At 48.8% G+C, this 53,504-nt stretch overlaps 2 protein-coding genes across 7 annotated transcripts; both read right to left on the bottom strand.

Annotated features, from left to right (window-relative positions):
- Positions 1 to 28,678: 28,678 nt before the first annotated feature.
- Positions 28,679 to 32,625, bottom strand: LOC121359574 (sushi, nidogen and EGF-like domain-containing protein 1). Of its 2 annotated transcripts, XM_041478602.1 has the most exons (6): positions 32,487 to 32,625; positions 31,031 to 31,134; positions 30,546 to 30,676; positions 29,800 to 30,087; positions 29,513 to 29,650; positions 28,679 to 29,088 (listed from the first exon to the last, which is right to left on the bottom strand). In XM_041478602.1, exons 2-6 carry the CDS (start codon positions 31,122 to 31,124, stop codon positions 28,807 to 28,809), a joined length of 933 nt encoding a protein of 310 aa, XP_041334536.1. In that variant the 5' UTR covers positions 31,125 to 31,134; positions 32,487 to 32,625; the 3' UTR covers positions 28,679 to 28,806. The 2 variants fall into 2 exon arrangements, with proteins under 2 accessions (XP_041334536.1, XP_041334535.1); XM_041478601.1 differs by lacking the exon at positions 32,487 to 32,625 and having other exon boundaries at positions 31,031 to 31,671.
- On the bottom strand, positions 32,522 to 40,438 carry LOC121359575 (protein PRRC1-like). Of its 5 annotated transcripts, none has more exons than XM_041478604.1 (8): positions 40,242 to 40,438; positions 39,043 to 39,639; positions 38,309 to 38,541; positions 37,064 to 37,597; positions 36,027 to 36,298; positions 34,235 to 34,609; positions 33,519 to 33,755; positions 32,522 to 32,640 (listed from the first exon to the last, which is right to left on the bottom strand). In XM_041478604.1, exons 5-7 carry the CDS (start codon positions 36,120 to 36,122, stop codon positions 33,558 to 33,560), a joined length of 669 nt encoding a protein of 222 aa, XP_041334538.1. In that variant the 5' UTR covers positions 36,123 to 36,298; positions 37,064 to 37,597; positions 38,309 to 38,541; positions 39,043 to 39,639; positions 40,242 to 40,438; the 3' UTR covers positions 32,522 to 32,640; positions 33,519 to 33,557. The 5 variants fall into 5 exon arrangements, with proteins under 5 accessions (XP_041334538.1, XP_041334539.1, XP_041334540.1 ...); XM_041478605.1 differs by having other exon boundaries at positions 37,070 to 37,597; XM_041478606.1 differs by having other exon boundaries at positions 39,394 to 39,639.
- Positions 40,439 to 53,504: the final 13,066 nt, after the last annotated feature.

The following is a 53,504-nucleotide window of genomic DNA, read 5'->3' as shown; positions in this document are numbered from 1 at the left end:
AACCCTAACCCTAACCCTAACCCCTAATCCTATGCAGGGACCTAGATTCTGACCACTTCTGTTTTGGAGAAATCCAGCAACATTTGCAAATTTCTAGTTTGGGTGGCCAGGGTGGGCCAGGGCGAGTGGCCACACACAGAGGCTATTTTCCAGGGGAAAAATAAGTCCTTTGCCCAGGCTCTGGGTATCAGAAGAAGTTTGGTGATTAGGTTTCTTAATATGTGCAGGGACTTGGATTATGACCACTTCAGTTTTGGTGAAATCCATCAAAATTTGGAAATTTCTAGCTTGTGTTGCCATGGAGAGCCAGGGCGAGTGGCCACAAACAGAGGCTATTTTCCAGGGGAAAAAGCAGTCATTTGGACAGGCCCTGGACATCAGATGAAAGCTGGGGATTAGTGCTCTGCGGACTTGCAGGGACCTAGACTGTGACCACTTTAGTTTTGTAGAAATCCAGCAAAATTTGCTAATTTCTAGCTTGTTTGGCCATAGAGGGTCAGGGCGAGTGGCCACAAACACAGGCCATTTTCCAGGGGAAAAAGAAGTCCTTTGTCCAGGCTCTGGCTATCAGATGAAAGCTGGCAATTCAGGCTCTCAGGATGTGCAGGGACCTAGATTCTGACCACTTCAGTTTTGGAGAAATCCAGCAAAATTTGCAAATTTCTAGCTTGGGTGGCCAGGGTGGGCCAGGGCGAGTGGCCACAGAGGCTATTTTCCAGGGGAAAAAGAAGTCCTTTGCCCAGGCTCTGGGTATCAGATGAAAGCTGGCGATTAGGGCTCTTAGGATGACCAGGGACCTAGATTCTGACCACTTCCGTTTTGTAGAAATCCATCAAAATTTGGAAATTTCTAGCTTGGGTGGCCAGGGTGGGCCAGAGCGAATGGAGGGAAACAGAGGCTCTTTGTAAGGGAAAATCAAGTCATTTTCCAAAGGTGTGGGTACGTGATGCATGGCGGTTATGGGGCTCTGAGGACTTGCAGGGTCCTAGATTGTGACCACTTTAGTTTTGGAGAAATCCAGCAAAATTTGAAAATTTCTAGCTTGGGTGGCCAAGGCGGGCCAGGGCGTATGGCCGGAAATAGAGGCTGTTTCTTGGGAAAATCAAGTCATTTTCCAAAGTTGTGGGTACCAGATGCAAGGAGTGTTTGGAGGTGTGAGGACTTGCAGGGACCAAGATTGTGACCATTTTACTGGTGGAGAAATTCAGCAAAATTTGCAAATTTCTAGCTTGGGTGTCCAGCTTCCCCCAGGGCAAGTGGCCTCAACAGAAGCCATGTTCTATGGGAAAAAGAAGTCCTTTGGCCAGGCTCTGGGCATCAGATGAAAGCTGGCGTTTGGGGCTCTGAGGACTTGCAGGGATCTACATTGTGACCACTTTACTTTTGTAGAAATCCAGCAAAATTTGGAAATTTCTAGCTAGGGTGGCCAGGGAGGCAAAGGGCTAGTGGCCTCAAATAGAGGTTATTTTCAAGGGGACAAAGAAGTCCTTTCCCCAGGCTCTTGACACCAGATAAGTGTCTGCATTTTGGGGTCTGAGGACTTGCAAAGGCCTTGTTTCTGGCAGCTGTAATTTTGGAGAAATCCAGCAAAATTTGCAGATTTCTAGCTTGGGTGGCCAGGGAGGCTCAGGGCGAGTGGCCAGAAACTGAGGCTGTTTTCTAGGGTGTAATCAAGGCATTATCCCATGGTGTGGGTACCAGATGAAAGCTGAAGACTGGGGCTGTGAGGACTTGCAGGGACCTAGATTCTGACCACTTTAGGTTTTGGAGAAATCCAGCAAAATTTGGAAATTTCTAGCTTGGGCAGCCACGGTGGGCCAGGGCGAGTGGCTGCAAACAGAGGCCATTTTCTAGGGGCAAATGAAGTCATTTGCCCAGGCTCTGGGCAACAGATGAAAGCTGGCATTTGGGGCTCTGAGGATTTGCATTGGGCTAGATTGTGACCACCTTAGTTTTGGAGAAATCCAGCAAAATTTGGAAATTTCTAGCTTGGGTGGCCAGCATGGGCCAGGGCGAATGAAGGGAAACAGAGGCTGTTTCTAAGGGAAAATCAAGTCATTTTCCAAAGGTGTGGGTACGCGATGCAAGGAGGGTTTGGGGCTCTGAGGACTTGCAGGGACCTAGATTCTGACCACTTTAGTTTTGAAGAAATCCAGCAAAATTTGGAAATTTCTAGCTTGGGTGGCCAGGGTGGGCCAGGGCAAGTGGCCAGAAACAGAGGCTATTTTCCAGGGGAAAAAGAAGTCCTTTGCCCAGGATCTGGGCACCACATGAGTGGTGGCATTTTGGAGACTGAGGACTTGCAAAGGCCTTCTTTCTGGCAGCTGGATTTTGGAGAAATCCAGCAAAAATATGGAAATTTCTAGCTTGGGTGGCTAGGCTTGCCCAGGGTGAGTAGCCAGAAACAAAGGACATTTTCCAGGGGAAAAAGAAGTCATTTGCCCAGGCACCAGGCATCAGATGAAAGCTGGCATTTGAGGCTCTGAACACATGCAGAGGCCTAGATTCTGGACACTTTAGTGTTGGAGAAATACAGGAAAATTTGCAAATTTCTCCTAGGGTAGCCAGGTTGGGCAAGGCGAGTGGCCACAAACAGAGGCTGTTTTCTAGCGAAAAACCATTTTCCCAAAGTCCAAGTACAACATGCAAGGAGGCGTTTGGGACTGGAATATAGCCTCTGTGGCCACTCGCCCCACTCACCCTGGCCACCCAAGCTAGATATTTGCAAATTTTGATGGATTTATACAAAACTAGAGTGATCAGAATCAAGGTCCCTGCACGTCCTCAGAACCCCAACCGCCAGCATTCATTAGATACATAGAGTCTGGGCAAAGTACTTCTTTTTCCCCTAGAAAATGGCCTCTGTTTGTGGCCACTCGCCCTGGCCATCCATCCTAGGGTAGCCAGGTTGGGCAAGGCGAGTGGCCACAAACAGAGGCTGTTTTCTAGCGAAAAACCATTTTCCCAAAGTCCAAGTACAACATGCAAGGAGGCGTTTGGGACTGGAATATAGCCTCTGTGGCCACTCGCCCCACTCACCCTGGCCACCCAAGCTAGATATTTGCAAATTTTGATCGATTTATACAAAACTAGAGTGATCAGAATCAAGGTCCCTGCACGTCCTCAGAACCCCAACCGCCAGCATTCATTAGATACATAGAGTCTGGGCAAAGTACTTCTTTTTCCCCTAGAAAATGACCTCTGTTTGTGGCCACTCGCCCTGGCCATCCATGGCCACACAAGGTAGAAATTTGCAAATTTTGCTGGATTTCTCCAAAACTAAAGTGGTCACAGTCTAGGTCCCTGCAAGACCTAAGAGCCCCAGTCGAGGGCGTTCATGTGATGCCCAAACCGTGGGCAAATGACTGATTTTTCCCCTGGAAAATAGCCTCTGTTTGCGGCCACTTGCCCTGGCCTTCCATGGCAACACAAGCTAGAAATTTGCAAATTTTGCTGGATTTCTCCAAAACTAGAGTGGTCAGAATCTTGCTCCCGGCAAGTCCTCAGAACCCCAATCGCCAGCTTTCATCTGATAGCCAGAGCCTGGCCAAAGGGCTTCTTTTTCCAATAGAAAATAGACTCTGTTTGTGGCCTCTCGCCCTGGCCCACCCTGGCCACCCAAGCTAGAAATTTCCAAATTCAGCTGGATTTCTCCAAAACTAAAGAGGTCACAGTCTAGGTCCCTGCAAGTCCTAAGAGCCCCAAATGCCAGCTTTCATCTGATGCCCAGAGCCTGGCCAAAGGACTTCTTTTTCCCCTGGAAAATGGCCTCTGTTTGCGGCCACTCGCCCTGGCCCACCCTGGCCACCCAAGCTAGAAATTTCCAAATTTTGTTAGATTTCTACAAAACTAAAGTGGTCACACTCTAGGTCCCTGCAAGTCCTCTGAGCCCCAAACGCCACCTTGCATCTGGTACCCACACCTTGGGAAAATGACTTGATTTTCCCCTAGAAAACAGCCTCTGTTTCCAGCCACTCGCCCTGGCCCTTCCTGGCAACCCAAGCAAGAAATTTCCAAATTTGGCTGGATTTCTCCAAAACCTAAAGTGGTCACAATCTAGGTCCCTGCATGTCCTCTGAGTCCCAAACTCTACCTTGCATCTGGTACCCATACCTGGAGGAAAAGACATCTTTTTGCACTGGAAAACGGCCTCTGTTTCCGGCCATTAGCCCCGGCCGACCCTGGCCACCCAAGCTCGAAAATTCCAAATTTTACTGGATTTCTCCAAAACTGAAGTGGTCAGAATCTAGGTCCCTGCATATCCTGAGTGCCCTAACCACCAGCTTTCGTCTGATGCCCAGAGCCTGGGCAAATGACTTCTTTGTCCCCTGGAAAATGGCCTCTGTTTGTGGCCACTCGCCCAGGCCGACCCTGGACAGCCAAGCTAGAAATTTCCAAATTTTACTGGATTTCTCCAAAACTAAAATGGTCAGAATCTAGGTCCCTGCACATCCTCTGAGCCCCAAACGTCAGATTTCATCTGATGCCCAGACCCTGGGCAAAGGACTTCTTTTTCCCCTGGAAAATAGCCTCTGTTTGTGGCCACTCGCCCTGGCCCACCATAGCCATTCAAACTAGAATTTTCCAAATTTTGTTAGATTCTTCAAAAATTAAAGCTAACAGAAACTAGGCCCCTGCAAGTTCTCAGAGCCCCAAATGTCACCTTTCATCTGGTACCCACACCTTGGGAAAATGACTGCTTTTTCCCCTAGAAAACAGCCTCTGTTTCTGGCCACTCGCCCTGGCCCTCCTGGCCACCCAAGCTAGAAATTTCTAAATTTTGCTGGATTTCTCCAAAACTGAAGTGGTCACAATCTAGGCCAATGCAAGTCCTCACAGCCCCAAATGCCAGCTTTCATCTGATGCCCAGATCCTGGGCAAATGACTTTTTTTCCCCTGATAAACGGCCTCTGTTTGCAGCCACTTGCCCTAGCCTATCCTGGCCACCCAAGCTAGAAATTTGCAAATATTGATGGATTTCTACAAAAATAATGTGGTCACAATCTAGGTGCCTGCAAGTCCTCTGAGCCCCAAACGCCACCTTGCATCTGGTACCCACACCTTGGGAAAACGACTTCATTTTCCCCTGGAAAATGGCCCCTGTTTCTGGCCATTCATCCTGGCTGACCCAGGTCACCCAAGCTAGAAAATTCCAAATTTTGCTGAATCTCTCCAAAACTAAAGTGGTCACAGTCTAGGTCCCTGCACCTCCTCAGAGCCCCAAATACCAGCTTTCATCTGATGCCCAGAGCCTGGGCAAATGACTTCTTTTTCCCCTGGAAAATGGCCTCTGTTTGCGGCCACTCACCCCAGCCAACCCTGGCCACCCCAGCTAGAAATTTCCAAATTTTGCTGCATTTCTACAAAACTAAAATGGTCACAATCCAGCTCCCTGCAAGCTCGCTGAGTCCCAAACGCTACCTTGCATCAGATACTCATACGTGGAGAAAATGACTTCTTTTTCCCCTGGAAAATGGCCTCTGTTTGCGGCCACTCGCCCTGGCCAACCCTGGCCACGCCAGCTAGAAATTTCCAAATTTTGCTGGATTTCTACAAAACTAAAATGGTCACAATCCAGCTCCCTGCAAGTTCTCTGAGCCCCAAACACTGCCTTGCATCTGGTACCCATACGTGGAGAAAATGACTTCTTTTTTGCCTGGAAAATGGCCTCTGTTTGTGGCCACTCGCCCGGGCCCACCCTGGCAATTCAAGCTAGAAATTTCCAAATTTTACCGGATTTCTCCAAAACTAAAGTGGTCGGAATTCAGGTCCCTGCAAGTCCTCAGAGCCTCAAATGCCAGATTTCATCTGATGCCCAGACCCTGGGCTAATGACTTCTTTTTCCCCTGGAGAATGGCCTCAGTTTGCGGCCACATGCCCTGGCCCACCCTGGCCATTCAAACTAGAAATTTCCAAATTTTGTTAGATTTCTCAAAAACTAAAGCTGCCAGAAACTAGGCCCCTGCAAGTGCTATGACCCCAAATGCCAGCTTTCATCTGAAGCTCATACCCTGGGCTAGGGACTTCTTTTTAGCCCCTGGAAAATGGCCTCTGTTTGTGGCCACTCGCCCTGGCCCACCCTGGCCACCCAAGCTAGAAATTTCCAAATTTTGCTGGATATCTCCAAAACTGAAGTGCTCACAATCTAGGTCCATGCAAGTCCTCTGAGCCGCAAATGCCAACTTTCATCTGATGCCCAGAGCCTGGGCAAATGACTTCTTTTTCCACTGGAAAATGGCCTCTGTTTCCAGCCACTTGCCCTGGCCCATGCTGGCCACCCAAGCTAGAAATTTCCAAATTTTGCTGGATCTCTCCAAAACTGAAGTGGTCACAGTCTAGGTCCCTGCAAGTCCTCAGGGCCCCAAATGCCAGCTTTCATCTGATGCCCAGAGCCTGGCCAAAGGACTTCTTTTTCCCCTGGAAAAATTGCCTCTGTTTGTGGCCACTCGCCCTGGCCCACCCTGGCCACCCAAGCTAGAAATTTTCAAATTTTGCTGGATTTCTCCAAAACTAAAGTGATCAGAATCTAGGCCAATGCAACTCCTCAGAGCCCCAAACGCCAGCTTTCATCTGATGCCCAGAGCCTGGCCAAAGGGCTTCTTTTTCCCCTGGAAAAATTGCCTCTGTTTGCGGCCACTCGCCCTGGCCCACCCTGGCAATCCAAGCTAGACATTTACAAATTTTTCTGGATATCTCCAAAACTATAGTGGTCAAAATCTAGATCCCCGCAAGTCCTCTGAGCCCCAAACGCTACCTTGCATCAGGTACCCATAACTGGAGAAAATGACTTGATTTTCCCCTAGAAAACAGCCTCTGTTTCCGGCCATTCGCCCTGTCCCACCCTGGCCACCCAAGCTAGAAATTTCCAAATTTTGCTGGATTTCTCAAAAACTAAAGCTGCCAGAAACTAGGCCCCTGCAAGTACTCAGAGCCCCAAACCCCACCATTCATTGGATACACAAGCCCTGGGGAAATGGCTTTTCTGTCCCATGGAAAATGGCCTCTGTTTGCGGCCTCTCGCCCTGGCCGACCCAGGCCACCCAAACTAGAAATTTGCAAATTTTGCTGCATTTCTCCAAAACTAAAGTGGTCACAATCCAGGTCTCTCCAAGTCCTCTGAGCCCCAAACACCACCTTGCATCTGGTACCCATTACTGGAGAAAATGACTTCATTTTCCCTTAGAAAATTGCCTCTGTTGCGGCCACTCGCCCTGGGCAATCCTGGTCACCCAAGCTAGAAATTTCCAAATTTTGCTGCATTTCTACAAAACTAAAATGGTCAGAATCTAGGTCCCTGCAAGTCCTCAGAGCCCCAAATGCCAGCTTTCATCTGATGCCCAGACCCTGGGCTAATGACTTCTTTTTCCCCCTGGAAAATGGCCTCTGTTTGCAGCCACTCGCCCTGGCCCATCCTGGCCATTCAAACTAGAATTTTCCAAATTTTGTTAGATTTCTCAAAAACTAAAGCTGCCAGAAACTAGGCCTCAGCAAATTCTCTGAGCCACAAACGCTAGCTTTCATCTGATGACCAGAGCCTGGGCAAATGACTTGATTTCCCCCTAGAAAACAGCCTCTGTTTCCGGCCATTCACCCTGGCCCACCCTGGCCACCCAAGCTAGAAGTTTCCAAATTTTGTTGGATTTCTCCAAAACTGAAGCTGCCAGAAACTAGGCCCCTGCAAGTACTCAGAGCGTTAAACCCCACCTTTCCTTGGATACACAAGCCCTGGGGAAATGGCTTTTCTGTCCCATGGAAGATGGCCTCTGTTTGCGGCTACTCAACCTGGCCAGTTGTACATTTCCGAATTTTGCTGGATTTCTTCAAAACTAAAATCGCCACCAACTGTGGCCACCCATGTCCTCAGATCCTCAAAGTCCACCTCTGTCCTGATACCCAGAGTCAGAGGAATTTACTTCTTTTTCCCATGGAAAAAGGCCTCTGTTTGTGACTACTACAACTTGCAGAGTGTTGCCTGCCAAGCTGGTGATTTGCAAACTTTGCTGGATTTTGCCAAAACTAAAGCTGCCAGCAGCCAATAAGTCAATTCCCAGGGGTATGGGTACCAGCTCAGAAGTGGTGTTTGGGTCTGAAATGGCATGCTTGGTCCTAGTTTCTTGTAGCTTTAGTTTAAAACAAATCAAACAAAGCTTGCAAATTTTTAGGTTGGCACCCCACCATCAGCTTGTGCGAGTGAGAGGAATGGCGGCCATTTTCTATGGGAAAAAGAAATCACTTCCTCAGGCTCTGGGTGTCAGCTCAGTCGTGGTGTTTGGGACACTAACAGTGTCCATGGTCCTCCTTCCTTTCAGTTTTAGTTTTGGAGAAATCCAGCAAAGTTTGCAAATTTTTTGTTTGGCCCCCCAGTGTGTGCCTGTTTTATTGGCAGCAAACGGAGGACATTTTCCATTGGAAAGAGAACCAGAGCCTGGGGAAATTATTATCTCCTCAGAGGTAGCATTTGGGGCTGAACGGGAATGCTTGGGCCTAGTTGCTGGCAGATTTATTTTTGGAGAAATCCTGCAAAGTTTGCAAATTTTTAGATTGGCACCCCACTGTCAGCCAGTGCGAGTGGCCATAAGCGGAGGCCATTTTCCACGGAACAAAAAGTCATTCCCCCAACCTCTGTGAATCAGCTCAGAAGTGGTGTTTGGGGCTCTAATAGTGTGCATGATCCTAGTTTCATTCCCCTTTATTCTGGGAGAAATCCAGCAAAGTTTACAAATATTTAGGTTGGCATCCCAATATCAGGCTGTGTGAGTGGCCACAAATGAAGGCCATTTTCCAAGGGAAAAAGAAGTCATTTCCCCAGGTTCTGAGTAAAGGCTTATATGTGGCATTTCGGGATGTAAGGGAGTGTAGGGTCTTACTTGCTGGCAGCTTTAGTTTTGGGGAAATCCAGTTGTCCTAGGGTGATGTTATGACGCTTGTATTCCCAGTAGTCTATTCTGTTTATGCTGGATATAATGTTCTGTACCTTCAAGACTGGCTATGAAGAGTGAAGCTTTGTTTTTCTTTGTTAGCAGTTATCAGTCTGCTCACTCCCCCAGTGGTCGGCAGGACACAGAGACAGGGGCAGTACATAAGGCAGCTTTTGCTTTTTGCTCTTGCTTTTTCTTTGCTCTTGCTTTTGCTTCTGCTTGTTAGTTAGTTTAACTAGGCAGTTCAAATTTTCCCTGGACTGTTTTTTTTTCCTTTTCTTGGAACCACTCAAGCTTGCTCTGGACTGGGACCTGGGAAACACCAAGAGTTTGTACCTTGTGGCCTGCAGCATCTATCCCCAGCACCAGAGGGACCGACAGCAGAGCAACCACTCCCAGGAGAGACTTTCTGAATTTTTCATCTATTTTCAGAGCAGTGAAAGAGTGTTGTCATCTGGTATTGTTCATTTTGTGTGCTGGGGTGGGGTTGTGCCTGTTAAATAAACAGGTTCTTTCCACTTCTCTCTGAGGAATCCTTCCCAAACTGGTTGGGGCATGGGCCGTGTGGGTTTGCTTTCTGGAGGGGCCCCCTTTGGAGGTTTTCTCCCAAATTTGCATAAACCAGGACACCAGTAAAGTTTACAAATTTTTAGCTTGACACCCCACTTTGGCCTGTGTGAGTGTATGCAAACCACAGTCATTTCCATGGGAAAAAGAAATCATTATCCCAGGCTCAGGGTGTCAGACGTGGCATTTGTAGTTCTAATAGTGTGAAAGGTCCTAGTTTCTGTTAGCTTCAGTTTCTGAGTAATTCAGCAAAGTTTGCAAAAGAGAAGAGAAATCATTTCACCAGGCACTGGGTATCAGCTCAGAGGTGGTGTTACGGAATGTAAGGGAATGGCAGATCGTAGTTGCTGTCACCTTTAGTTTTGGAGAAATCCAGCAAAATTTGCCATTTTGGTTGGCACCCCTGTGTCAGCCTGTGCAGGTGGCAGAAAAGTGAGGCTATTTTCTATAGCAAAAAGAAGTAATTTCCCCAGGGTCTGGTTATCAGTTAAGAGGTAGAATTTGGGCTGAATGAAATTCTTGGCCTTACTTGCTAGCAGCATTATATTCTGAAAAATCCAGCACAGTCTACAAATTTTTAGCTTGGGTCCCGATTGTCAGCCAGTGTGAGTGGCCATAAACAGAGGCCATTTTCTATGGGAAAATGAAGTCATTTCCCCTCGATCAGTGAATCAGCTGAGAGGTGGTGTTTCAGGCTCTAATACTGTGCACTGTCCTCGTTTCTGTCTGCTTTAGTTTGGGAGAAATCCAGCAACATTTACAAATTTTTAGATTGGCACCACAATATCAGCCTGTGCAAGCGACTGCAAACGAAGGCCATTTTCCATGGCAAAAAGAAGTCATTTCCCCAGTCTCTGAGTGTCAGCTCACTGGTGGCAATTGGGGATCTAATAGCAAGCACAGTCCTAATATCTATCACTTTATTTTTGGAGAAATCCAGCAAAATTTGGAAATTTCTAGCTTGGGTGGCCATCCACTGTCGGCCTCTGTGAGTGGTCATAAACAGAGGCCATTTTCCATGGCAAAAAGAAGTCATTTCCCCAAAGTCTCGGTATTAGCTCAGAGATACCATTTGGGGCTGAACAGGAATGCTTGGGCCTAATTTCTATCAGCTTTAGTTTTGGAGAAATCCAGTAAAATTTGGAAATTCCTAGCTTGGCACGCCACAGTCAGCCAAGGCAAGGGGCTGCAAACAGAGGCCATTTTCCAAGGGAAAAAGAAGTCATTTCCCCAGGGTCTGGGTATCAGACTAAATGTAAAATTTAGGGCTCTACTGACTTACAGGGTCCTAGTTTCTGGCAGCTTTAGTTTTGGAGAAATCCAGAAAAATTGAATTTTTTTTTATCTTGGTACCCCACCGTCTGCCATTGCAATGTTCTGCAGATTAAGGCCATTTTCCATGGGAAATAGAAATCATTTCACCAAGCTCTGGGTATCAGATGAGAGATAGCTAGCCTTTGCAGCTGAACAAAACTCTTTGGCGTAGTTGCTGACCGAATTATGTTTGGAGAAATCCATTAAAGTTTGCAAGTTTTTAGGTTTGCAACCCACTCTCAGCCTCTGCAACTGGCAGGAAACCGGGTCCATTTTCCACTGGAAAAAGAAGTCATTTCTCCAGGCTCTGGGTAACAGCTCAGAGGTAGCAGTTGGGGCTGAAAGGCAATGTGTGGGCCTAGTTGCTGGCAGCTTTAGATTTTGAAAAATCCAGGAAAATTTGCAAATATTTAGGTTGGCACTCCACTGTCGGCCATTCTCAGTTGTCTTAAATGAAGGCCATTTTCCATGGGAAAAATAAGTCATTTCCCCAGGGGCTGGGTGTCACCTCAGAGGTGGTGTTTGAGTCTCTAACACAGTGCAGAGTCCTAAGTGCTGGCAGCTTTAGTTTTGAAGAAATCCAGCAAAGTTTGCAAATTTCTACCTTCGTACTCCACTGTCATCCACTGCAAGCGGTCAGAAAAGGAGGCCATTTAATATGGGAAAAAAAATCATTTCCCCAGACTCTGGGTATAAGCCCTAAGGTGGCGTTTTGGCTGTAAGGGAGTGAAGAGTCCTACAATAAGGCAGCTTCAGTTTTGGAAAAATCAGCAATGATTGCAAATTTTTGGGTTGGCACCCCACTGTCGACAATTGCGAGTGGCCGCAAACGGAGGCCATCTTCCAGGGGAAAAAGGAGTCATTTCTCCAAAGTCTGGGTATCAGCTCAGAGGTGGCATTTAGGGCTCTAATAGTGCACAAGGTCCTCGTTTCTGGCAGCTTTAGTTTTGCAGAAGTCCAGCAAAGTTTGCAAAATTTTAGGTTGGCACCAAACTGTTGGCCTGTGCAAGAGGCCACAAACAGAGGCCACTTTCCATGGAAAGAGAAATTGCTTTCCCAGGCTCTCAGTATCAGCTCAGAGGTGGCATTTGGGGCTCTAAGGACTTGCAGGGTCCCAGTTGCAGGCAGTTTTAGCCTTGGAGAAATCCAGCAAAGTTTGCAAATTTTTATGTTGGCACCCAAGTGTTGGTCAGCCCAACTGGCTGTGAACAGAGATGATTTTCCATGGCAAAAAAAGTCATTTCCCCAGGGTCTGGGTATCAGCTCAGAGGTGGTGTTTGGGGCTCTAAGAGTGTACAAGGTCCTAGAGTCTGTCACCTTTAGTTTTGGAGAAATCCAGCAAAGTTTGCAAATTTTTCGGTTGACACCCCATTGTGTTGGTCAGTGCAAGTGGCTGTAAATAGAGGCCTTATTCCATGAGAAAAAGAAGTCATTTCCCAAGGCTCTGGGTGTCAGCTCAGAGGTGGCAATTAGGGCCGTAAGGGAATGTGTGGTCCTAGTTTCTGTTACCTTCTCTTTTGGAGAAATCCAACAAAATTTGCCCATTATTAGGTTGGCACCCCAATGTTGGTAGTGCATTTGGCTGCAATCGAAGGCCATCTTCCATAGGAAAAAGAAGTCATTTTCCCAGTCTATGTGTATCAGCTCAGAGGTAGCAGTTGTGGCCTTAATGGAATGCGTGGGCCTAGCTTCTGTCACGTTTAGTTTTGGAGAAATCTAGCAAAATTTGCAAATTTTTAGGTTGGCATTCCAATGTCAGTGTAAGTGGCTGCAAACTAAGGCCATTTTCCATGGGAAGAAGTAATTTCCTCAGGCTCTGGGTACAGGCTCAGAGGTAGTGTTTCGAGCAGTAAGGGAATGAAGGGTCCTACTTGCTAGCAGCTTAAGTTTTGGAGAAATCCAGCAAGGTTTGCAAATTTTTCGGTTGGCACCCCACTGTCAGCCTGTGCAAGTGGCGGGAAACAGGGGCCATTTTCCAGGGGAAAAAGAAGTCATTTTCCTAGGCTCTGGGTAGCAGCTCAGAGGTGGCATTTGGGGCTCTAATAGTGTGCACAGTCCTAGTTTCCAACAGTTTTAGTTTTGGAGAAATCCAGCAAAATTTGCAAATTTTTAGGTTGGCACCCCAGTGTCGGCCATTTTGAGGTCTATGCCAAAAAAACCCTTAAAGTTAAAAAAGCCCTGGCTCTAAGCAATTAAAACCAAAAAATACCATGTCTTGTAAACTATATAAATTCATTAACCTAACACACCAGAACCACAAAAATATAAAACCTTAGTGTACACAGTACACTCTACCCTCATCACAACCTGTAAAACAAAACCTATTTCTATTACTAACCTAATACAAATATCACAAAATTTAACTGTAATAAAACCTAAAAAAACTCACTAAAAATAAAATTTTAAAATTCTATTTTGACCCAAAATAATTATACAGTCTATACATGAACTTCCTCCAAAACAAAGATTTCAAAATCAAAAAAAAATCAAAAAAACTACTATAAAGCCAAAAAACATAAAACAATTAAACACTTGACTTGAAGTATCTAGGACCATCTATAATAAAACTTCTTTAAAAACAACCCCACAAATACCCATTACCACCTCAACAATACACCACCAGCAACACCAAACAACTCAAAATACTGTAACTCCCTTCCAAAAAATACTCCATAAACTAAAACACCAAAAAGTCATCAACAAAACCTACTCACCCTTCACCAACACCATTTAAACTATACATAAATCTAAAACAAATAAAAATTAACTTTAAACTGTCATACCTTAAATAACTCCACCATTAAACACCACTGTAACAAACTTATAAAGGCTCCAATACAAGGTAAAATCCAAAACAACAAAATAACATGCCATTATTAACATTATCAATACATGTTTCTCCATTCCTCTAACAACTGAATACAAACCTCCATTTGCCTTCACTTAAAAAACATACAATACCCCTATAACCAACTACCCCAAAAATAAAAACGCTCCTACCATCTACCATAAAGTCATCCAAATTAAACTAAAAAAACCTCTGAAACACCTATGATAAACCACCAACATTAGATAAAAAGTATAACAAAAATATTTTAAAAACTCATCCAAATTCTCCTAAAAAACAACTTTACCATCAAAAAAGCAAAATCAAAAAGCCTACTGAAAAGATCCCATTCCTGAAAATAAAAGAAACAGCATCAAATCCCCACCTATATAATAAAAGAGTCAGAATAGCTCCACCAGCCAACAAAAAACCCCAGCAACTCCAAACCACCTCAAAAACAAACACTAAAATACAACTCCTCCTACCATCCCAACTACTGTGATTAAAATACGTATTCTATACAAAAATGTTCTCTACCCTGCCATCAATTCCACATAAAACAAATAAATTACTCTCATCATTTATCACACCCATATCAAAAATCTAAATTGCCCTAAAAACCTTGAAAATAATTACAAATTAACTCCAAAATAAAAGCTTTAATATCTAACAAAAAAAAAAAACCCCAAAACCAAATAACACAAACTAAAAAACTCCACCATAAAACCACCAGCAAAAAAAACCCAGACTACACTCTTTTCACTAACAATTCTTACCACATCACAAAAATAAACAAAATTTAAAAACAACCCTATAGAAACCCCCACAGTAAATGCCAAAAACCACTAAAAAAAAGAAATCAAACCAACTTACCAAACTCCAAACCATATAGACCCTGAATTTACTTAAAAAAAAAATAACCAAAACTCTACCTTTACACTAACTCAGAGTAACCAATACTCTATAACTTAAAAACCCAAACAAATTAACAATATACAAAAATCTAAACCACCAAAAAAACCCTACCCAAATAAAATAACTGCCTAAAAAATTCCACCATATAAATACCCATGTCCCCAAAAAATAAAACTAATAAGAAACAAAACCAAATCCATCAAACTACCAAAAACTCCCCAACAAATAAACTTGAATTAACAACAAAAAAATTATTCCTCAATAAATCCAAAATTCCTCAATCTATCAAAACAAAAATACCACCTAGAAATAAACACGAAGCCAAGATAATTGTAACCATAAACAACAAGTCCCTAATTAACTGTAACTATAAAACATACACTACAATCAAACAAAACAAATAAACCCTGATAATATAATAAACAATAATGCAATTACAAATATTTTTAAAACCTCACCAACTAAATGTCCTCACCAGGACACTACCTCAAACCCACTGAAACAAACACTACATCCTCATGCTAATAAAAGCCACAACAACAGAATTAAAAACGTACCCTCTACTTCATGCTATGACCCATAAAAACCATTGTAAACCGTAAAAAATATATCCTTTAAAAACATAAAACCCCACCCAAAAAAATAAAAAAAAAAATCAAAAAAACCCCTTATCATCAACACCTCAACCAAGAACCATAACATTCAAGTACACCATATCCCTTATCATACACCAACTACAAACAAAATAAAATGATATAATAAATTCCCAAAAACCACCTACATAAAGAAACTTTCAAAAATTAAAACCCGCGCTCCCGGCACCAGACAGAGTGCGGCTCCGCGCAGGAAAGCGGCACCTCCGGCACGCAGGGGCGGCGCCGCGCCGGGAGACCCCCGCCCGCTCCCTGCGCCCGGGGCCAGCGCAGCGCCCGTGCCGCCTCTCCCGCCCGCCGGCCCGGCACAGCTGCCCTCGGCTCCGCACGGCTCGCACCGGAGCGGCTCCGGCAGTCCCGCAGCAGCCCAGCCACACCAAATTCCCCTTCCACCTCAGCAACTCCCCAGGCGATGCCAGGAGGGCTCCGCGCGAGAGCGTTTGGAGCCGGGCCAGAAGAAGCGCCCTCAAATGCAGTGACACAGCCCGATTTCAACCCCCCAAACGCTGCGAATGCTGCAGATTCCTTCAACTGAACCCCCGAAACTGACACAACAGGGGGTGCTCACCTCACTTCAACCAACACAAGGGCAAATAAATGATGTGTTCTCCCCTTCGATTTTATCACCAATAATAGCAGGAAAAGGGATTTTCCTCAAAGGAAAAAGGGGGATTTCGACCTCAATTCAAACCCTTTAAAAGGAGGGACAACAGGGCTGCCCCCTCAATTTAAACCTTAGGATGATGAAAATGGGGGGGCTACCCTCAAATCAAACCCATAATACAACAACAATATTTTTGCCTTTCCATTTAATATAGAACACAGGAATTCCCTGATACCCTTGTGATATCCCTAACATCCTGGAAAAGGCAGGTTTTCCTTCAATCAATACCTGTAAAACCACAGGTGAAGGGGAATTCTCCCCCCCAGTTCAAACACAGACAATAATGGAAGAGGAGTTACTTGCCTCTTTTTTTTTTTTTTTTTTTTTTTTTTTTTTCCTGGGGGCACCAGGGAGGGATTGGCAAGATAAAATTGAAAAGGGAAAGAAGAAAAGTCCCCGTTACAAATCCACACAGGCTTACCTGTTCAGCTGCTGCTTCCTGGCACAAAGCTTTGTCCCTCAGCATCTCCTTTAAGAAATGCTCCATGTATCCAAGGGTGTATCCAGGTGTTCTCCCCAGACCCTGTGAGAAGCTGCCACCATCCTCCCATGAGAGAGCCCTGGGAGCCCCTCATAAACCCCTCTCTTTCACCAGCTCCATACAAAAGGGAGCTGAGGCAAACCCCCTAAACAGCCCCCCGCAGGAGCTGCCCCCCTCATCATCCTCACAGCTTACACCTGGGGCTGGTCTGAGCCTTCATCATCCTCACAGCTCACACCTGGCACTGTTGCCACTCTCCAACAGCACCCCTCCCTTTCCAGCACACAGCCTGCTTCTCACAGACACAGACCAAACAGAAATCTACTACAGGTGTTGGCTTTTCTTAGTCAGTCTGGTTACATGATTAAAGCACGTACATGCATTGATGGTCATTGAGGGAAAGCTTTCCAGTGGCAAAAACAGTCATTTTGGTAGCACACTTTGATAGACCTTCAGAAAAACAATCAGCACCAACTCCTGAGACCCCCGCTGAGGAACCCAGCCCTCCTTGGGATACACAATGCAGCAGACATTAAAAAAAAGGAGGGGAAAAGTCAACCTTGGAGTGGAAAAAGAGAATATAAGTACACCACCCTTTAAAAAAAAGCCTTCCCACAGCAATAGTGGGAACCAGTCACATTTCTTCTTTCCTTGCTTCCTGTCATGACATAAATATGAAGTAAAAACACATTAAACGAAAGGCAGAGCTAGGACTTTACAGATCTTCATTTTGGCAGTCTGGATGACAAACATCTCTTCCGGGACTGCAACACAATTTGGGGACTGGCAGAGAATGGAGGCAAAAGGTGCCAGAGAGCCCTTTCTATTCCCTTCAGCCCCTGCAGCTGTTCTTATGGTTTCAGGGCACTTGCTTGGTTCATTCCTAGATAAAAACGTTATGACATTATTTTCAAAACTACTACCCATCTCTAGTCAGAGTTTCCTACATTCCTGTGTACAAATGAGTGGATAGAGGGTTGCCGCTCCTCCCGGCTAGCTGATGACAGGAGGGGGCGGCGTAAGATCCCCCCTTGAGCCCCGTTGAATCCCAGTTACCAGTGCTGGCGCAGCATAAAAAACAGAGCAACAGAGCAGCACACCAGTCCCAGGGTAACTTTATTTGATGGTAAATCTTCCCCTCTTCCTCATCCCGGGACCCCGAACAGGGGGCAGATGGGAGCTCATATATGGGGCTGATCCCAAGGGGAGGATACAATCTTTAACAAATCAGAAGAACTGGCAGTAAAAACAAGGCAGGGAATACAATGTATAAACAAATAAAGAATCCCAAGGAAGGAGAACAGTCTCCGTGAACTAATAAAGTTTGGAGAAATACAAAACTGACAGGGAAGTTTCTTGAAAGAAGGCAGGTTCAAAAAGGAACTGGGATCTAATAACATAAAAAGTGACAAAAGTTCTGGGAAAAGGGCAGAAACAAAAAGGAAACAGCATAAGAACTACAAAATTACAAATCAAATAAACGCACTAATAAAACAAAAAACATACCACAACAGAGGGCTTCTTTCCAAATGAATTTAGAGACAAATTCCTATTATTTACCAACACCTATAAAAACTTGACAGGTTTTAGTATTCTACACCCACCCTTCCCTGTGATTTTTGTGGCAGCTTTGGGTACCTCTGGGGGTTAACCTCAGCCCCCATGGAGGGCAAAACAAACTCCTGGTAACTGGGGTAAGAGCCCACAATTGCTCTTGCCTGTTCCCTTGTGATTTTAAACATACGGACAGGGGCTGGTGCATTTGGGTGAAAAAACTGATGGCTCAATTTAGCCTGATTAAAAATGTGTGGTAGGGTGGTCTGCACTGCCATGGCTAAATTATTTGCTATCCGGTTGGCCTCTGTAACTGATCCTGGGACGTCAGTGTGTGACCTCACATGCCTAATGTGATATGGTTGCTCTCAGTGGGAGAGGAGGTATATTAACTTCGAAAGCAAGCTGTACAGATCTGGATTTGGCACTTCCTTTAACAAAGAATGTTCTGTTCTTTCAACTATCCCAGCAACACAGGCCAAATCAGTAACCAGATTCAAGGGTTGTTTGAACTTCTCAAAGGCTCTGAGAACAGCTGCTAATTCTGCAATTTGTGGGGATCCCTGAACGATTTGAAGATCAGACTCCCATTCCTGAGTGAGATTTTGTCCCTCAGATTTTTCCAAGTCATAATTGACTTGTGGGATTTTCCAGAGCCATCAGTAAAAACAATGCCTTTAAAGGAGCTTGACTCTAATGATTTTGGGACCAAATTAAAATGCTCATTAAACAGTTTATGTTTCTGTAGGTGGACAGAGATTTGACCTTGGTAGCTGTCAAGAGCAAACTGGAGGCATTCAGTGGTCTGGAACAAAGCTTCCAGATCACCTGATGTCAATGGAAGGTAAATGCATGTGAACTCACACCCCGCCAGGGTTTTGAGGTGTGATCTGGCTTTTATAATGAGCTGAGCCAACACCTCTTGGGATGTAGTGATGTTCTTATGTGGTTGGGGTGATCGGAACAGCCACTCTATGATTAAAAGCTGATCCTTCAAAGTGGGGTCCCACTGGAAAATGAGCCCATGAAACTTGGGTGACTTACCCAAGATGACAAATTGGAAAGGCAGAGTAGGATCAGCATGGTGGGCTTGTCTTGTGGAAAGTGCCTCTGATACCTTTTGGATCGCTACCTGGGCTTCTGGTGTGATTGTTTGGGTTGAGTCGAGGTCATTGCAGCCTCTCAGGAGGTTGAAAAGGGGTGCAAGGTCCTCGGTTGTGATCCCTAGCAGTGGGTGAACCCAGTTTATGCTCCCACATAGCTGATGAAGGTCTCTCAAGGTGCCCGGGTTGTCCTTGATGGTGAGCTGCTGGGGTACGGTGGTCCTTTCACCGATTTGGAGTCCAAGGTAGGTCCACGGGCAGGGGCACTGAATCTTCTCTGTAGCAATTTCAAATCCTGCTCCTTCAATGGCTTGAGTAGTCTTTTTTAGAACAATCTCCAAATAATAGTAATTCTCAATGCATATTAAAATATCACCCATAGAGTGAAAAATTGTGGCATCAGGGAATTATTCTTGAATGGGTGAGAGAATGCAGGCAACAAACATTTGGCAGATAGCTGGGGGATTTTTCATACCTTGAGGAAGAACTTCCCATTGATACCTTTTTAGAGGGGCTTGTCTATTAATTGATAGCACAGAAAATGCAAATCTTGGGGCATCTCTAGGATGGAGAGAGATGTTAAAAAAGCAATCTATGATATCAATAACTGCCAGTTTCCAATCTCTTGGAAGCACTGAGGGTGAGGGTAGGCTGGGCTGCAGAGGGCCTATGTCTTCAGTGACCTCATTGACCTTCCTGAGGTCTTGCAGGAGCCTCCCCTTGTCTTTGCCTGGTTTACCAATGACAAAGACAGGGGTGTTCCAAGGCCTAGTGGATGGTACTATGTGGCCCTTGGACAATTGCTCCTGTAGGGATTCAAGTGCCTTTAACTTTACTTCTGAAAGAGGCCACTGATCAACCCACACTGGTTCATCAGTTTTCCATGTGAGTGGTGTGGTAGGGCACTCCACAGTGGCCCCAGCTAGAAATCCCGGGATGGTGAGGGGATTTCTAGCTTTGTTCCTCATTGAGACAATAGGTCTCTACCCCATAAGATGACAGGTGCCCTTACCACGAAAAGTCTTACTATAGCTATCTGACCCTCAGGTCCTTCAATAAGGATTGTCCATTTGCTCTGCATAGAGGTGGCAGCTCCTCCAATCCCAGAGATTACTCCACTGGCTGGTACTAGGTCCCAGCCCTGTGGCAATGATGGTCACGTCTGTTCCAGTATCTGCTACTCCTGGAAGATAAACTTTGTCCCCTTTGTTAAACAAGCCACATTCTATAAAAGGCCTGTCTTGGCCCACAATCTCTGCCCAAAAAACCATAGGGTTTACCGCAAAATGTCAGTCCAGGTGGGTATGAGGAAAGCTTGGGCAATGGGTGTGCCCTTAGAAAAAAAAAAAACAAGGTGGATCTACACATGAGACAGTCACAGTAATTTCATCCCTTGATCCCACAGTTTGAAGTTCCAGAAGTACTTGCAAATTGTCAGTCCATTAACAGAGTCCCCTGTGATTAAGATGTCCCTTGGTCCATGAGAAGATCCAAATTTAGCAGTTGGAATTTGGTAGATCACCTCATCATCAAACCAGATGGAAAGGGTGCTCACCAGTGTGCGCAGTGTCCCTGTCTGAACATCTTGGTAGATCTCAGAGAGTCTGAGCTCTTTCTCACTGTCACAGACAGTCTTTTGGAAAGGCTTGACTTTCCAGGATGGTGGGGAAAGAGGGACAGAATGGCTTGGCATTTGATGTTGTCGTGCAGAGATGCCCTGCGCTCTGGTGGAAGTTTCCCTGGTGTTTCTGGTAGGACAGATGATGCTGAACCTGCTGGTGGTATTGAAACTGGGGACAGTGTTTAAAATGTTCTTGACAGTCTAGGCATGCAGTGGAGGGACAACCAGTGGAGGGGTGTTTCTGTAAAAAGTCTTTATCATGTTCTACCTTGAGGTGGCCTAGTTCATGACACTTACAGCATCTAACATTTTGTTGATTTTGTGCCACAAAGGTTCAGCTACTCCTTTGCTGGCTGCCAGGGCAACTATATGTTCTGTAGTTGTGAGACGGGTACAGGCTTCCACCATTTGCTGAATGGTGACTTCAGGGTCTGGAGGGAATGGTTTCAAAATTTTCTTGCATTCCATTTGAGTTGGACACTGCTAGTTTACTGAGCAGCTCTTCTCTAGCCCTTGGCCAATCGACCTGCTTATCAAGAGTGTCTTTTAGTCTGCCTATGAATTTAATAAATGTCTCATCAATACTCTGATGAATGTCTGCAAAACTTTGTTGTGGGGTGATACCATCAGGTGTTTGGAATAAAGCATTCTGAGCAGCATTTTTACCAATTGCCCAGAGTCATTTGGATTCCAATTTGCATCCTGGAGAGGGAAAACATCCTTAATATCCTATTGTGTTGTTCTACAAGAGTTCTCTGCTAAGTCCCCCACTGTTTTCAGAACTAACTGGTTTTCTGTCTCCATTAACACCTACAACAGTAACTGTAGAGTGGACCAGTCTGGTTTATGTTGCTTAATCATATATCCTAACCTTTTGGCTGTTCTTATTGGATCACTTCTATAGTTCTTGGCAATTCTTTCCCAGCCTTCAAAGTCAACTGTAGAAAAAGGAATTTTAACTAATATCCTTTGGTTCCCAGATCCTACTGCCTCTCATAAAGGGGCTTGTATTATTTTGTTTGTTTTCTAGTCTGGGATGATACGGGACCACACACGAAAAGTTCTTCATTGTCACTATCACTATCAGGCAACGGGGGATATGACAATTTTTGTAATTCAGAAGTAAGAGGAGGAGCAGATGGCTCAGCTTGTCTCCCTTCCAAGGGAGCTGAATCTGCTCCTCTCCTTAGTCCCCCTTGCTCCTCAGGAGATGGCCCAAATAGGTCCAGTGACTCTTGCTTTTGTGTATCTGATTGATAAACCTTGTCATGATGTGCACAGTGCTGATTGATTGAGCACATACTGCAGCATTGCTTAGGTTTCCCTCTATTAGCTTTGTTTTCCTTTTCAAGGGCTAATATCAGGGTATCAGAGGGGGCTAATCTCACAATACCTCTGCCACTCAGGATGATTTCGGAGGGAAAAGAACATATCTGCATATGAAACCTCACTCCATTTCCCTTCACGCCTGAGGAAAAGCATGAACTGCAGCAAGGTCTTTTATTCTAAGGTCCCAGTCTGTGCCCATTTTGCTCCATTTTCCAGTCTGTATAAAAAGGCCACCATTGTGTGCAGTACTTCACAAGCATGCATTTGGATTCTATGCTTCCCAGACCTGCAATTTCCTTCCAGGGGGCTAAAAGCCCAGAGGCCTTGCCCTAGGGATTTCTTTACTCTCTCCTGATCCCATTATTTTCTCCTCCTTGTCGTGTTTCACCTCCACCCAAATCTCTTCTCGCACTCTTGCACAATCTTTTTCCAATCTTCTTCCCTTATACTCTAAATCCCTGGGACTAAATGCAATCCTCCACAGAAATACTCTAAAATTTCTTGTTCAGGGTCTCCCTGACCCTGCAGCCAATGCTGGGGACAGCATGCAATGTGTCTTCTACCAGAGGAGCAGTGCCAACACTCTGCAGGACCTGCACTCAACCAACGCCCACCCAAGATGTTGCTCTTGCCTGCAGAAACAGATGATTCTACCTCTCCTGTTCATCTGGATATTCAAATCCTTTGGTGCTGGCTGTCTTCAGTCTAATGCAACTAATTTCTCTGCAGAGGTTCTATATAGTTCCTCTAAATAAACCGCTATTACCCAATTACTCTTCAGAGTTATTTATGAATTCTCAGGAATTGAGTCTAAGCTACTGGAAGAGAGGGACTCCTTCCACCCGTCTCGCCACGGCTGGGACGACCATGATTCCACAACCCTCTCTTACGCATTCACTCTCTCCTTAAAACACACCTCACAGCAAACCCTAAAAACAATACTCACAGCAAGCAAACAAACAAACAAAGCAAACAAGCAAGTAAACAAACCCTATAGACAGCACTTCACCAAAGTGAAGCGCAAAGTCCTTAAAGAAAAAATACTCCCGGCAAACAACACCAAACAAGCCCTAAAGACAGCACACAGTAAAAGAGACTATGCAAGGTAAAACACAACAACCCCCACCCCTTTGCCGGTGCACACAGTAGTTTGCTGCAATTATGAATTTTGACACAAGATGGCAGTTTTACCTAAAAAACACACCACAGCTTCACTTTGCACCATGGTGTGGCTCAGGCATGCACACAGCCATACACGTGTCTGAACTTTTTAAAACTCACACACAAAACCAAAATAGCAGCAATCAAACAGGAATTCTCTCTATCCACCCCTAGAACTGCTAGCAGCCGCTCCACCGGTCAGTGAATCCCTTCTCCCACTGGCTACACATCCGACCAACTGTTGCTTGCAAGCCCTAACCCACCAGGACCCTTTCTGTGTGCTCAGACATCTCTGAGCAGCTTATCAGTGTCCCTACAGGAGCCCCTCCCTTTGTAAAAGAAATACACACCATTTCTCCGCTGCCCAGGAGGTTGTCTGTCCCCACTGTGAGCAATCCAAGAAGCAGAATCATTTCCAAGGGAAAATCCCAGGGGTGCGCCTTAGGAAGTCCACTGCTCAGTCTGTCCTATGGCTGCCAGAGAACATCCCACCAGAGATGCCAAAATGATACATGGAAAGACTCTAAAACTCAAAGACAAAGTGAGTTATAAAGTAGGTATGTATTTTTTGGCCAGATGTATGCCAGATACTTCCGCAAAGGCACGCGCATCTACTCGCGCTCAGCGTTCTTTTTTATGCTCTAAAATGTTACATATACATTAAGTTTGCAATACATTTATGCATATTCATTTCCTGGCTCTACCTTCTCTGCTTCATGTGTTAATTAACAGCCCCTTGCACCTGCATACTTGTCTCTAATGGTCGTCTTGGGGGTCCTTGGGGTTCGCAGGGGGGTGAAGTAAGTAGGTTCCATCACAGCTGACCTTCCCATCCCGTCTTCTTGCACATGCTTACTGATCCTTTGGTCACACGAGAGATTGGTTTGATCTGGTTTGGGTGTCCAGAGGAGCCTTGTTGTCTTGGTAGTCTTGTAACTTTGTCCTGTTTTGATGAACATCATCCTTCCCTTATGACACGTCCTTGCATTCTTTCATGTTACACTCGCACGTATGCCCTGTCCCCCACGTACACCCTGTTTTCCCTTTACAGGAAGTTAGCACAGTAAAATGCAACAAATATTAAACAATATTTCATCTAAATATCTATTTCTAATCAACACCCCTCTAATTCCTAACCCATGTCTTAGAACCACACTCACCCTTACAGAAACTGCATTTGGATCAGAGCATTTTGTGATTCAAGGGCAATTTTAAAACAAAAAGAGATGAAGAAAGGAAAAATCCAGCTCAAGGTCAAAGACTGAATGAAAAATCCAAGGCCTCGAGGTATAGAGTCTCAATCCCACGGATTTTCACCTGCCAGAGACCATTTTCCCAGGCTGTCAGAAAAGTGCTTGGAAAACTAAGAAAAAACTGGCAGAAGCTGGATGGTCCTTTGTTTTTTGTTCACAGAGTAAGTAAGTTCTTTTGCAAGAACCTGAGCTCCTTAAACATGTAGGGCAGAAAAAGGAAGAATTATTGCTCTTTGAAGATGGCACTGTTTTGCCATGGAGTTGGTTTTATGACACCCAGTGGCAATGATCCGTCTGTGATGGGCAGACTCACACTAACACACAAAGACGCTCTCCATGGAGCATCGTTATAGACACATATTTTAATATTGGTTTTTCGCAAATATTAAAATGGATTTTATATGTGTGATGTTAAAGTAACTTTGTTATATAGTTTTTATTTCTGTTGTTAATTAAGCTTAGACATAGTAGTGAAATAGCTATGTTTGTGTTAAAATGCCTACTTGGATGAGATAACATCCAATGAACATAGGATGAGGACACCTGCTACAGATATGCCAATTATCAGCACTCACCATCTGAAGACGGTATGAACACAAGCACAAGATGGAAGTGATAAACAGAAGGTGCCAAAACCACAGCCAAGAAACACACATGCTCTAAAAAGGTGGACCCAAGAAGAGCCCATGTAAAACAGTCCCTGGGATATGTAAATTAGTTTATGAATATGCATATATGTCTATGAATATGCAAATAGCTGATGTAATGGAAAAGGTATTTAAGGGGTAGCCCCAAAGGTGACAGTGTTGTTATAGATGCGTAAATGGCTGGCTCTCACAATTAAGGTGTAAACAGCAAAAGAAGTTTTATAAATGTATAGTTATGTTACTGCAGGGTCCTCTCCCCAGTATGTTTTATCATGCGATAGTTTTGCTAACGCGCAGATTTGGGAAGGCTGGCTTGTTACTGTGGCAGCACCTGACCTCTAATCATAATGTGAGAAAGTGACTTCTACCACTGGACAGCAAGGAAGGAGTTGACTGACAAGGCCCTAGGAGGGGCTAGAGATATAAAAGGTGAAGCATCCATCTTGAAGAGGAGCCAGCTATGTGGTGGGCATCCATGAGGGCAGTTCTCAGGTCTGCATTTCCTTATTTAGTCCTTTTGTTGTATTTTTGTTAAGGTTTAATAAAGCCTTTAAATTTTTTAAGTGAACTGTTGTTTCTCACAGTATGGTCTTGGCTGAGTATCAAGATGCACCTGGCTGTAATAACCTCTGCTCTATGGTCCTTGTCTCCTCTTGTCCTTTATTAAACTTTTTAAATTTTCACAGGAGAGTGAACATGTTTTTCACAAAGTCACAACACCCAGGCTGGAGAACCAGGAGGCTTTAAAACAAATACTCTTCATATTAAACAAACTGCCTTAGAATGCTGCAATAGTTAAACCCTTCCAACAGTTACAGTGAAATCTGGGTTCCAGAAAGGTCATTTTTTTTCCATAACAAAAAGCTGCAAAGTGCACACAAAGGTGTGAACCTGAGGTGCCTCTGACTGTGGATTTCCCTAGATCCCCTTTGCAAGGAGGCTCGGTGAGCAGCGCCAGCAGTCCTGAGGGCCCAGCTCCCTCCGCAGGTTTGTGCCCCAGAGACACTTCCCAGCTGAGCACCGGAGGCTGCTTGGAACCTGCACAGCAACAGAAGCTTTTTACAAGCGCACAAAAAAAAAAAAAAAAAAAAAAAAAAAAAAAAAAAAAAATTAAATCAACTGTTAATTACAGTATTTTGAAGGAAACACTGTCTGCAACGCACCATAAAGCACATGGTTTTAAAATAGTTTCCCACTGGGTGTTTGAAAATGCTTCAACAACTCTCCATCAGCCTTTTTCCCCTGAGCCCAGTTCAGCCAAGCCCCACCAAGTCCCGCCAGGCTCCTCAGGGCCATAACCGGGCCGGGTCGCTCCCCTCGGAGCCCGCCGCGGAGGCGGTGCCGGCCCGGCCACACGGACCCGCCTGCGCCGGGGGCCGAGCACAGCCCTAGCAGCCGCTCCCGGTCCCCAAGACAACTGCGCTTTCATACAGCACGCACTCCCCAGGAAGGCTCCCGGAAGGCCCCGGGAATCGCCGCGCTCTCTCAGCAGCGCCCCGAGACCGCCGCTGTGCCCAGCTCCGCTCCAGGGCGGCGCGGCCCCTCCTCCTGCACAGCGGCCCTGCGGCTTCTGTGGCACCGCTGCGGCCTCGGGCAGCCGCTCCCGGCTCCCACAGCTCGCCTAGGGCCGCCCTTCCCATGCTGGAGCTGTGCCAGCGCTCCAAGCACCGAGAGGGGCTTGAAACCGCCTTGCTCAGGTTGGAAAACCTCAAGCGCCCCTTCCGGCCCTCCTTAAGGGCCCCCGAGGGACTCTAACCCTGAGGGAATGGTCCGGATCGGGACAAAGTGCTGCCCCAAGGGAGGGACTTCGAACACGCACCTCCGGCTGCTCCCTGCCCTAAAGATCCTGGGAGCTGCCCCGGTGCCGCAGATAGGGATTTGGGACAGGGAGGCTCCCTCGGGCCCGGTGCTAATGTTTAGCCCGGGGTCTCTCACTGTTCCCGGCTCCCGCACAGTCCCAGGGTGACCGGGCTCCCCCCGCCCGGCGCCGCAGAGCCCCGAGCCCATGGTCAGCAAAGGATCAGTGTCCATTCCTGGCCCCTTGCCAGGGGCTCCGGCAATTCCCCACCCCCGCACAACCTGCAGCTCCCACCGCAGCTGCCCCGAGGCAGGCACCAGGGCTTCCTCTATGAGGCCCGGATGCCTCCGACAGGGATTGAAAAGAGACTGATCCATGAGGATTCCTCTGCAGACATCTCAGTGAAGGTCACCCTGGCCACCTTCTGAGCCATAAGGCCACAGACAAGTTTCAGATACAGAACTCTGTCTAGAGCTGCCAGGGGAGGGAGGGAGGGAGGGAGGGAGGAAAGCAATAGGATACTACAGTCCTGGAGGCAGTGCCTGGGCTTGGTGTTGATATCATTTTACGGACAGATAGGTGTGACTGTCTCTGGACATTAATTCTCATGTTCAGTCTATTCTTTCAGATCTTACTTGAAGTGGGTTGGAGGCTTTGGGGGTCTTGAGTGGTCACTTCTCCCCCACCGCTAGATCAATCTGTGGTCTACCGATCCTGCCCTTTCCTGTGCTGATGCTGTCTTTAGTTTGTTGTGTCTCCAGGGACTAGAAAAAGGATGTTAGTGCCAGAAAAGTGGTGCCCTAGCCCCGCATGGCCCCTTTCACGGTCACATCATGTTCTTGGTTCTTCACCAACAGTCAGTCCTTGGATGGGTCTTGGTGTTTGAGACATCTCCATCACCCCCTTCTCTTCCGGCCTCCTCCCCATACCAACAATAAGCTGCTCCTAAGTGATCTTGGTGTCAGTTGATAAACAGATCTTTGAAAGTGTAACTAATTTAGAAAGTAAACCCTGACCCCTTTGTCTTCACCAAAGATCTATAAGAAAGGACGGAGCTGGTGTAAAGCAAAATAGGGCTTAATATTGAATCACTTTAGATTGTGATTCAATCTCTGCACCATCCCTACACCCTGGACTGAAAAATATTTCTCACTAAAAATCTAGCACTGCATTAGTATCCATGACATCCTGCCCCCAAAAGGATAACTACAGATACTAACAATGAAAAACTAGGGCACTCCAATATTAAATTAAAGCATACAGCTATTTAATAAAAGCATTTTCCCATCCCAAACCTCTGACCCTAACAATAAACCCTAATCTAACTCTAACCTACCAAACTGTAAGTCCTAGGCCTACTCCTAACCAAACCACAGCCCTAACTCTAAGCACTAACCCCTAACTGTAACCTCTAACCCTAACTATAACACAAACCCTTTCCTTTATTCTGCCCTTGGTTTCAGTGTTGGGGCCCTTGGCTGGGCTGGTGGTGTCCAGGTCATGGTGCAACCCAGGTGTTGTCCAGGTGGAGTGCTGTATTGCAGCAGGTGTTACCCAGGTGGATCCACACCTGTGTGGAACTCGGGTGTTGTCCAGGTGTAACACCATGTAGGAGTGTATGAGCTGGGTGCTGTCCAGGTGTAGTGCATTTTGCATCAGATGTTATCCAGCTGTATCTATGCCACACCTCTTTGTGACTCAGGTGTGTGTCTGTCACACCCATGTACAACCCAGATGTTGTCGCCTCTCACTGACAATTTCCCTCCTCAGCTGATTCCGCCACCTTCATGGGAACAGGTGGGGATGCATACACATTTCACTCGACATCTGTGTTTCTGCCCACACGCATTTGTGTACACACACCTGACACAGGTGTTGCTCAGCGGGTTTATTACTGTTTCCATCATAATGCAGCCTCTGTGGGGGCACATCCTTCTGTGGGGGTGGGGTGAGGGCTGTTAGGCACCCCCCCCTTCCCCAAATGTCCCAGGTGTCACCTGCTCATGACCCACAGACATACACCTGCTCCTCTGTGGTCCTGGGGGGGTTGGGGGATACTGAGAGGGTCTTGTGGGGTGGCAACGGACTCCAGGGGGTCTCAGGGGTCTTTGACAGGGTGCCAGGAGTCTCAGGGGGTCCCTCAGTGGCCTCGAAGTGGTCAACACGGAAAGCCCAGCGCCCCGGGACCCCCAGGTTGCTGCGGTGGTTGAGGCTCTGCACTGCAGGCGTGCGGGACCCTGGCACATTGTAGTAGTGGACATCGTCTCCACTGTTGAACCCAGCCTGCAGGAAGGAAGATGAGGGAACAGGGGAGGACATGAAGGGAGGGGAACAGGGGGATGGGAGAAGGTGGGGGGTAAATTTTGCCCAAATTCCCACTGAATTTTACCAAAAATGAGCCGCATTTCACCCCAAATGCACTTCATTCCACCTAAAATACCTCTGTTTTCAGACCAGATCTCCCTGATTTCACTACAAATTCCCTTAATTCTACCCCAAATTCCCTTAAATCCTACTTAAAGTCCCCCTAATTTCACCCCAAATCCCTTTAATTCCACCCAAATCTCCTTCATTCCACCCCTAAATGCTTTACCCCCGTCAAGCCCCGAATCCCTCCTAGCCGAGTGTCCCCCATCCCTTGGACTGTCCTCATCTGCACAGGGATATCCCCATGCCCAGTGTCTCCTGTCCGTCTCTGTGTCTCCACCTGTGCAGGGATGCCCCCCAGGCCAGTGTGGGGATCCCCCTGGTTAGCAATGCCAGTTGTCCACTGCAAGTCTCCGTAGTTGAGCAGGACAAAGCACGTGACACCATCTGAGGCCAGCACAGCCTGGAAGGTGTTCACCTGCAGGGGGACATTGTCACCATGTCACCGTGACCCCCAGCTATGTTTCCATCCCTGTGTCCCCAAACCATTGGTGCCACCATGGTTAGGGACATCATGGTTGAAGGTCAAGATATTTGAGCCCCTCCCCACCTTGCCCCATATCCCACCTTGTCTGAGGCAGCCCCAAAATAGGCCACACGGTCCCAGGTGGCCACGAATGCCCAGGTAGGCTGTGGAGGCGGGTCCCCGGGTGGCACAGCAGGTGCCAGGTCCTGGGCCAGGCGTGCCAGCAGCTGGGAGTCCCGGCTCTGCCGGTAGAAGACATCTCCTCCCACACGGGTGTCCACATCAGCCCAGTACGGCGCCACAAAGGGGCGATGGCCTGGCAGCGGGAAGGGCTGGGGGGTGAACTCCGGGACCATTGTCCCGAAGGACACCACGCCATTGTTGTTCACCTGCAGGCAGAGGTCACCTATGGGACACACCTGGGTGGCATCAACCACAGGGATCCTCCACGATAGTCCCAGGTACAATGTCTCCAGTCATGGAGATCACAACTATGGTGATCCCCAACTACGGTGATCTCTGTGAAGACCCCCAACCTCCAGTCAGTCACCACAGAGCCTCCCAGTATGAGCCTGGGAGCCCCACTGTCACCCTAGAATCTACCAGTATGGGCCTGGAACCCCAAAACCACCTGAGGGCATCACAGGTGTCCCCAGTGTCTTCAGGGACCCCCATGAGTATCCCTGATGTCCCCACTCACCAACATAGTCAAGGAGGAGGAGGAGGAAGAGATGATATAAACTCTTGTGGCTGCATCCAACTTGTCACCCTCCCCTTGGTGTCACCCTCCACCTGTGTTACCCACCAAATGCCACCTCCCCCATGTCCCCCCAGTCACATGACCAACATAGAGTGAGTGGTGGGCACGCCCAAAGAAGGAGAAGTTTTCCTGGAGGAAGATCTCAGGGCTCGTCCCGTCGTCCTCATGGTGGGTGGCCTCATCCCCCACCCCTGGTCCGAAGGGGTACAGGACCCTACCTGGGGACACACACCTGTCACACACCTGGGACACACAGGATGCCACCTGGGGAACACACACAGTGGTACCTGGGACCTCCCAGTGTGGAGTTGGGACCTTCCAATATGGGCCTAGACTCCCCATATAGCTCAGGGACCCCCAGTGTCACCCCAGAACCCCCCAGTGTGGGCATGGGGCCTGCTGGTAGGGGACTGAGATGTCCCAGTATGGAGCTGGGACCCTCCAGTATAAGTCTGAGACCTCCTAGTGTTGGACTGGGACCTCCCACTGTGGGCCTAGGACTCCCAGTATCACTCCAGAACCTTCCATGGGGCTGGCACCTCCCCAGTATAAGACTGGGACCCCAAACTCACCCAGGGATCCCACAGGGGTACCCAGTGTCCTCAGGGGTCCCCAGTCCTCTGCGTGGCTGAGGAGGAGAAGGATGACGACGGGGGAGACCTTCATGTGTCCAGGCCTGGGGGAGTGTGAGGGGATCCCCCATCAACCATGTCCCCACGTACCCTCTGACCTCTCCATCTTCCCCATGTCCCCAGTGTCCCCATATCCCCCCATGCCCCTCCATGTCTCCCCCAATGTCCTCAGTGTCCCCAATGACCCCCCCGTGCCCCTTGTCCTTCCCATGTCCCTCATGTCCCCCCTCCATGTCCCCCCTCCATATTCTCCTGTCCCCCCATGTGCCCCATGTCTCACATGTCCTCACTGGTCTCCCGTATTCCCCTGTGTCCACCATGTCCCACATATGCACCCATGTCCCCTATGTCCCCACGTCCCCCATGCCCACCAGTGTCCCCACTCACTGCACTCCCATGGTCCCAGTCTGTCCCAGTGCTGTGACTGGAGCCACTTTATGCCCAGGGAGGGGACAGGCTGGGGGTGGGGGATGACATGGGACACCCCCAGGTGGCACCTCCCAGGGCCCCAGGCAGTTCCTTCTCTGCCCAGACTGCAACTGGGGGGGACTGGAATGGACTGGGACGGACTGGGGGGGACACTGAGGTGGAGGCTGGGATGTGCTGGGGGACACTGGGAAGGCTGGAGGGGACAGGTGGGGAGGGGGCACTGAGTGTAACAAGGATGCATTGGGAGGCACTGGGGGTCACTGGAACATTCTGGAAGACACTGAGAATGTTGGAGGGTCACTGGGGAGGGAAACTGGGAGGGACTGAGATGCATTGGGAGGCACTGGGGGATGCTGGGACATACTAGGGGACACTGCAAGGCTTAAACGGGCACTGGGGGGACACTGAGTGACACTGGGATGCAGGAGGAGGGACTGGGGGGACTGGGACAAACTGGGAGGGATTTGGGAACACCATGGGGAATAGTGGCAGAGGACTGGAATGCACTGGGAGGGACTGGGGACAATGGGGGTACACTGGGGCCAGCTGAGTGGGGCTGGAAGAGACTGGGGGGGTAGGGGGTAGTTGTACTGGGAGAGACTGGGGGTACCAGGAGGCACACTGGGGCGGACTGGGAGCTGGGTACTGGCACGTGCTGGGAGGAACTGGGGATACTGGTGAGGGGTCACCTCCAGGTGTGCCGTGGCACACACCTCCCCTGCTGGACTCGGATGTCCGGGAACCCCCTCCCCTCCCCTCCCTGGCACCAAACATCCGGGTGCCCCCCCGCCCTTCCCTCCCCGTGGGACTCGGGCCTTGGGAAATATTGACCGACGGGGGAAGGGGGGACACGGAACCGCCCGCGGCAGGACGGGGTGGGAACAGCCCTCCCCGCCTCCCCACTGCCCCCCAGCATATCCCCAAACTCCTGCTTTCCCAGAATTCTCAGGATTTTATCCCAGATCACCGGCAAACGGCGCTTTCTGTCAGGTTTCATTTTGGGGGCGAAAGCAGAGTTTTGGGACTTCTAAAAATCCGGGTTTTCCGGATCTGAGGATGTTTGAGGATGACGTCAATGATAGGGCGCGGCCACCCAGGTGAAATGTCAATTTTCCACATCACTGGGTGGGAAGAAAGGCAAAATCGAGGGGGACTTCCTGGCAGTTTCCCCAACTTAGGATCTTTTTCCCCCTTTTCTGGACTTGAAAAAAAATAAATAGACTTACGCCTATTTTTTAACTCTTTCCACTCTGTTGTTGGTCTCTTTCCCCAATTTGAGATCTTTCTCAAGGCTCTTTCCCCCTTGTTTATTCACTTTTCCCTTGCTTTCTACTCTTTTTCCCGCTTTTCTTGTGCTTCTCTCCCACTCCTCTTCCCCTCTTTGTGTGGGGTTCTTTCCCCCGTTTCTGATGTCCCTCTTTTTTTGTCCCTTCCCCCTATTTTTTGCACACTTGCTCACTTTTTAATATTCCTTTCCCCCATTTTTGGGTCCTTTTCCCATTTGTGGTGTCTTTTCCCATCCATTTGAGTTTTTATTCTCATTTGGGGGGTTCTTTCCACCCTTTCCCCCCCCCCCCCTTTTCTCCTTTTTTGAGCTCTTTCCACTTTTTCAGTTCTTTTCCTCTGTTGGCTCCCTTCCTCATTTACAGGTCTATTTTACCAACTTTTGGGATTATTTCCTGCCCCCCATGCTCTCGCTCCCTTTTTTGGTCTCTTTTCCTGAATTTTGGGGTCCTTTCCCCAGTTTTGTCTCTTCCCCCTCTTTTTGGTCTCCTTTCCCATCTTTTCGGGGCTCTTTTCTCCCTTTTGGGAAACTCCTTTTCCCCTTTTTGGTCTCTTTTCCATCTTTTGGGCCTTCTTTCCCCTTTTTGGGGATCCTTTCCCTCTTTTTTTGGCTATTTTTCAACCCTTCTTTGGCACTGTTCCCCCTAGTGCCACCCCCAAGACATCCAAATGCCCCCAGTCCCCCCTCCCCCAGTGTCCCCCTGGTGTCACCCACCCGGGTGACGCTGGGCACACGCCAGGCCGTGGCCAGTGCTCACACACTGCTCGTCACCGTCAGGCCCTTGCAGGTCGTTGCTGGTGGCACCGTCGCAGCTGCCACAGAGGCCACCGAGCGTGGCCTGGTCACCTCCACTGCCGCCCCCGCGGCCCCCGGTTCCACCAGAAATCCCGGGGTGATTCGGAGCGTCGTGTGCGTCTCCGTGATGGCCAGTGGTCCCAAGAACTCTGTGAGCTGGAAAACACCGAATTAGGGGGGAAAAGGGGATTTGGGGCGATGCAGGGGTGAAGGGTAGTTGGAGGAATCTGGTTGGAAAAGAGGGAGTTTGTGGAAAAATGATGGGATGCATCAAGGCGTGGTGGGGGTAGGATGAGGGACAACACATGTAGGTGCTTCTCTGACATGAAACTGGGAGAATAAGGAGCAATTTTGGTAAAAATTTTGGGGTGCGTCAGTTTTTGGATGTCTCTTAGTGACCATGGCCCACACAGGTGCTTCACTGGGAGCAGAATAGAGCAATTTGGGGCAAAATTAAGAACATCCTGTGATGCTGGTGGGATGAGACAACCCATGTGGACTCTTACTGGGAATGAAATTAGGGAAAAAATACAGGGTTCTTTTTTAATTAAAATGAAGGTCAGAAGGACGTTTAGGGTGACAACACGCAATGGTGACGACATTTTTGGGCACCAGCCAGGGTGGTGATGACTCACCCAGACCTTCCTGTTCCTCTGCACAGTGATGAGGCCATGGCGGGTGAAGAGGTGAAATGCCACCACTGCCAGCTGGTCCCCGAGATCCTTGACGTCCCCCAGCAGCTGGAACCACACGGGGTCCCGGGGGTCACACACGCTGGCCGCCACACAGATGCCGGTGGCTAGGGTGGCCCCGGTGACACCATCACAGGTGACGAAGCGGGTGGCAGGGGACAGGGTGCAGTGCCCCAGGTGTGCGATGCAGGTGTGGCTGCCGTCATGGAGGCTGCAGATGTGGCTGAAGGGACAAGTGAAGGGGTGGAACTGGAAGCCCCCGGGCCCCAGGAAGGTGCAAGACTGGGAGCAGTCAGAGGTCAGGATGGTCTCAGCGATCTGTTTTCCATGGATAAAATGTGGAAAGTGGGGAAAAGTGGCCTAAAATGGCCCAAAAATGCGGATGACAATGCTGTGAGGTCTCAGGGAGGGAGGGAGGGAGGAAAGGGGCCCATGGCTCCCATATTCCCCATGTGTCTTCATATCCCCAGTGGGTGCCCATGGGGACCAGCAGCATGTCCCCAGCATGTGGCCATATACCCACATGTCCCCTTGTCCCCTATGGGGCGCACACTGGGGGGACTGGGACCTGCTGGGGGACACTGGGAGCACTGGTGAAGACACAGGGAGACACTGGGATGTGCTGGGAGACACTGGGAAGGACATTAAGTTCCCCCACTAAGAAACTGGGATGCATTGGGAAGCACTGTGGGGGGAACAGAGTCAAGTTGGGAGGGATTGGGAACGCTGTGGGGGAAATTGGGGGAGGACTCGAATACCCTGGGAGGGACTTTGGACAATACCGGGAATACCGTGGGAGACTGGAGGGGAGGAGAGACCCTGATCTCTCTCACCCCTGGGGTAAAGGGGGATCCACTGGGGGATGTGTTTGGGGGAAGTGGGACACACGGGGAGAAATGGTGATGTGGGGGATGCTGGGCTCTACTGGAAGGGACTGGGGACACTGTGGGAGGCACACTGAAGGGACCCGGGATCACCATGGGGAGCCTGGAAGGAGCTGGGCTGGAACTGGGCTGTACTGGGCGGCACTGGGGCCGCACCCACCCGAAGGAGTGCCCCTGGTGCAGGCAGCCGCAGGTGCTGGGGGGACGCCGCGGGCCCGTGGAACAGCAGCCCCTCGGAGCACTGACACCCTCAAAGCAGCGCTCGCTGCAGGGGGGACGCACCTGCACAGGTGTGCTCACAGGTGCGGCCACACAGCTGCTGGTGGCTCTTGGGGGGCAGGTGAGAGCTGGGAAAGGGAGGGAGGAAACAAAGGGGGGGCAGTGGGGGGCAGTGGGGCTACTGGAGGGTCATCTGGGGTCAATAGGTGTCTCCTGGGATCAATGCCATCCCATCTGTGGGGCGGGTGCTCCCATGGGGCTCCCATTTGGGGATGGGGGGCCCCACTGGTTGCACAGGGTTCCACTGGGGGACACAGGCTTCCCGTTTTGGGAGGTGTCCCCTTTGGGACTGTAATTTGGGCATTTCCCAGATGGGGCCTTAGCAATGCAGACATGTACCCCTTTTTCCATGCAGGAATGAGACCTTGCTCCATTTCACTCCCCCAGGCCTCCAAATTCCCACCCCCACCAAAATTTCCACTCCATGCGCAATTCCTGTCCCCACAAAAATCCTGACCCGTGAATTCCCATCCTCCCAAAACTTCACCACCCCAAATTCCCAACTCCAAACTTCCTGTCACCTCAAATTCCCGACCCCCCCCCCAAAATTCCCAACCCCTCCATGTACTCACGGCAACCTGTGACCTGCCGACACTCCTGGAGCACCCCTCCTGCTGCCTGGCACGAAGCTGTGTTCGCATCTGGCACTTGCAGCTCACCAGGTACATGCGGGGCGGCACTGCCCCGTGACACCCCGCAAAGGGTCCCTCGGGGTCCGTGAGCACAGCACTGTGACTGGGCCTTGGAGCAGCTGGGAGTGGGTGCCAGGTGGGCGCAGTTTGGGGGGGAGCTGCCCAGAGCCTCCCCAGCGGAGTTGTTCTCGTTGGGGTCCCCACTGAAGTTGCTGCAGAGACCCCGGGGGCGGCAGGATGTGGGGGGCAGCGTTAGCATATGTTGCCTTCGTAGAGGATTTGGGGGCCCCCCTGGACCTGCAGCAGCCAGTGGGACCCTACCTGTGCCATCCCCACCATGCCCCCACACAGCCACAGCGACAGCAAGTGGCACTCACCATCCACCCAGAGGAGACAGGGGTGAGGATCCCGAAAGGGAAGTCAGACCACAAAAGGTGGGGTTAATCCCCCAAAATAGGGTTTGCATCCCCAAAATCAGGGCTTGCACCCCCAAAACTAGGGTCTGGACTTCCTTCTGTGCACCTCAAACCCATGGTTTACGTCCCAAAAAGGGATGGTGATTACATTCCAAAATGAGAGTTTTCAACCCCAAAATCATGGTTTGCACCTCAGTCACATGGTTAGCACCAGAATGGGTCTGTACACATCAGAGCACACACCAAAAGTGGTGGGTGTACCCCAAACAGGGTTTGTACCTGTGAAGTCAGGCTTTCACTCCCAAAAGCATTGCCCTCAAAACACGGCTTGCACCCACAAAACAGGGCGTGCAGCCCAAAGTCAGAGCTTTCACCCTAAACAAGGCCTTTCCTCACTGCTGCACCTCCCAAAACCCCATTTCCATCCCCCTTTTTGCCCCTCAAATACCTTTTTGACCCCAAAACTTGGGCTTGCACCCCCAAGCCCCCAGGGCCTCCACTCACCACCACCTCCCACTGCTGTCCCCTGTCCATCACCACGGTCACCCGGTACGCCCTCACCATCACCTGCTGCACTTCCATGTCCTCCTGCTCCAAGGCCACTGTGATAGGCTCCAGCTCTTCTTTAGGCTCACCCCTTTCCAACTCCAGCAGCAGGGGGGTGCAGGACCCCCAAAATTCCCCAGGTGCCCATCGAAGGTGCTGTAAGCCCCTGCCCCCAAAATCTGGCACTGGCTGCAGGTGCAGGGGTGGCACCCCAGTACCCCATCCTACACTGTGCATTCCTCGTCACTGGAGCAGCCTGGAGTGGGGTGACACTCCAGCCCCCCATTTTCAGAGCAGATGCAGCTCTAAGTGCAGGGGTCTCAGGGTAAAACTGCACGCCCCAGGGGTAGTAGCGGCCCTCCAAGACACAGTCGCATTGGGGCAGGGGCACGCAGTGATCCCTGCTCTGGAAAAATCTAGGATCACAGAAACAACCTTCAAAGTGTGTGGAGGCATCAGAGCAGTCCTGAGGTCCAGCTTCGCCTTGGCAGGTGGGGGGCAGGGGGCGGCCACAGAGCTCATAGTGCTGGTTTGGGGAGCACACAGGGCCTGCCAGGAAGGGAGAAGGGTTTGGAACACCAAAACCCCCACAAAAACCCCCTACAAAGCCTCAAAACCCTAATGGACATCCCAAACTCCCATGGATAACCCAAAACTCCCTTGTCTGAGCACTAGAACCCCTCATCCAGGCCTCCCCTTGTGCAGACCCCAAATCCCCCATGGAGACCCCAAAACCCCCACTGACACCCTAAAGCTCCCAATGCAGACCCAAAAACCCCTGGGAACACCTCAAACCTGCCATGGAAACCCCAAGACCCCCACAGACAGCCCCCCCTCCCCTTCTCCCTGCCAGACACCCCAAATACCTGCACGGACAGCCCAAAACTCCTTGCCTAACCCATGTCCCTCTCTGCCCTCCAAACCCCCCCGTAATCTCCCAAGCCCCCCAAGTCCCCCCATACTGCAGAAGGCAGCCGTTCTCTACGGCCGCACGGCAGTGCCCTGGCTCTGCCACCCAACAACATAAGTGGCCATGGACTGGCACGCAGTGTCCTGGTGGCCCTTGAACAGGAAGGCATCAAAGAGACAGTCATCCAAGTAAGGGCTGGGGTTGATGATGTCGTGGCAGGTGGGAAAAGGCACCCATTTCTTCCCCAGCAGCCCAGAGTGCTTGTCCCCACCGTAGGCATGGTTTTGGGCATCGCTGCATACCTGGTAGCCCTTGCTGCACCCAGTTGAGCACCCAGGGACATCACTGACCTTCCAGCTGTCCCCCAGGTGGGTCTCATTGTCAGCGTCGTGGCCATCGCAGCTGACACAGTTGTTCTGGGGGTCACCATTGCCGTTGCCACAGAGGCTGCAGATGGCACGGGCGTAGGTGTTGGGGATGATGACACAGGCGTTGCTGTACCAGTCAAAGGGACTTGCCCAAGAGGGAGAGTTGGAGCTAGTGGTTGTGGGTGAAGGGAAGGTCCAACAGGACACCAGTTAACCTGGAAAGAGAGTCACAGGTGGCAAAAGGTCACGCAATGAATTTGAAACTCACCCAGGTGTCATACAATGACCTTGAAGACCATCTAGATCCCGCATGATGACCTTGAAACCTTCCTGAAGACCATACAATGACCTTGAAACCTAACCCAATGCCATAGAATGACCCTGAAACCCACTAAGATGTCACACAATGGCTTTGTAGCCCACCAAGACATCATGCAATGACTTTGAAGCCCACCAAGGTGATTTTGTAGCCCACCCAGATTCCACCCCAATGACTTTGAAACCCATCTAACCACCATACAAGAATCTTGAAACCCAACCAGATGCCTTGAAATTACTTTGAAAACCACCTCAACACCTTACAAGGACCTTGGAACTCCACCCAGGTGTCATGTGATGACCTTGAAGGGCACCTGGGGACCATACCATGACCTTGAGCTCTTCCCAGGTGCCATGTAATGACTCCGAACTACTCCCACCAACTCCTTCATCCCTACCTTGACCTCCTGGGGATGTTCCTGGCTGAAGCTGAGGGTCATGTTGTACACCTCCACGGTGACCACCTTGGTGAAGGAGACCAGGCGGCTGCCATGGTGATTGTTCTCCGCAGTGACAGCAAAGGGGATGAGGGTTGGGTCAGCGGAGCAAAGCCCCACCGACTGGTGGACACAGGTACCCGTGAAGTTGTAGCAGTGCCCGTCGAAGGTGGTACAGTGGGGGTCACCAGTGGCCACACAGATGGAGGTCTGTTGGCCACGCACTGCCGCACGCCCTTCACCACCGCGCACACCTCACCCGGCTTACACCCGGAGTCCTCGCACACCGCCATTCCCAGCTCCATGTCACACCTGCACCTGGAGTGACAGGTGTCATCGCCCCAAAACTCCTCACCAGGACGGTAGTAGCGGCCGTCACGGGTGCAGCCACAGCAGGACAGCGGCACGCGCTGTCTGCCGCTGAGCACTGGTCGGTGCTACAGGCACAGGTCTCCACACAGGGCTGGTCACAGGTGGCTGGACTGTCCCCGTCGGAGCAGGTGGCTGGACAGGCATTGCCACAGGGCTCATAGCGGCTGTTTTCAGGGCAAGGTAAGGCTGCAGGGGGAGAAAACTGGGATGAGGGTGGGATTAGGGGAGTGGACAGCATTCAGCAGAGTCGGTGGGGATTGGAAAAGGATCTTGAACATGGGGAAGGGTCTGGAAAACAAGAAGGGTCGATTGCAAGGAGGAAGGCCTGGGAAATGTGGGAAGAGACTGGGACAAGTGGGATGAGGTCTGAGCCATGTGGCAAGGGTCTGGGCCATGCTGGATGGGGTCTGGAATGCACAAGATGAAGTTTGGGACACAATGAGAAATTTCACAGAATTTCACAGAATGCCTAGGTTGGAAGAGACCTTAAAGATCATCGAGTCCAACCCATGCCCTAACACCTCAACTAAACCATGGCACTGAGTGCCACATCCAGCCTTTTTTTAAACACATCCAGGGATGGGGATTCCACCACCTCCCTGGGCAGACCATTCCAGAAGTTATCACTCTTTCTGTAAAAAACATTTTCCTAATATCCAACCATTATTTCCCTTGATGTAGCTTGAGACTGTGTCCTCTGCTCCTGTCAGTTGTTGCTTGGTGAAAGAGACCAACCCCCACCTGACTACAACCACCTTTCAGAAAGTTGTAGAAAGTGATAAGGTCACCTCTGAATCTCCAGGCCTGGAACATGTGGGAAAGATCCGGATTCTTGGAAAGATGGACTGGGTTCTGGGACACAAGAAGCAGCTGGAGCACCAGGAGAAACTTCTGGAGAACTTCCAAGGATCACCTGAGGGATTTGAGGGCTTCACCCAGGATGGATCCCACTCCATTCCCCTCCTCCCCACTCTGGCTCCTTCTCTTCTCAAAGAAAACCTGTCCCAGGGTGACGGATCGACCTTGCCCCGTCGCTCAGACACAGGTCAGACAGGCAGTTGCGATAGAAGCCATGAGGCTTCGCTATGTCGTGACGTGCTCTGAAGAGCCCCTGGAAGGATTTTTTCATGATCCTACACCAGTGGTTCCCTCCATAAAGCTCCTTCTTCTTCTCATCACATACTGGGCATGCTCCATCACAATAATCCCAAGAAATCAGGTCGCCCTTGGAGCCAGCGCTTTTCCAGCTTTTGGCCCATGTGACAATTGCAGTGATGTTGTCACCAGCCTTGGGGACATTGTCAAGGTTGAAATTCCCACAGACGCCGCAGATGTGGCAGAAGTAGCTGCTGGGGAGGTTGATCAGGAGGTGCCAGTTCCAGTCATAGAAGACCCAGAGACCAAAATCTGTCTCCAGAGCAACACGGAACCCACTGGGACATACCTTCCCATCTGCCAGGAGCACTGGGAGCAGCATCACCTCCCCGTTCACCTGCCAATGGCCCAACATTCCCAGTTATCTCAATGTTTTATTCTCAACATACACCAATATTTTATTCCAAATGTATCCTAATATTCTATTCCTCATGTATTCCAATTTTTTATTCCCAGCATATTCCAACACTAAATCCCATCATATCCCAACATTTTACATCTTATATATCCCAACATTTTATTCCTGACATTATTACTGACATGCCCCAACATTCTATTCTCACCATGACCCAATATTTTATTCCCAAAATATCCAAACACTCCACAGTATTTTATTCTGGCTGCCTCCCAACATTTTATTCCTGAAATATCCTAATATTTTATTCCCTAGACAGACCAACATTTTATCCCAGTTTATCCCAACATCTTATTCCTGTTTTTTTGCTGGCATATCCCAACATTTTACTCCCAGCAAATCCCAACATCTTATTCCAATCTTATCACAACATTCTGTTCCTGACATATCCAAGTATTCTATTCCCCATATTTTGTTCCTACCATTTCTCAACTTTTTATTCCTGACATATCCCAACATTTTATTCCCCAAATTTTCCCAACATTTCAACAATCAGCCTCCCAATCTGACTGATTTATCCCAAAATAACATTGGCACTGCTGGATGAAGAAGGAGGTAGGGAAGAGCTGGATGAAGCAAAAAGTTGGGAAAAAGCCCAAATTCTCACATTTCCACCCAACTCACCCAGACTCTTCCATCTCCATTCCAGCAGAAGGAGATGCATTGTCCGTAGATGTCAACATTGACCAAGGAGACACAGTGTCACCATTGAGTCAGGAACGGGAATGAAGGCAACACAACTCCAATGATTTTCAGAAGGCATAAAAGCTCACTTATTACAAAACTTCATGTTTTTATAAGCAACATCGTTCACCCAGAACCTGATTGGTTCTTAATAACACCTGTCACCCCATTGGTTAATTAGGAACAACACCATCTTTCCATGACATCACGTATAACACGTTCCACACATTCACAAACACCAGCTGCAGAGACCAAGAATTATTTTAATTCTTTTCTCTGAGCTTCTCACAATTTCCCCAGGAGGATGCCTGGGAAACATTCTGTTTCTCTCTGAGAATGTCCACAATTGCCCCTTTTTGTTTAAAGGGGAAGGCAGCGTTTGTAACCCTCTGCAGGGCCCCTTGCAGAAAGGAGAAAAAACACAGCTCAAGAGGTTTATCAGTTGTCAGTCAGAAGCTCAATCAGACGCTAACTCAGAACGACTCAGAGAGATTTCCAACATATACCACTGAATTCTCTGCAATCCCATCCTTTTACCAACATCAAGTCTTGTTCCTTCTTACAAGGAATCAACTATTAATTCTAAAAAATAATTTACTAATTCTAATACAGTAACAAAGCATTGTTAGTCTGCTTTAAAAACTGGCAGTCTAACTTGTCAATAACCCTTTTCCAGAAACAAAGAAAAGATAGAATGTTCATTCCCCACTCATAGAAGGGCCATCTTATTAATGGTTGGCATCTTGATCATCGTTAGAAGGTTGCCTGCTGGCCGCATTCTGGTTTTGGTGTCACAAATCATGGCAAACACACCTTGCAGGTACCCACCGTACCCCAGTATCTGTGGAAATGCATGCATACCCACAGCCACAAGTGATGAGGTTGCACGGGCCCTCCCACTTATTCATGGTTAGGTCCAGTATCCAGACTTTTGCTTGAGGCAGGTGTGTCTCGCCTGAAGACTGAGATATGATGAGATGAGATATGACAATGAGAGAAAATTATCTAAAATGACAGGATTGTTTGAATTTTGTGGCACTGTAAGATGACTGATTGTATAGAGAGCTTTTTCCAACTGACTGTGCACGGTTTCTTCAGACATTCCCCGTTTTTGTTTTTCCAGAACATGCTTTTTTCCAGAACATGAGTGCATTCAACGATAGCTTGACCAGCTGGAGAATGTGGAATACGGAGTTTGTGTGAGACTCTCCATAAGCCAAAAACTGCCGTGTCTTCTGCAAGATGTAGGCAGGGCCATTATCAGTTTTCACAGAAGAAGGTATACCCAAAATCGCAAATGCCATCCTCCAGTGGGAAATCATGTCATAACCCTTTTTTCCAGTATGAGCAGATGCCCACATAGCAGAGGAGAAAGTGTCAATAGACACATGCACATGCTTAAGTCGGCCAAACTTGGCAATATGAGTAAGATCTGTTTGCCAAAGCTGCAAGGCTTTTAGGCCTCTGGGGTTCACCCCCGCTGCTAAAGGTGCAGCAAGGCCATGACAGTCAGCACAAGAACTGACAGTGTCAAGTTGTCAACTGACAAGCCTCAGTTGGTGTTAACTGAAATTGTTTCTGCAGGGTATGTGTGCTTTGATGGAAAAAATCATGCGATGCTTTGGCTTGTGCAATCTTGTCAGGCTGAGGAGCTACCCGCGCAGGGTCAGCTAACCTGTCCGCCCTGGCATTGCCTTCTGTTATGAAAATTGGTGAGACTCCAAATGTGCAAGATGTAATATGAATGAACTCTGAATTGCACCACAAAGCTTTCAATAAGTGAAACAAAACTGTGTTATTGACCTCTTTCAGAGGTGAATAATCCAAAAGTTTGGCTATGTCTGTGACATAGGCAGAATCAGTGACCAAGATCAGAGGTACCTGAGAATATTTCTGGAATGCCATGGCCACAGCCTTTAACTCAACCAATTGGGCCAAGCCTGCCTGACTCGTGGCCTTCTAGCACTTGCCACCCAGATTCATCTTTCCAAGTAACAATGGCTTTCCCCATTTTTCCGGAGCTGTCATGAAGATGGCGGGGCCTTGCACGGGCACCCGACTATTTTTTAGCTGCAAAGACAGGCTGGTTGATTTTGCCAACTGCAATAACTTATGACTGGGCAGATGACAGGCAATCTGCCCTGAAAAGTTTTGCAGTGCACTTTGCAAAGGAGCGCTGTTAATGAAGCTCCATTCAAAGGCTTCCTGCTCTACCAGGACAATAATTTTTCTGTGATCAGTTGCCATTAATTGCAAACACTGTTGACGGCATTTGATTATCAAATGAGCCATTAATTCAAACAACATGGGTGCTGTCTTTTCTGGTTGATGGGGCAAGAAGATCCCTTCCAAAATGTGCAAGGGATCAGACCATTTGTCACTCCATTGGCCAATGTTACCTGTAGGATGAAAATCTGGTTTGGTAACGAAAACAGTGATATCAATGGAAGGATCTACTCCATAAACCTGACCAGCAGAAACAGCTTGTTGGACTTCCTCCACTGCTCGTTGCACCTCGGGAGTAAATTTTTGAGGTGATCTCAGGTCAGGGTTTCCCCTTAGAATATTATATAGGGGGGACAATTGTTTCATGCTTAGCCCCAAATAAGGATGCAACTAACTGATGACACCCAGCAATTTCTGGGCATCATTCAGAGTCTTAATAGAATCCACGAATTGCACCTCTTGATACTGAGTGGTTTGATCCAGAATTTTGACTCCTAAATATTTCCAAGGAGGATGCTGTTGAACCTTTTCCGGAGACCCTTGTAGCCCATAAGAACACAGCGCAGCAAACAGCTGAGGCTGTATCCTCAGCAACTTATCCCGGGTGGATGCTGCCACCAGGATTTTGTCCATGTGGTGATAGCAATATGCTTCAGGAAACTACTTGCAGACTCCAGACAAGGCCTGAGCCACATACCACTGACAAATAGTTGGGATGTTTCTACAGCCTTGTGGCACAACTTACCATTGATATCGCTGCACAGGTTCAGCATTGTTAATTGCAGGTGCAGTAAAGGCAAACTTTGTTTTGTCATCAGGATACAAAGGAATTGTGAAAAACCAATCCTTTAAATCAATTATCAAAACTTCCCATGCAGTGAGGAGCATGGTGGATGAAGGCTGCAGTGCCCCCATACTTTCCATCACTGTATTAATTTTCTGGAGGTCCTGTAACAGCCTCCATTTCCCAGATTTTTTCTTTACCACAAAGACAGGAGTATTCCAGGGATTAGTAGAAGGCTGAATGTGTCCCTGCTGAAGTTGTTCCTGAACCAATTAATGAAGAATAGCAACCAATTTTTCCTTTGTCAGGGGCCACTGGTTCTCCCAGATGGGTCTGCTCACTAGCCACCCTAAAGGCAGCGTAGGATACTTTTCACCCTTCAGCACAGTGACCCCAATTAAAAATGCATCCCAGTTCATATCCCCCAGGCTGCCAATGCATCCCACCCCCAGAGACTGATTTGAGCTGCAGTGACATAAGGCTGAACTGTAGCCACCTGCCTGTCTATGTTTTTGATCAACACAGACTTATAAAGCTCTGCATTGCAACCCCCAACCCTTCGATGGCTGGACCCACAGAATCCAAAGGCCACGGAGGAGGCCACACACAGAAGGGGATGACTGTTACATCAGCTCCTGTGTCAATCAAACCTCAAAGTTGGATCTGAGGCAGGGTGGCATCCGGTAGAATCACGGTACGTGTCATCTGCGGCCGCTGAGCAGAAACATCTGCAGTCCAGAAGACTTGTGGCAGTCCTGTGGATCTGAAGCTGCCATTTCCTCGAGCCTGCTGGGCAGCCCTGGGGACACATGAGTGAAAACTAACAAGTTGAGCAATATGAGTCCCTGCCAGAATAGTGACGGGGGGTGGGCATGGAAACCATGGCACAAATTTGACCTGTAAAGTCAGAGTCAATGACTCTGGGTGCACAATGATTCCTTGAAGGGTGGCACTAGATCTTCCCAGAAGCAGTGCACTCAGTCCTTGACCCAAAGGTCCAAATGCATCCAGAGGAACCTTATGTACACGACAAGATTCTAAGATGCTGCGTTGATTCTAAGATGCGATTCTAAGATGATTCTAAGATGCTAAGTTGCTGCGGTGTGTGCATCCAGTCCCGCTGAACTCTGGTTGCTGCCCCTGAGCTGGCTGAATAAGCCTGTGCCCGTACTATGCCCTGAAGAATCACTTGTGTCAGAACACAGTTCCCCTGTACACTCATCTTCCCGTTCCCCAGATGTACCAACAGCTGAACTGGCATGGTATTTAGACTTACATTGGTTTGCAAAATGACCTGCCTTTGCACACTTAGAGCTCAAGAAATTAGTATTCGTTCCCTTATGCTTTCTGCGTTCCCTGGTTTTGCTTGCCCTTTTCCTCTGTTTCTGTTGTCCATCCCCTGAGGATATCTGGCCTGGATGTAAGGCAGCAGCCAGAACAGACATTTTGTACTCTACAGAACTTACTTTAGAACATGCTTGGACCATGTCTGTTAGCACTGGGTTACCTGGAAGAGCATCTGTGATCTTCCTGCAGTCGTCGTTTGCGTTGTCCCTTGCTAACTGTTTACATAAAATCTGCCTCAAATTATCATCCTCAACCTGCTTCTCCTGCGGGGCTGCTGCAATTTTCTCAACAAATGCTAGAAACGGTTCTTTCATTCCTTCAGTTATTTTCATATATCACGGCTAGAGAGAGGCCATTTCTATCGTTTATAACAATGCTACAAAGCCTACCTTTTGACTCTGTTCGAGAATGGCAGGGTCCCAGGTAGCCTGAAGATCAGGAGTAGAAAAGGCATTTTCCCCCAGGAGAGCATCCATCCCCATGTAGTATTTAGGATCAGTCTGAGGCAATCACATGTTCTCTGCTGGTACCCTTTGAGTGATCTCCAATTGTACTGGAAAACTTTAAATTGCACAGGTTGGAACAATATTTGAGCTACATGTTTAATATCAAATGGAGCAAGCAGGTCAGTGTTTAGCACTCTGATAATTTGCATAACTTGTGTAGAACCAAGGCCACATTTCACTACCTTATCTCGCAAATCTTGGACAACCCGCCAGGCAATGACATCGTGCCTGTCAGCTTGTCCTGTGTTTGGGGCAGCTTTATACACGGGAAAGGCTTGGACTCCCCTTTGTGGCGGAGCGCTGCCACCTGATCCGTCTGTGTCTCCTCCTGAGAACTTCTTGACTGTCATTTACGGCTCCTTCCTCCAGATTTGCTGAGCTGGTAAGTCCACCCCTGGGCATCCGCACCTTCTCTCTCAGGTCCCAATCTCCATTCTCTAAAGGCCGCAACTTAACTAATTCCCAAAAACGGTGCAACGTCCACACATGGCTCTGGGCCAGCGCTGCGGCTTATCGGTGCCGGCATTCCACTGCCAGGGCACGGCCCCGTTGTGGGGCAGGCTGTTGCTGCTCGCTGCTGTCACTGTCGGCATCCCGGACAGCAGCGGGCGGGACAGCCTGCGGGCAGCACAGGACGGCGGGGTGGCCGGAGGCACCAGAGCGGAGGAAGCGGCTGCAAGCTGCGGAGCAGAGCGGCTGGTTGCAAGCCCTAGGGCGGAGAAGCCAGGCGCTGGCGGTGGCGCGGTGGAGGGTGCAGCCACAAGCTGCGGCACAGCAGCAGTCCCAGCAGCGAGCTGCGGCGGGGCCCCGGCCATGGCTGCAGCGCAGGCTGTGCTGGCAGAACTGCAAAAGACACCAAGTCCGCCCGTTCACACGCCGCACAGCGGGGAGGAGAAGGCAGCTGCACCAGTTCCGCAGATGAAGGCGGGGGGACGGAAAAGATCACGGCTCCTGCTGCATCATTTGCCGATAGAAAAGGCTCTGCCGCTGTCATCTGTGCCTGCGCCGCAGAAGAAGGGGGGACAGCCAGCACGGGATGCCATGTCAGCTGGAGCAAAGGAGCACCGGCGGGCGCTGGCGATGCCGGGCTCTGGCCAGTGCATTTATGCAGGCTCCGTATCTGGCAATGCAGGAGCCCAAGGGGCACCTAGCTGTGGCAGGGACATTCCTGCCACCTCGTGCAGCGCTGGGGGAGCAGGAGCCGGAGCGAATTAGGGGAAGGCATTCCATCAGGTCGGATCAGAACACGGCTCCTGGACTTGTCCGTGGCTGCGTCGCCAGCAAAGGATATCTTGACTTTATATAATCATGAAGATGAGGCTATTTCGGCGGAACACGATCTCTAGGTGAGAGACAGATTGCACGGGAGACCCCCATGTCTCCCGCGGGTCCGCATTGAGCCAGGGAAGAGCCAGCAGCTGCCCAGCCCGCCTCTCTGGCCCCCTGGGTGTCGGTGCCCTCAGAGACAGCATCTTCGCTTTCTGAGGTTCCCATTTTCACTTCACTTTCCCTTGGCATCTGGCCTCGTAAAGCTCTGGCGGCCGGACCCAGAGCTTTAGGGTCTGGGCAGCTATTAATCAGGGTAGCTACTAATCTGGGTAGCTACTACGGGGAGCAGTCGTATCTCCCTTGATGGCCTCATCCCACAGACAATCACCTAGTGTGTCCGGAGTCTGTGGATTAAATGCAGTTTTCACATCTACTGGGAAGTCAGGAGACTTAGCCCAGGCTAGTAAGGTGTGGAGGGAGGCATCCAACACAGAAATTCCCATATGAGGTATCGTATCTCTCCACACAGAAAGAACTACATTTTCTTCTGTAGAAAGATGATTGCCCATGGTAAAGGAAACTCTTCCCAACAGCCTGCAAGCCTACCCTGGGATGCAGGCATTTGCTATGTTGGGAAAAGCCGTTCCTCGCCCAGCTCTTAGGCTATTCGGGCCACTACCCGTGGTCACAGAGGGACAGATCTTCTCCAGGAAGACGCGGGGAGAAGTCACTGTTACCTCTCTAGAAGGACAGAGGGTGTCCAGTTGTGAGGGGACTGCCGGGCTGCCACGGTGTCTGCCGGTGAGGGGGTTCGAAGCATCCCGTCTGTCCTGCAATTCCATGACGGTCACCAGATGTCACCGTTGAGCCAGGAACGGGAGTGACAGCAACACAACTTGCATTTTCAGAAGGCATAAAAGCTCACTTATTACAAAACTTCACGTTTTTATAGGCAACATCGTTCACCCAGAACCTGATTGGTTCTCAATAACACCTGTCACCCCACTGGTTAATTAGGAACAACACCATCTTTCCATAACATCACGTATAACACGTTCCACATGTTCACAAACACCAGCTGCAGAGACCAAGATAAGAATTGTTTTAATTCTTTTCTCTGAGCTTCTCACAATTTTCCCAGGACGATGCCTGGGAAACTACCTGTTTCTCTCTGAGAACGCCCACAACATAGGACACAGACTGGATCCCACCACAGATGGCGTTCTCGCCCTTGACCCTGAAGGGCACCAGCCCAGGGTCATGCCCATGGGATTTGGTCATGGTGCAGGTTCCTTGGAAGTCAACGCCAAGGCTGTCGAAGGTGCGGAAGTGTGGGTCACCCTATGCCCAGCATGTGGCAGCCAGGGCTGGGACACAGCGGGATTGGGCACCGCGGGGCTGGCAGTGCTCCTTGGGGCGGCAGCGCGGGGACTTGCAGGGGTCTGGGAGGGGAAAGTAGGATGAGCCACGGGCTGGGTGAAACAGGAGATAAACATCAGGGGAAGCCATGGGTTGGGCAAAAGGATGGGAAAAAAGTGGGGGATGTCACGCGATAGAGGAAACTACAACATGGGAAAGACCACGGAATAGGAAAAATCACAGGATGGAAGAAACTATGGGACCAACGGAATGAACTATGGGAGAAATCATTGGATGGAAAACCATAGGAAAGAGTATGGGAAAGAAACACTGGGAAAAACAATGAGAAAAATCATGGGATGGGAAAAGAACATAGAAAAGGCCATAGAAGCCATGGAATGGGAGAAACCATGGCAAGAATCATGGGATTAGAAAAATCATAAGATGAAAGAAGCCATGGAATGGGAAGAACCATAGGAGAACCATGGGAAAAATCATAGGATAGGGAAAAAAACATGCAAGAAACCATGGGAGAAACCACCAGATGGGAGCGACCATGGGAAGAATCATCCCATGCCTGACCATTAGTGCCAGAGATAGGATTCTGTTACCTCCTTCTCCCCTTCACTGTTTCCATACTAAATCAACCCCTCAGTCATCCCTGGATCTGATCTCCCTCTAAAACCCCCTTTTCCCCCATTTTCCCTCACTTTTACTGATGTATCCCAAGACCCCTTCCCAGATTTCACAGGATTTATCCTCATTGCAAGTGTGGTCATGGCAGGTAAGGCCCTGGCCAAGGACACAGGTGCAACGGTACTGGCAGTGATCCCAGAAAAGCATCTCATGGGGCTGTGGGGAGGGAGAAGGGAGAAAGGGAAATCAATGAAAATAGGAGATAAAAAGAAATAGTCAGGAAAAAGGACATAAGTGCAGAAAAATAGGGAAAATAATGAATGAAATACAAGGAAAAAGGATGTAAATGCATAAAAATAGGGAAAAGGGGAAAAACACAGGAAGAAAAAACATAAATTAATAAAAGCAGAGAAAAATACAGGGGGAAAAGCATAAATGCAGGACAAATAGGGGAAATGCAAGAAAGGAAATGGAACTGCACAAATTAGGGAGAAATACAGGCAAAAAAAAAGAGGATGTAACTGCCTAAAGATAGGGGGAAAAAGATAAAAATGTGAGGAATAGACAACATGAAAATAGTGGGGTGGGGGGAAGGGGGAAAAATGCTGGGGAAAAGCATAAATACAGGAAAAATAGGGAAAATGCAGGAAATAAATAGAAAAATAGGGGAGAAAGGGGGAAAACTAATTTAAAATAGTAAATCCATTAAACCAGGAAAAAAGCAAATGCCATGAAACAGAGATAAATGCAGAACAATAGGAAAGAAAGGAAAAAACGGCAGGAAAAATACATAAAAGAGGGAAAAGAAGGAAAACAATGCAGGGAGAAGAGACATAAATCCTTACAAATATGGGAAAGGAAAGAAAGACAGAAAAACTGCCTTATATCATTCTCGATCCCTGAAGCACCTGCACTTCTCCTTGGGAATGTATCCCTGTCCTTCAAAGACGTGGCCCTAATGGCATTGGCAGCCCTCTGTGCAGGTTTGGGGACAGGTAGTGGTATTTCCAGTGCAGGTATTGGCACAGGCGTGGGTGAGAAGGGTGTAGATGCTGTTGGCCAGGCAGGCGAGGGCTGGAGTTTTCATGGACTCATGTATTGAGTTGGGTTGGAAGGGACCTTAAAGCTCATCCCATCACCATCATCCCACGTCGTGTGTGTCACCACTGTCACCCAAACCAAACAGGGAACATTCCCCACCTGGGCCCCGCCAAACTCTAGGATCACCTGGAGATCTTCCCAACCCCAAAGAGGGGACATTTGTCCCTGTGCCCTCCCAAATTCACAGCAAATGGATGGTGTCCTCCAAGCCCCCACAGTGACTCCGGCACCTTGGCATGCAGTGACATAGCTCTGGATACTCTGGCACAGGACATGTGTGTCCCCTCCCCTCATACAGAAGTCATGGATGCAGGATTGGGAATATGGGATGGGGTCAGTGGTGCGATGGCAGGAGCCAAAGGGACCTTCAGGGGCTGTGAGGAGGCCACAGTAGTTGGGTTTTTGGAGGACTGCCACTTTCTCCTCTGTGCAGGTGGGACACGCATCCTTGGGACAGGTGTCATCGCAAGGTGTATTTGTTGTTTTCCATGTGGATCCAAAGCCTGTTGCATCTGGAGCCAGCTGGCCACTGGAAAGCTGGAAATCATCATTACAATTTTTTTTGGCCATTGTCGTTGCCGCAGAGGCGTCCCATGTAGGTCTGGGGGACCGTGACCATCATGTGCTGGACAAGGTCACAGCGGACAACGAGGCCAAAGTCAGTGCGGAGCAGGACACCTGTCCCATGTGGGTAGACCTGGACCTGTCCCTCGCTCCGGAGGGTGGGGGGATAGTGACAGATGGAATCCACCTGGGACAGAGAAGGAAGAGTCCTCCAGGGAGGAGCTGGGACCAAAAATTTGAGGAAAACACATTCCAAACAATATTCTGACTGATTTATGGATCCGACTTGGAAGGAAAAGTTGGATGAGAATGGATTAGTCTTGGAGATGGGGTGAGGGCTCCCCTCACCAAGGAAACACAGTTTTGGGGTTGATTCAGGTAGAATGAAAAATTTAGGGAAAACACCTTCTGACCAGTTTTAAAGCATTTACAGATCTTGCTTAGAAAGAAAAGTTAGGAGGAGTATGCACTGGGATTGGAGATGGGCTGAGGTGTCCCTTCCATCAAGGAAACCAAATCTGGGAGGGATCCCATGAGATTTGGAACATAAAGTGCCACCTTACCATGACACCTGTCCCCTTTCCTTGTTTCAAGGTCAAGGTGACCCCACAGATTTCCACAGACAATGCTTGGATCCTGGGGACCTTCCCCTTCTGCTGTGCCTCCTTCTAGATTGTGACAGTAAATGATGTCATGTTGTCACCTGTGCAAGTCTGGGTGAGAACACACGAGCAAGTACCAGTGATGGTGAAGGCCATCCCATCAAAGGTCACAGGTGCTGTCACCCATGGCCACACAGGTACTGGACACCTGCGAAGGACACGAAGACACCACTGATGACTTTGCCATGGCCACCATCAGGACAGGAAGTATTTTGGCTCTCCAAAGCATCACAGTCTTGGGCTCGCTGTGACCCCTTGTTCAGCTTGGCCAGAGGGAGCTGGCAAAATAAGGGACGGGAAAGATGGCCTTGCCCAGAAAATAAAAGCTTTAATAACAATAAAAACAAACATGGAAACCGCAGAGTACGGGGACAAGATTCCAAAGACCCAGGGGTGGCATGGCAACCACAAGCAGCTACAGGGGTCTTTTGAGGGCAAGGGTCCAATCACGAATGTGAACTCAGAACATGACTTTATATGTACCAGGCACTGAACCAGCTGAGAACAAGAACCACAAATCTGACCAAATACAGCATAGTTCTATTAACATATTGACTCCCATGACCCCACTCTTCTCACCATGACCTGGCTGGGTGTTCCCCCCCCCAGTATCCTCTTTCCCACGGCCTCAGGTTAATGCCTTCTGTATATGCTACTGTGGCAAAACTACTATTCATCCTGGCAGGACACGATTCCATACCAACATGCCACCAGAGGCACTGGCACATTTCCTGCTCTGTGGGGTAGAATGTCTCCCCCTCTTTGTGGTAGACTCTGTGGTGGCTGCAGCCACAGTGGGACATGGGACGTACTTGTTGCTGCTGAGCATGAAGCCATCCTGACATGTGGAGCCCTCGCAGCACTGCCCTTGGCATGTGGCAGCGCCTCAGGTGTGCTGGCAGGTGTGGGAGTAGAGCTCATAACAGCTGTTGGAAGGACAGGGAATATCTGCCAGGAGACAAAGGGATTCATGAGGAACCAGGAAATTCCAAGCTAATACTGGAAGTTTCCTGGAATTCAAGTGCAAACTTCACCAAATACAGAGCTTTTTAGCCCATGGCAAACTCTCAGTTTTCATCCCTGTGCATGTGATAAGGGACATTGTCAAACAACGATCCAATGATTATCTGATGATGATCCAATGATCATCCATAAGGAATATCCCAGCCCATTATAGTGGGAATTTTTGCCACTAAACCACCCAATTTCTCTCATTTTTATGGAGAAAAATGTAGCACCCCCTCAAAGAATGGGATCGCTCCACACTGGGTCCTGTGGACCTCAACTGACCTCCAGGCTGGATCCCTTTAACCCAGTCCTGTCGGGGTCCGCTGTTATGTGTC

Source organism: Pyrgilauda ruficollis, unplaced genomic scaffold, assembly GCF_017590135.1.
Source record: "Pyrgilauda ruficollis isolate IOZ18807 unplaced genomic scaffold, ASM1759013v1 scaffold453, whole genome shotgun sequence".
In the NCBI taxonomy this organism is placed as follows: domain Eukaryota; kingdom Metazoa; phylum Chordata; class Aves; order Passeriformes; family Passeridae; genus Pyrgilauda; species Pyrgilauda ruficollis.
This window is presented reverse-complemented; position numbering and strand designations above follow the sequence as displayed.

What these genes read in the sequence shown, in the direction of transcription:
- LOC121359574 (XM_041478602.1), bottom strand. Translation starts at nt 31,124, where the DNA reads ATGAAGGTCTCCCCCGTCGTCATCCTTCTCCTCCTCAGCCACGCAGAG. An exon ending in TACCCCTGTGGGATCCCTGG is followed by an intron (nt 30,677 to 31,030) that starts GTGAGTTTGGGG and finishes GTGTGTCCCCAG; the next exon opens with GTAGGGTCCTGTACCCCTTC. An exon ending in TTGGGGCTGCCTCAGACAAG is followed by an intron (nt 29,651 to 29,799) that starts GTGGGATATGGG and finishes GTCCCCCTGCAG; the next exon opens with GTGAACACCTTCCAGGCTGT.
- LOC121359575 (XM_041478604.1), bottom strand. Translation starts at nt 36,122, where the DNA reads ATGTACCTGGTGAGCTGCAAGTGCCAGATGCGAACACAGCTTCGTGCC. An exon ending in TCGGCAGGTCACAGGTTGCC is followed by an intron (nt 34,610 to 36,026) that starts GTGAGTACATGG and finishes CATGGAAAACAG; the next exon opens with ATCGCTGAGACCATCCTGAC. An exon ending in AGAGGAACAGGAAGGTCTGG is followed by an intron (nt 33,756 to 34,234) that starts GTGAGTCATCAC and finishes GGTGTTTTCCAG; the next exon opens with CTCACAGAGTTCTTGGGACC.